Source organism: Carettochelys insculpta, chromosome 3, assembly GCF_033958435.1.
Source record: "Carettochelys insculpta isolate YL-2023 chromosome 3, ASM3395843v1, whole genome shotgun sequence".
NCBI lineage: Eukaryota > Metazoa > Chordata > Testudines > Carettochelyidae > Carettochelys > Carettochelys insculpta.
The window spans coordinates 54,820,916-54,881,863 of NC_134139.1; the positions used below are offsets into that span (position 1 = coordinate 54,820,916).

At 43.8% G+C, this 60,948-nt stretch overlaps 1 protein-coding gene and 1 long non-coding RNA gene across 3 annotated transcripts; one reads left to right on the plus strand and one right to left on the minus strand.

Moving 5' to 3' along the window:
- Positions 1–12,353: 12,353 nt before the first annotated feature.
- EPHX1 (epoxide hydrolase 1) lies at positions 12,354–56,560 on the minus strand. Of its 2 annotated transcripts, none has more exons than XM_074989879.1 (9): positions 56,406–56,560; positions 29,208–29,395; positions 26,196–26,376; positions 24,081–24,308; positions 22,733–22,862; positions 22,071–22,285; positions 18,031–18,139; positions 16,621–16,746; positions 12,354–13,087 (listed from the first exon to the last, which is right to left on the minus strand). In XM_074989879.1, exons 2-9 carry the CDS (start codon positions 29,388–29,390, stop codon positions 12,862–12,864), a joined length of 1,398 nt encoding a protein of 465 aa, XP_074845980.1. In that variant the 5' UTR covers positions 29,391–29,395; positions 56,406–56,560; the 3' UTR covers positions 12,354–12,861. The 2 variants fall into 2 exon arrangements, with proteins under 2 accessions (XP_074845980.1, XP_074845981.1); XM_074989880.1 differs by lacking the exon at positions 56,406–56,560 and adding an exon at positions 31,803–31,954.
- Positions 39,787–52,323, plus strand: LOC142011055 (uncharacterized). Its single transcript, XR_012644948.1, has 4 exons — positions 39,787–39,942; positions 45,063–45,169; positions 47,042–47,266; positions 51,359–52,323. It is a non-coding gene; the product is annotated as an uncharacterized LOC142011055 (long non-coding RNA).
- Positions 56,561–60,948: the final 4,388 nt, after the last annotated feature.

Genomic DNA, 60,948 nt, shown 5'->3' on the forward strand with positions numbered 1-60,948 from the left:
GGTGGATTGTTATATTAAAGTAAGCGTCTTGTAAGTCGAGGGCTGCAAACCAGTCTCCATCGTCCAGTGCCGTAAGTATGGAGGCAACTGTGATCATCCGAAAGCGTTGCCTGTGCAAGTAACGGCTGAGGCCCTGTAGATCCAAAATCGGCCTCCAGCCTCCTGTTTGCTTCTCTGTTAGGAAGTAGTGTGAGTAAAAACCTTTCCCTTGGAATTGTTCCAGCATTTTTTCCACCGCCCCTACGAACATGAGGTGATCTACCTCCTGCTTCAGCCTTGCCTCGTGGGCAGCGTCCCTGAGAGGAGGCCGGGTGGGAGGTTTCGTCGGTGGAAATGACTGGAAGGGGATCATGTAACCCGTGTTGATAGTGCAGCCCTCGACATAACCGTCAAACTTGTTGTCTCTGGGCTTGTCCCGAGGGTGTACGGCTTTGTTGAGAGCGTCGTCTGGGGGCCCTGTACTGCTGCTGCTGTTGATGGCGCCCTTGGTCATAGCCTCGCTGATGTTGAGTGTGCTGTGGTTGGTAAGCATAGTGTCTTTGCTGAGGATAGAACTTCTTTTTCTTGTATGGGGGAGTATAAATACCCAAGGTCTTAAGTGTGGCCCTCGAGTCTTTGCTGGAGTGGAGGACCGAGTCGGTTGAGTCCGCAAACAGTTTTTGCTTATCAAAGGGAACATCCACGATCTTCGCCTGTAGGTCTCTGGGGATACCTGACATCTGGAGCCAGGATTCTCTATGCATTACCACTGCTGTGGCTGTTGAGCGTGCCGCTGTGTCCGCCACGTCCAGGGCAATCTGGACTCCCGTCCGCGATGCCGTGTAGCCTTCTTGGACAATCGCCTTTAACACTGGCTTCTTGTCCTCCAGGAGTGAATCCGTGAGAGGAGTGAGTCTAGAGTAATTGTCAAAGTTATGGTTTGATAGATGTGCCGCGTAATTTGCCATTCTCAATAATAGGGTAGAGGAGGAGTAGACCTTCCTGCCGAACAGCTCTAGTTTCTTAGCATCTTTATCCCACCCCCCTGATTTGTACTGAGACATATTCGACCTCTGCTGGGACAATTTGACCACCAAAGAATTGGGTTGTGGGTGACTAAAGAGGAACTCCATGCCCTTGGCTGGGATGAAGTACTTCTTATCCGCTCTTTTGTTCGTAGGTGGAATAGAGGCCGGAGTCTGCTGGCTGACTCCATAATGGCTTCGTCCAGCAGATTAGCGATTTTAGATGAAGCCGGGGGTCTCAAATTTTTCAGGAGTTTATGGTGCTTCTCCTGCACCTCTGCTATTTGAATGTCCTACGTGAATGCTGCTCTTTTGAACAGCTCCTGGAATTGTTTAAGGTCATCCGGAGGGGAGACATCCCCGGGGGCCATGGCCTCATCTGGGGAGGATGAGGCGGAACCGCTGGGGTAAAACTCCCCCAAATCCTCTGGCTCCCGAGTTCGGTGGTATACTTGCTCCCTGGTGGGTTGTGAAGGGAAGTCTCAGGATTCTGGACCTAATTCCCCCTGGGACAACTGCGTTCCTGTCCCAGAGCGAGAGTGTACATGGGAGTATTGACGAGTAGTAGGAGAGGACCTGCCCCTGGATCTAGACCTGCGGTGTCTGTGTTCAACATGATGAGGACGACCACAGCAACATGGACAAGGGCCCGGTGATGGATACCTGGACCACGATCGGGGAGTGCACCCATGATGTCTGGGAGAGCGGGATCTCCGCGACGACATTGACAGTGGTGAAGCTGGTTTGTGATAGTACTTAAGGGGATCCATGCCCAAAAATGGTGAAGGTGGCCTGAGCCACGGCGAAATTGGTTGGAGGACCGGAGAGGGAGGCCCGAAATAAGCCAGTGGAGTTGCAGCCCGGCGGTGCGGCGTGTGTATCTCAGGACGGGGGCTGGGTGATAAGGGCAGCGCAGCCCTGCCTGGAGATGGACTAAGGTGCCGGGTTTTAGCTCTGGCCTTGCCCCTCCCCTGCGGGGTGGGCGCCGCCCCCTCCAGTGCCGGGGATCTCGGCCCCATTGTCAGTGCCGCACTCGGCACCGTCAACAGCGGTGCCATGTGGGTAGCTTCCTCCGGTGCCGGTAGGCTCCGTGCTGGGTGCCCCTGTGCCGTTGGCGCCGCCGATTCCAGCGCTTGCCGCGCTGGCGCTCACGGCGCCTTCTGTGCCTCCTGTTGTATAATCGGAGGCTCGGCCTCTGCCATGTGCGCTGCTGCGCTGCCGCTTTCATCAGCTCGTGGCTGGGGGCTCTGCGTTCCGCAAGTCCTGCTCGCTGGGACCGCCGGCAAGGATCGAGCCGGGGAGAGCTTCCTCCTCTTCTGCACAGAGGGGGTCAAAGAGGCTGCCTTCCTTTTATGTGACCCAGAGGGCCCTTCTGCGTGAGGCTTCTCCGGCGGTTCAGGCTGGAGAGACTTATCAAACAAGATCATTTTGAGCCGCATTTCTCTGTCCTTCCTGGCCCTGTCTGTAAGCTTAGTGCAGTGGGAACACTTCTGGGTATCATGAGACTCTCCCAGGCAGCAAATGCATTCACTATGCCCATCGGAGGCCAGCATAGCCTCACGGCATGACTCACACTTCTTAAACCCCGAGGAAGCCATCGCGGTGAGTCTTTACTGTTAATAGGGTACTTAGCCACTAATCAGTGCTTTCTAACCCAAAATAACATTCACGGCCTTCAGGGCAGCGGACGGCTCAACAGCCTTCTTGTCCGCCCCTCCTTCGTTCCTCTTCTCTCTGCTATCTAATATGCTCTTCTCTTTCTTTTCTTTTTTTTTTTTTAATAATAGTGACAAACAAACAAACTACACGTAAAAAACAACTATCTTATCTGTCTCTGGCTTTAGCCGGAGCGGATTCCGTCTGCAGCCGATGGCAGTTGAGAAGGAACTGGCGGGGACTGGATCACGCACATGGCCGGGGGCGCGCAAGGGAGTGGGGCACATCGTCGCATGTGCGATCCAATAGAAACTGCTAGAAGAATTCCGACCTGCGGCGCCGGGCGAGCCCGACACCTATTGTGGAGCACCCACGCGGACCACTCGAAGAAGAATTGGCAGATATCATTGTAGAGCCTTTGGCTATTAACTCTGAAAACTCAGAGATTGGGAGAGGTCTCGGATGATAGGAAAAAGGCAAATGTAGTGCACATATTTAAAAAAATGAAAGAAGGACAATCCAGGGAACTATAGACTGGTTAGCCTTACCTCAGTCCCTGGAAAAATCATGGAGGTGAAACCTCAAGGAATCCATTTTCGAGCACTTGGAAGAGGGGAAAGTGATCAAGAGTAGTCAACATGGATTCACCAAGGGCAAGTCATGCCTGACCAATCTGATTAGCTTTTGTGATGAGGTAGCTGGCTCTGTGGACATGGGGAAGTCAATGGATGTGGTATACCTTGACTTTAGCAAAGCTTTTGCTACAGTCTCCACAACATTCTTGTCCATAAGTTAAGGAAGTATAGATTGCATACATGAGTGGATAGAAAACTGGCTTGACAAATGCGCCCAGTGGGTAGTGGTCAATGGCTCAGTGTCTCATTGGTGGTAGGTTTCAAGTGGAGTGCCCCAAGGATCAGTTCTTGGGCCAGTGCTGTTTAACATCTTTATTAATGACCCAGATGAGGAGATGGATTGCACCCTCAGCAAATTTGCACATGACACTAAGGCAGGGGGTCAGGTAGATACACTGAAGAGTAGGGATAGGGTCCAGATTGACCTAGACAAATTGGAGGATTGGGTCAAAAGAAATTTGATGAGACTCAACAAGGACAAGTGCAGAGTCGTGCACTTGGGACAGAAGAATCCCAAGCATTGTTACAGGCTGGAGACTGACTGGCTAAGTAGCAGTGCAGCAGAAAAGGACCTGGGGATTACAGTGGATGAGAGGCTGGATATGAGTCAACGGTGTGCACTGGTACCCAAGAAGGCTAATGGCATATTGGCGTGCATTAGAAGAAACATTTCCAGCAGATCTAGAGAAGTTAATATTCCCCTCTACTCAGCTCTGGTGAGGTCTCATCTGGAGTACTGCATCCAGTTCTGGGTCCCCCAGTCTAGAAAGGATGTGGATGCATTGGAACAAGCTCAGTGGAGGGCAACAAAAATGATTAGGGGACTGGAGCACATGACCTATGAAAAGAGGGTGAGAGATTTGGGCTTATTTAGTTTGCAGAAAAGAAGACGTAGGGGCAATTTGATAGCAGCCTTCAACTTCCTGAAAGGGGGCTCTAAAGAGGATGGAGAGAGACTGTCCTCAGTGGTGACAGAACAAGGAGCAATGGTCTGAAGTTTCACAGGGAGAGGTGTAGATTGGATATTAGCAAAAACTATTTCACCAGGAAGGTGGTGAAGCACTGGAATGTGTTAGTGAGACAGATGATGGAATTTCCATCTGTAGAGGTTTTTAAGTCCTGGCTTGACATAGTCAAGTCTGGGATGATTTAGTTGGGGTTGATCCTGCTTTTAGGCCGGGGGCTTGACTAGATGACTTTGAAGTTCCTTCCAGTCCTAGAATTCTGTGATTCTATGAAAAGATTTTTCTCCTGCCTGTCAGCACTAATGTGATCACACCAAATGCTAAAACGTATAGTCTATACCATCAAAACAAAAAAGCAGTCAAGTAGCACTTTAAAGACTAGCAAAATAATTTATTAGGTGAGCTTTCGTGGGACAGACCCACTTCTTCAGACCATAGCCACACCAGAACAGACTCAATATTTAAGGCACAGAGAACCATATTAAGTCTGTTCTGGTCTGGCTATGGTCTGAAGAAGTGGGTCTGTCCCACGAAAGCTCACCTAACAAATTATTTTGCTAGTCTTTAAAGTGCTCCTTGACTGTTTTTTTGTTTTGATAGTGTATAGACTAGCACGGCTTCCTCTCTGTTAATAGTCTATACCAGTGTTTCTTAACCTTTTTGAGACCACTGAACACCCATGGTAATATTTTTAATGTGGAACACGTGTGAAAATTTTCTCCCAAACAAACAATTTTCTCCCAAACAAAAATTGTCAGAACAAAACAAAACAAACAGCAACAACAAAATGAAGTAATTTAATTGGGCATCTTAGCCATGAAGAAGTAACACTGTCTCTGTTTTTAATAAGAGAAAGTTGTCCATGCGCTGCATGTTGTTGCAATGCTGCCGTGGCAACCTGTGAGTTGTTCATGGAACAGCAGCGTTTCGCAGAATGTAGTTTAAGAAACACTGATCCATGCAGTGCAAAGGCAGAGCCACTGCCTACTCTAAGACTGAACAATATTTGGAAACACACAGATTTTTATTACAACTGGATGGATTGCCTCTGCAAGGGAGAATATTTTTCTTTTCATGATTTTTAACTGTCCCTATCAAACACAAATGTCCGTTTTCCTAATGTGCCCCAGTATGCTCACAAATATTTCTGTCATCTCAGAGTGACTTGACAGGCAGGTGTGCTCGAATGCTGCCTCTAACAGCTGCAAGTGTCTGCCTTCAATAGCCAGCAAGCTTGGGTGTTTTGCACCCTGAGGACAGTTGTTCCCCAGGTCATAACAATGAACAAATCAGTTATGGCAGACACACTGAAAATTGATGCATTGGGTCAAGCTTCTGGCTTGTTGGTGTATCTCCTACGTCTTGCTAACATCTGACATCTAATTGGTCAAGTCTGCACACAGCTCTCAGCTGCAGCAAGTGTGACTTTCCAACTTTGTTCTCTCAAGTAGAGAATTTCTGGACTGTCTCCAGTTGGTCTTTGTTAGTACAGTCTATAAGGAGTTGCCCTTTGGGAAGGGCATGAATTGGGGCCAGCTGTCTACACCAGGCATTAACTTTTAATCCTTCTGACAGTACATAGAGAATGTAGCTCTCTGACTTAGCTGGCACTGTACATGAAACTACCATTCGAATGTGTCTCCATTACTAAGCTCTTCTGATTTGGAGCTTATTTTCCAATGCAGTGACCCTCTGGATTCCTGGCTGATGCTGCAAGCTGTCCCATCTTGTGGGTGTGGGGGTTTCAGATTAGTTTTCTTCTGTTGTTGTTTAGTCCTCCTTTCCCTGAAGAAGTTCTCATACAGCATAAAAGTGACCTTTACAGACCTGCATGGACTAAAATTCCCTCCAGGAGATCAGGTTTTTACAACTGGAGGCTAGTATGTTTTTTGTTTTTTTTTGTGGTATTAGTATGGATTTCACTTACTTAAGGAAGCAAAATGTACATTTGCAGTGTCAATTTTGGATAGACAGCTTTAAGTTCTGTATGAAAATGGCAAAATTAGCAACATAATTTTGCCTTGACTCTGGCAACTAGATTTCAACCAATTTAGAATTTCCTTTTTTTATGTATATAAATTTAGTGTTAAATAATCAGGGCTGCCAGTATTTTCATGCAGTGCACATATCAGCAGAAGTATTAGACTAAGAGACAGCGTGGTTCAGGGGCTACGGTGTGAGAATGGGGGTTTGGAAAATCAGTTTGAGCACAGAGCAGTGTAACAGAGAATTTTGGCCTGCTCCTGTTTGTTATAGCAAATCAGTAACTATACTAGTCCTAATAATTCCCTATCCTAATATGACTATTATTAAATCCCTAAGATTTTTGTGTGTGGTTTTGTAGCTCTACATTGAGAACTACAGCTTAATCGTGGCCACTCTGTCACTTTTCCCTGAGGTTTGTGGGGGGGAGCGTTACTGAGTCAACATGGTTTCTAAATGAAAAACCAGAGCCCTGTGGTCTCCTGCAGACAGCTGTGCAGCAGCTACCCCCCACCCAAAAAGAGTTGCTGGGGAAGAGAATATTGCCTTATAGTTGGGATTGGTCAGACTAGAGGAACAGTGTTAACACTGAAAAAAAGGCTATTGAAAACCAGAAAAGGATTCAGAGATGGCCCCTGAAAGCAACGATTTACTGTTTGGGGATGGCTAAAGTGGGACTTCAGCTCATGTGTCTGAAAACTCAGGTGTTGATTTTTCAAAGGTGGTGAATACCATTAGGTCACATTCAACTTCAGTGGGTTTTTTTTTTCAGGTGCTCAGGCATGTAATGGCCTTTCAGACATGCTTGCTTTAAACAGTTTGTGAGATTTGACTTGAATCACAGAACCTCAAGTCAGTGGCAGAACTGAGACAAGCAGCTAGGTCTCCTGTCCCCATATCCTTGTTCTGATTTACAGCCAAGTTCTCCCTCTGCAGCTGCTGGAAAGAAATCCCTTTCTAATCTAGTCGGCAGAAGGCAAAATGATAGGTCACTGAATGTCATTTTGCTACATCAGGAGTAAATTGGGATGCTGAAAGGTGAGGCTGGGCTGGAGAGCAAGCTCACCCCACAGCAGCAGCAGTTCCTCTTCTCCATGGCTGAGCCAGATGCCCTGCTCTGGGCATTGCAGTCTGGTTCAGTCAGTTGCAGTACCATTGAGGTTTCTCCTGTCTGGCCTTCCTTTGCTATCTACAAGAGGTGCTGATTGGCTAGCCCCAAGTAGCACTGCAAATGCCGCTCAAGTTGGAGGCTTCATCAAGTGTGTTTTTACAATCAGTGCCAAACTTTCATGAAATTTATTCAAGTTCATGAGTAGCATGACCTTTCTGATAAAATCATAGCCCTCTGCAGGATGGTGTGGGAGAGGGTATGAAGGTTTAAAATAGCTGCATTATTCATGAAGTGCAAAGTCATGGCTGAGTTCTGCAGATTACCCTAAGTGCCAAAGCAACCGTACCACCCCCTCCTCTACCCTGCGTATCCTACAGATTTTACTGCAGAATATGTGAAAGCTTTTAAAATGTATTGGTACTATCTCATCCTTCTGACTATAAAACCAGTTTTGTCTTGGTGCAAAAGCTTTTCTATGACTCAATAAGGCATTGGTTTTAAGATTTGGTATCTATCGCTCAACCTGCTTGTAGCAGCTCTAGGGGAGTGTTCTGGTGGAGGTAGGTTGAGCTTTACTCATCAGACTTCTCACCTTCTTTTGTTTCTGTGTCCCAGGTGCTTCACCTGGCTCTGCAGTGCAGACCCCAGTCCCAAAGAGTATGCAGTCAAAATCTGCTTCTTCAGAGAAGCATTCAGAAATTGAGAGATGTATAGGAGTCATTAAACAACACCTTCTACTTCCCAATGAAAGGGAGAGGCAGTGTTGTCTGGGGCCTAGAGCAAGGTGCCAGCATTATATTTGGATTTCAGTAAGCTGATGAGCAGTGTTGTGCAAGTTGCTTAGTTTTCTTTGCATAAGCTGCCCTAGCTGACTAAAAAAACTCTCCCCACCTTTGTTCAACCTTCTGTCAGCTGCAGCTAACAAGGTGAGAGAACGTGCAGGGACAGATTTCCTTTCTGTCCACACATCCAGGCAAGAGCAAGGCCAGAGCATAAGAGGTACAAATATATTTTTGGATGAAAAGAACTCTGCAGTGTCAGCCTATGTCTAAAACAGGTACCCCTCTGCTTAGTGAGATGCTCCCTGAATGCTACTCAGACCCTTGGACAGGTGAAAGGTTACTAAAAGCTGTCAAGCAGTCTACAACTGCTGTTGCAAGGACAACCCTAAACCAACAGGGAAATGCGACTGGGATCAGCTGCAGAGGGAATTAGTGTAACCCAAAGGACAGTGACGAGGGTAAACCCTTGCTCACACTACGTTCGACTGAGCCAGAACCATGAGATGAAAGGCAAATCTTAGCAGGATGCCCCTTCTTCGGCTTTTATTTGAGAAATACTGACAACAGACACCCCACCTCCTGTCTTGCTTATTCTGCACACAGCCTCAGCTTTCCTGACCTCTCCAACAGTGCACCAAAAAAACAGTGCTCTTCCACTGTCTCCTCGCTGTGGAGACAATGATAGGAGGTGGGATCAGGGGCTAGCCCAACCGCCCTATACACAGGGGTGGCATGTTAACAGGGAACTGACAACTAAGCCTGAACGCACTAACTGGCATGTTTGTCAGTTTAACAGATGTTGTGGCAAGTGATGAGCTTAGCAAAATGTTTTAAAATATTTAACTGATGCACGCAACATAGGGCAGGGGCTAGTGCCTGAGGGAGAGAGGCAGTTGCCAAAGGCCAAGATTGGCTAAAGCGATCAGTGACTTGGAGAACAGGGGCTCACTTTTTGACATACCACTTGGCTCTTTAAAGGGGCCTGATTGTAATCTGGTGGGTACTCAGTACTGTCAGAAAGTGAGCCCCCTTTAAGGTGTAATAAGTTGGGCCAGGGTCAGTTATCCGTTTCGACAGGCACGGCCATGTTCTTTTCCCCATGGTGTCCAGTCACCTGCTGGCAACGTCGTTTCCTCAGCTTAAAGTGCAGTTTGCTGTTCCGTAAAATGGAAATGATGAGGGGCCATTACCTCTGGCATTTTGGAACAGCAGCTGCGGAAGTGGATTCTTTTATTTTGATGTAGAGTTGCTGACATATTTGACAAGCCATCTTGATCAGCAGTCTTCAAAGCTCAGAGAGAGCGAGAGAACTGTTTCTTCAGGGGGACTAAATTTCACGCAGACAGTTTGGGGAAGAAAGGCAGAGATACCTGAAGTGGTTTGTAGTTGTTCCCTCAAGATGGGGTGGTGGTTTGCATGAGTTTAGTTCATGGACAGGCTACACCATGGTTGCATCACCATAAACTCTCCAGGGTCCTTTTCTGACTGGAATTTAGGAGTTATTGCCAAGCTCATGCTGTGCACACCAACTCGCCCCTAGGGGAAAAAGGGATCATTCAGCACTTGTCGGTTTATAAATAGAACTAGCTGGAAGACAACCGACAAAGCCTAAACGGCCCTAATTCCCTTATAAGCATCAGCATAAACCCCACAATGGCATTTCACATTCCAGGGGAATGGAAAACTCACAAGGGAGGGTTTTTAGACATCAGTTGTAAGAATCATGTCACAGCAAGTGAAATGAAGGAACCATTTTCTGTGTTTAAAGCACCTGGTCTGAAATCAATAAGGACCTACTCCTGGTCTCCTTCAGCTGTACACCCCGGAGCTTCTCCTGTGCAAACTCTTCCCAGCAAAGATTTAGTTTCATTCAATAAATTTCATATATTGCATCTATTGTACCTTACAGCTACTTTTGCAATGTCTACGGTTGTCTTTAGTTCAGAACTGGCTCACCAGGGGCATGGAGAACAGGATCTTCACCAAACAGCATTGTAAAACTTTGTTTTACAGATACTGAGTTGGAGGAAAAGAGCAATGTTAATGAAACTGGTCAGTGCCTAAAGAGCTCTGCTCCTAGATGAGTGGAACAGTTTGTGTTTGTGCTAAGTCTGGCAGCTGCTTTTAGGCTCCTTTTTGGAACAGTTTAGGATGGAAATTATTCAACCAGGTGCAGAGTGAAGCTTTTTTCAGCTGGTTGAAAAATTTCACAAAGAACAGCCTCAACAACAAATCAGCTGTTACTCTGATGAATGCTAAGATGCCCATCTGGTGTAGGAACAAACCCCATTCTCTGTAAAAGGAGCTCGTGCTGTGTCACTGATCCATTCATCGTCACTGCAGCACAATCATTAGCTAATAGAAAACATGAAAATTCAAAAAATTGTTGATGGGTTCTTATTTTGAATCCTTTAAAAGAACAGAAGAATATTACCAATTACCTTATGCTTCCAATAATGAGTCTCCCCTCTAACGCTAGGGTATAAAACAGGCAAGGGATGTGTATTTGTAATTTGTTCATAGCTATGATAGCTAAATATCAAATCCAGCTGTTAAGGTCACGCCAGAGTTTAGTCCATAAAAGAGGCAATGCAAACAGGTCATATCCTCCATCATCACATTTGGATAATACGAAAATCTGCAATGTAGGCTCTGGGGTTGCGTCTAGTTTGCTAATTAGGTTTTGTCATAATAAAGAAAGAAATTGACAGCAAGATGCTTTTTTTTCAATAATTGGCTCTGGAAGCAATAAGGGTGCTAAAAGGAAACAGGTTAAAGTTTTAGACATTATTGTATATGTGTTGTTAGCAGGTTCAATTGATGACAGTTACACTTTTTTAAAGTATTTTTTGCAATTTATGTTAAGATTTATGTTTCACTCCTCCTAGGTGATGAAAAGCGAATACTACCCACTGCTGGGATTGGATCTTATTTCAGAATGAACAAGAAACAACCCAGGAACATTTGAGTCCAAGCTAGACAATTAAAAATAAAAAAATTAATGACAAAAAATTATTTACAAAAAACTAAATTTTATGTCCAGATGTATTCGGTCAGTTCCATTTTCTACTAGCATTAGCCATGCTTAACTATAAAAAAGAGTCAGCATCAAAAATTGATAAAAGAGATAAAAAATTCTGTTTCCTCTGTCATACAGAATGAGACAATGCGGTGCCCGTTCATTTTCTCTCTGTGGCTGGCGGACTTTATCCTCTGTTTCAAATTACTCAGTTCAACAAATGCTGAACTGTCAGCAGGAACATTTAAAAGCAAACAAAAAACCTGTCTTGTTACAGACTGGACCAGGGAGGGCTGCTGTGACATAAGAACTTGGAACAGGATCCTCATTTACTTTCTACTGCCTCCTTTTGTTCGGACCTGTCCCTTAAAAGTAGGGCTACAGCTGAAAGGAGATGAAAATGCTTCTGAGCTTTCCACTTACATTTGAAAGCTGATCTGGCTGGCATCATATAGCAACCATCACTCCCACTTATTTTGTCTGGGCTGTGACTTATCAGTCCCTGGGGAAATATTCATTTATATTAGTATACAGCAGTGCTGCCTGACATTGCAGCAGATGTTTGCATCAGCAGGAAAGATGTGACAGGGTGACTTGCTGCCCTGAAATGTAAGACCACACATGGGGGTAGGAGGGAAGGAAGACAATATGAGTGCCCAGAAGCTAAGGACTTAACTAAAATAAGAACATAAGAGGGCTTGCAAACAGCCAGAAATATCATGAGCACAAGCTGAAAGCCCCCCTGGGGATTCCCCCCACGGTGTACCTGGAATAAGCTCAAGAAAGGCCCCTCCCTGCAGCAAATTCTTTCGAAGAACAAGAGGGTGATTCTTCGCTTTACATCCTGTGCCTGCAAGCAGCAGAGACTAGAGTTTAGGCTAAAGCAGAAAATGTTTTGTGACTGAGAGCACAACAGAATATTTTACTAATGAAAACGAGTAAAAGTGCAGATTTTGGTGCTTGTATCCCTCGTGAGATGGGGGACAGTCAGCACTGAAAGAACTTTGAGCTCAACTTCGTAAAACTACCCCTCCATCCCAGGCTTCCAGATCTTACTGTTGTTGAGTCATCCCATCATGCCTAACAGACATGTCATTGCAATCAGATGCCACATGCTGGGCTAGGGAGGAAGTAAGCAAAAACTTTTTCAGGTCAGGTTTTTCCTTTTGCTCAGACTAGAGCTTAAAAAGTCACCAGAGAAGTTTGATATGCTTTTCTTTATTGAACGATTAACTGCTCCAGTAATTCAACTACATTTCCAGCCTTTTAGTACAGAAATCTAATACATCTTATTAGCAGAGAAGTGAAGCCAGAACCCCTGAACATAGATTATCATCAGTTGGAAGTCTCAAGCCACATGGTTGTAGTTACTAAGGAAATATACTCCTCCACAGACACATTTTAAAACAAGTAAGATCCACTTCCCAATGCATTTCCATAGCAGAGAATCGACATAGGTCAGTACTGACCATGAGTTCTGCATGTGAAAATAAACCTACTCATCTTACATTCTTATCCTGTTTCAGTTCAGCATGCTGGTGAAAAGTAACTATTAGACCCAAAGGATACTACAGGATCTAATCTGAATATACCACAGCTCTATTTTATTTTCTATTATATCTGATTCAAGACAAGCTTGCATATCATAGCATAGACCAGATGGAGTTTATAAGTGTCTGAAATTAAAGACTTCTCACAGAGGGGAGTTATTTGACCTTCTCCTTCCCGTGTTCCCCCTTTTCCACTTTTCCCACAAACTGATGAATATCTGCTGCAAGAAGTTCTGGTTCTTCAAAAGCTGCAAAGTGGCCACCTCGGGGCATGAAATTGAAGGAGATGATATTGATGTACTTCTTCTGTGCCCAGGATTGAGGAGTGTGCAGGATTTCATTGGGGAAGGAGGCAATACCTGTAGGCACTCGAACAGGGAGCCTGCAGGGGGAAAAGGAAAAGAATAACTTTGTCCCTCTAGAAATCTTTACGCTTAGATTAGCAATAGCCAGAACCCTGCTGAAACAGGAATTATATTCCCCTTCTACAAATGGAAAAACGAAGGCAGAAGTTAAGTGACATCAGGGTGCAGTCGGCCCCCGAGATATGCGCATTCAAGTTGCATGTATCTTGGGTTAATATCACTCAGAGGAGCAGGGAAACTGACTAGCGCTGCTGTCCTGGTCAGTTTCCTGGCTCTGCAAGTGGAGGGGAACCAGAAGCCAGGCTGCCACCTGTTCCCCAACTCTGCTCCACTGGCTGGAGCCAGGCAACTGACCAGGGCACAAGCCCTGGTCAGTTTCCTGGCTCTCCTAAGTTGGGCAGGAAATCTGACTTATCCAGGGGTTGTGAGAACGCAACCCCTGTGTAAATCTGGGGGTCTACTGTAGTGGGAGAGCTGAGAATAAAACTCAGCTGACATTAAGTCACTGAATTAACCCCTGGAGAGTATCACCTCCAATTTCCAGAAAGACAATGAAATAATGTGGCTACAAAGTTTATGTAAATACAGGACCTGATTCATATAGTTTGTGAAGTACCCTCAGAAGTGGCAGAGATACTTGAACTAATTCACATTAAGAACAAGGGGGAAGGACTGCAAGGCAAAATAAGGAAAGAATAAGTTACAGAATATTTAGAGACAATTGATTTATTCAGAACAGCAGGGCCTTGCAGTGTACTTCAGAAATCAGCTAAAGCAATCTCTGAACTGTTAGCAATTATCTACAAGACCTCTTGGATGACCAGTGAGGTCCCAGAGGACTTCAAATATAAAACCTGCCTTTAAAAAGGGGAACAAAGAAATTATAGGCCAGTTACCCCACTTCAATACTTGGAAAGATATTGGTATAAATTATTAAATAATCAATTGGTATACACCGGAGGATATCAGTGTATTAAGGAATAGCCTGCACAGATTTGTCAAGAACAAAAGACGCCACACCAACTTCATTTCTTCTTTTGGCAGTATTACTGACCAAGTGGAATGGGGCGGGGGGGAGGCTATAGATGTGATGTCTCTTACTTTAATAAGGCTTTCAATGCAGTCCCACGTGGCATGCTCGTAAGTCTACCAGGAAAACACATTCTAGATAATACTATAAGCAGTGTTTTTTTTTGGTGCTGATACTGAGTAGGGGCACATCAGCAGCCCCACCCATGGGCGTGGCTGAGGCCAGGGGCGGGGAGGTGGGGGGGGCTGGCTGAGTACCAGCACTTTTTAAAACATGGGTGTCCAACGTTTTGGCTTGCCTGGGCCGCATTGAGTGAAGAGGAATTGTCTTGGGCCACATATAAAATATAGTTAATGTGTATAAATCACATAATAATGTTAAAAGTTTATGATCTTGTGGGGCCGCATTACTAGCTGTCCAGGGCCGCATGCGGCCCGTGGGCCATGGGTTGGAAATGCCTGTTTTAAAACAAAAAAATGGCATGGGCTAAATGTGGATAAATAGAACACAGTCCTGAGCAGGCAAACAAAAGGAACCTTTTAAGGAAGGGTTTAAAAAACTGAGCACATTTAGTCTTGTGAGAAGACTGAAGGAGGAGCAAATAACTGTCTTCAAAATGTTAAAGACTGTCAGTAAGAGGAAGACAATCATTTTCCATGTCCACTTGAAAGTAGGACAAGATGTAATGAGCAGTTCAGGTTAACTCTTAGGAAACATTGTCTAACTCTAAGGCTGGTCAAGCTCTAAAATAGTTTTCATTGGGAGGTTGCAGAATCCCCATTATTGGAGGTTTTCAAGGGCATGATGGTAAAAACCTTCCAGGGGGTGGTTTTGGTATACTAGGCCCCCGTGTCAGCAAAGGAGTTTGGATTAGATAACTTTGAAGTTCCTTCTAGCCTACATTTTTATAGGAACAAGCATGGAAGTCAAGAGCAAAACTCAGGGCCAGGGGGAAGGGTGGTAAAAGTAACCACTAAATGGAAAACTGATCGAAGTCCACCATTTGTGTGACAGGAATTCAAAGGACTACAACAAACAATGGTGAAGGAGCTGGAGGGAAGGAAGGGAAAGCAAAACTGAATATGGGGAACTTTCCCATGCTTGGTGACATATTAATAGACTATGTATTTGAAGGGTGTAAACAAAAGTGACAAAAAGAAATCACTTAAAATACCCCACAATGCTTTCATTAGGGATAATGGAATGAAGCTGAACACAGTTAAATTTTGGCTGGATGTCAGGAAATATTTCATAGCACTGAGGTTGCTCAACTTGTAGAATATGCGTCCATATAGCATTTAACACCGGACTGCACAAACTACTCAAGAATATACTGTAGGGAACAATTCAGCAGTGGCAGGTAGACTGGAAGCAAATTATGAGTTCAAGAGTGTCTAGTATTTTATTGCATTTATTATAAACCAATGGTAAAATTCTCATAACGGTGTAAAGGACACATGCAAATAGGTGCTGTTCATACCCGGTCAGAAGTTCCTAAGCACTCTAGGCATCTAATTCCCATTTATTTTAATAGGGTGCAGGCATCTCTTCAGCCTGACTATGTATCTGTTTGCATCTCTGGGTGCTCAAATATTGCAAATCTGGCTCTAAGCGGCTTAGGAACCTAAGTTCCATTTTCAAAAGCAACTTAAAGAAGCTGCTTTTTCTAAGGCCAGATCTTCACTAAAAGTTAGGTCAACCTAGCAATGTTTCTCAGGAGTGTGAAAATTCCACAGCCCTGAGCAATATACTTCAACTGACTTAACACCCAATGCAGACAGTGCTCGACTGGCAGAATATTCCACCACTAACCTAGCTACACCCTGTTGAGGAAGTGGATTAACTACAGCAGTGGGAGTCTCTCTTCTATCACTGTAGTGAGCATCTATATTTAAGTGCCACTGCGGCACAGCTGCAGTGTGTCTACTCAAGATTTAGCCAAACATACGAAGGACAGTTAGGCATCTAACTGCCATTGAAAATCATTGTAAATCAGATGCCTAACTCTTATTGGGATCTTTCAAAATGTTACCCTTTAGCACCAAAGAGCCTAAAAACCCTTGACTTTCAAGGAGACAAAGACTTGTACACACACTTAGGTCACTTTTGAAAGTGGAAGGTAAGTTCCTTTGAAAACTTTACCCCAAATCAAAATAAGCAGGATAAAAAAACAGGTGATCAAGGGTTTAAGCTATATAAGTGAATGCTGACTACAAGATTCAGTCAAGATGGCAAATGAAGTCAAATTCATTCACAGAGCTAGGGTCTGAAGTTGTTTGCACACTGTCTCTGTAGAGTGGCTGCCGTGAAGTCCCATATTTCTGAGCCTTCAGTGTTTTTACACAACATATTGTGGCACATTTGGAAAACACAGCAGAAATAAACAAACAGCCTTCTCCAATCCATGAGCAAAATACGTATTGTGATGCAACTTCTCCCCAACAATGCTCCCTAACCCATTGTCTCTGGCCTACGTGAGACTGCAAATTAAAAGAGGAGCACACAAAGAAAGCCTCTTACTTCTCATGTTTCTGCGTACCAATCCCCTTCCCCATATTCTCCTTGTAGAAACGCATTGCAGAAACCATGCAGCCGGGCAACCAATAGAGCATGACATTAGTGAGAAGGTCATCCAGAGAGTACTTCCTGAAAAAGGCCATCCCATAAATGACATCATTGAATGCAGTTTAGTTTAGGGAAGAAGAATAATTTGAAATCTTTTCAGCATGGTATTTACATTCGTTAAAATATAAAAATTAAAGCAAAAACAGCTTAGGAAAAATGGCACTAGCACACTAATTCAGAAAGGAGTTTACTGGAAACAATTCCTCACCCCAACCCTTCACTTCTGCTAGCACAAGTATTTCAGAGCTACCCCAATCATTTTTAGCATTGCCCTTTTCTGCTAACCCAAATATATTAGCACGCCCTTTTCCTGCTAGCTTGAGTATTTAGGGATCACATGAACATGTATGTAAACCCTAACACATCCTTGCAAAAGGCCCAAACGTTAAAGAAAAAAAAACACTTCAATAAACACTGTCAAAAGCAGCAAAGAACTAGCACCACCTATTTTGAAGAACAGAAGAGCATTCTGGGCATCTTGTACCATCATTATTCATGAATCCTAACACTGCCATATGCTTTCAATAAAAAAAAGCAGTGACAAAACATCACAAACTTGGCCAACCTTTGCTGTGAATATATGTTTCATACCCCACAGAAAGCAGTCAGACAGGAGACACATCGAAATAATTTTCGTTGGCCTTTTCCTAATGTGCATGCTGGTTCCGTGTCAGCCAGGTAGCTCAGCAAACTTTAGGGCTTCTTTAGAATCTCTCACAGATTTCTACCCCAAGCCAAGACCGACCTACTGGCAGCAAATTAAGTATGCATTTTTATGACAATAACAATTTGATAAAAATTTGCATTATACTGAATCAGAAATGGTATTTTGTGAGCAAAATCTTTGGCCTTTGGTGTAAAACAGATTCCTGCTCCTGCCACTTTCTGTGACATTTTCTCTACGGCATTTCAAATGCGATATTAGTACCAATGAGAGGTGTCAGAATGACAGCTCTGAAAACTAAAATCCTCTGCTCATCCACAAAACAAGATGCTGCCTGGGCAATGGCAGGACAAGTTTATTTCATACACCATCAGTGTTCCTCTACCACGGCCTGGAGGGATCAAAGATACATATAAGGATGTAGTATCATTTTCAGGTCTCTTCTGTTATTACTGACTCAAGTATAATTTTGTGGTATTGTGGCCATACAGTTTCCCTGCAGGATAGCAGGGAAACAAAATTACCTCAGCAGAGCTTTGTTTGAGGAACTAATGTGATCTACACATAAGTCTGAGCTGAGTGACCTTATCTAGACTAGAGCAAGAGGCTGATGGTGAGTCAGAGGAAGAAGTTGTTCCCACCTTTCCAGTCCTCCATCCTCCAGTTTCTGGAATTCATTATCGGTCCATGTAGAAAACTTCTCCAGGATGTATGCAGCCAGCCCCACAGGAGAGTCATTCAGGCCACAGCCTGGCAAAGAGAAGAAGTAAAAATAAGTCTGGCATTCCCTGCTATTAATTGCAAAATGCATCAAAAGCTCTCTCATATAGGACACAACAGTTACAGCTGTTGAACAGTCTGGTGAGGGGGTGGATTTTTTTTAAGCTATCATGAAGAGAACAAGTCAAAACCTATTATTGTCTTATCATAAACATGCTAATAGACTCAGCATTACACAGATACCATATGTATTTAAAATTAAGTGTAAGAGTTGTATTTCTAATGGCTTTTTCTGCAAGCTAATAAGATTAAGCTTAACGTGCCCAGTAAGATTTGTTTCCATTATTAACTGAAAGCTTCTGTCAAATACTAAGCCTATTATTGGGACAGATTCTGCTTGCATTAAGGGCTATTTGCACGAAAAGAAGACAAGCAGGACTTATTGCAGTGTATCAAACAGATCAAACTCTTTTTAGGGACTACTGTCTTGTACTACGAATACCCAATGCCTTAGAGTTTGCTTTTCATCATTTCCACTCTTATCTGTGATATGTGAAGCCTAACATTTTGCAGCTTCACACATGCCCAATTCTGGCTTCCAAAGGATGATACTGAAATGGAGAATGAGCATCTGTAAAGTCCCTTCCAAACTCATGGGGTGCACTTTCGGTTCCTGTAAGAAATTAGGCTAGAGACAATTTTTGTTTAAACGTGATTTTTATGACCTGGCCTACTGCTGTGATCTTACAAGGATCACTGCATGAGGTTAGCAAAGTTTCAACCATTAGGAGACTGAGGCTTGAAAAAAAAAATCAAGCTACCAAGTTATGCTATAACAGTATTTTGCCTGAACACAATATCACAGCGAGGTGGGAGGAGTAGATAAGTATCTCCATTTCCCAAATGGGGAAAACTGAGACAGTGCCTCCATTGGAGTAAAGGACAATTGTTCTCTGACACGCACTTGAAATGCAACTTCCATGCACATCCCAAAGTTCTTCAGTGAACTGCTATGAGCCAAAAATCAGTGCATGTGTCTCCAAGAATTTGTAAGCGTAAACTCTGATCCATGCAGGCAAATTTAATTAAGTGCCAATGTGGGTAAAATACAATAGCACAAACAGTGCACTGTCAACTGATAGTCAGATGGCAGCTTACTCAGCTAGCAAAGCCTCCTAGTTCACTGGCTGAGAATCCCTGCTTTGCCCCCACCATGCCCTCCCAGCAGCATACACTTTTCATCAGAAATCCCAATGAGCCCTGGTTTCCATGCTGTTCTTTCCCCCTAAGGAATGCTTCACATGCCAACTCTATAGGCATCCAGCAGGCAATCTAGTCTCTGCCATGCTCTCTCCCTCCCCTCAATATGCTTCTTTCCCCCAAGATTCCAGTAATGCCCCTACCTCCAGCTCTGCAACTCCTGAGCTGTCAAATTACCCATGCTTCACCAGCTGAAAGTTCCACTCTGACAAATCACAGATGATTTGTAGGAGCAAGACTCCCAGCCAGCAAAACCCCAGTAGAGAAACAGAGCTGGCAACTATATGCTGCCAGTCGATCAGCTATCCTTAATCATAATTTAATTAGTGACTTAACTATAACTCAGGTTACGTTGCAAATATTAATGTATTATGCAAAGTCTGTACTATGAGAAGTATACGCACAGGTTATGATGTTTGTCTTTTTCTGTACATATATTTTAATAATTACATTTAAATTAAAAAGGTTACTGGACAAAAGAATTTAAATAGTGACTAGGAACTTTCTGAAAACACCATTTGTGAAAGTAAGCCAGAGCTTTTTTCCAAGCACTGTGGACTCAGTCTGAGGTAATCATTTCGATTACATACAGCAGCATTCCTTAAAAAGAGCTGGTACTGTTCAATATAATTTCTATGGCCATTTTTTTTAAAAAAGCATTACAATATTTTTAGCACAAGTGCTATTCACTCAGTCTCCTGTAATTTAATTAAATACAGCTAAGAAAGCTAAACGTTTTATTCTACCTCCTAGAGACAATTATCAGTTACAAAAGGTGCTTTTAAATGGAAGCACTTAGGGTGGGATTCACAACAACGGCTTAAGCATCTAATTGCCACTTCAGGCACCTAAGTCCACTGCCATTCACAAAACCCAATTAGCTCCTGCCTAACCTTGTAGGCTTCTATATTTCCACCACGAAGGTCATCAAGGAACCTACATCTCACCATGTGCACAGCTGTCCAAGTTTTGACAGTGCTCAGCACCTACCATGTCCAAACCCAAGCAGGATTCACTAACAGGGCATCCCCTGCTTACCTTGACTTCAGGGCCTGATCCTGTGGATGAGACCTGCGCACATTTTTAATCCACGCAAAAGATACAAGAGGAGGCACCGCTGCCCCTTTTCTCCCATGGAACATTTAGCTCTGGGGTCAAAGCACTCATTGAGGATGTGGGACCTGCCTCTGCCTGATGTGGAACAAGGACTTAAACCTGGGTTTCTTATCACCAAAGAGATTGTCCTAAATACTGGGCTAGGGAATATTCTGGACAGGTCTCAATCTCTCCTGTTGAAGCTGTTCCACTGGGTGAGCACTGCAGCTTTTAAAATTTCCCACTCCTAGGACAAGTATACACTAGACCTTAAAGACGATCCTAGATATGCAATTCCAGCTACAGCAATTGCATAGCTGGAATTGATGTATCTAGGATCGACTTACCTAGCTGTCCTCACTGAGAGGCTCCGGAAAGACTCTCCCGTTAACCTCCCTTATCCCTCGCGAGAATGAGGAATACAGGGGTCAACTATTGTCCCCGATAGTTCAGTTTCCTGCATCCCCCACTAGGCACCCAAAATCAAATCCCAGAAGATCGATTCTAACTGGGTTGACCTCCCGGTAAGTGTAGATGTACCCTCAATGCCTGAACATTTATCAAAGTAGCCTAGTAATCTGAATGAATTAGACAGTCTATGAGGAATAACACATTGGTATAAGAATAAATGTGGCTTTTTTCAGTATCAGTTGTAGCCTCAGTTTTATACCCAATGCATTCTCTGTTGAGAGATTACATCTTTACTGGGAATGTGGTGGTAAGAATGTAACCCCCACAACATCATAGTAAAATTGGTAAGTTTTAATGGCTACGTAGCAATGCATTAGTTATATAAACTGAAAACATACTGACAGATCTTAGAGAGCATCAGGCACACAACCGCATGCCCAATTCTTACTTGAAAGTTACTTCTTTCGGCAAGTAAAAGGGCTAGCTAGCTGCAAAGCTGGCCATCTGTGCACCTAAACAGTTGATAAGCATGCAAAGAATAGGCGCATGTATTTTGGAAACGCAAAACCTCCAGTATTTCCCAACCCCGTACAAACACTGATTTTTTGTGCCTTTTCAGAAATGTGCTCTGTACTTAAGAAAACAAAAATGTAACAGCTCAAAGTGCAATTTTCCCTGTCATCATAGGTAGCTGTGGAGTAGAGCCTTGCATGGTACTATTTTTTTAATCCTGGTCATATCCAGCCCCACAGAACCCACTCCCACCTGCTTCTTTATTGTTTCATGGTTTTTTATCCAGCTCCTTCCCACAAAAAAATACTTAGATCCCTCAAACCCTGCGAGACAAATTTCCCCAGGCTACCTAAAAAAATAACCTCCCCATGACTGGTTAAAATATTACATATAGAAATCGAATTCAGACACAATTTTTACCATTAAAATAATAAAACATGCAAAAATACTTTTCTCCTGTTATAAAAGACTCTTCTTATCTCTTGCTTAAATTTTAAGTATTAAAAGCTTTAAAATGTTTTCCCACATATTACCACAGTCTGTGGGTTGGGGGTTTTTTTTTTTTTGGGTCCACCCAAACCTGCCGCAATCAAGTATATTTTACCCACTGCCGCTAGTAAGCAGAATCCCAGTTCTGCTGCAGGGCTCTGTGGTGGAGTTTTAGAGTAGTAAGTCTTTTTACCAACAGTGTCAGGCTTTGTGGCTTGTATATGAGCATAGCCACTTTCCATCAACATCTTATAGAGTCCCTTTTTCAAGAAAGGAAACAGCCGCCTGACATCTTCATCCTGGAAACCAAAGAGTCCTGGGAAATAACGTCCCAACAGGATGGACAGCAGCTGGGCAAATTTCATTCTCGTAACTGAAGCCATATTTAAGTGAAGGCCTTTCACGTGGCTAAACACAATAAAAAATACAAATTAACAAAAACAGCACTTGGCAACTTATTTGAACTCATAAATAGAAGGCATCAGATGCACTTTATTTAGTGCCAATCATACAGTTCTGTTGTGGCTCAAACCACGGTGACGCGCTTTCCCAACCTTTCAGGTTCAGGCTGCACAATGGGTATACAGCTGGATCACTTTCACAGGAGTGAGTCCACTGGAGGGAAGAGTTCAAATGCCTCTTTTGTTACATGTGCTAGGTGGGTCCCTTGCTAGACTGGATTTGCAGCCATGCCAAAAGTGCCATAGCACTGGCCATACTTGAACAGAAACGGTGACCTAGGTCAGGACCAGGGGTAGGGCACCACAGGGGAAAATTAAATGCTGCCCTGCTAAAAGGAAGTCAGGAGACTCTCGCATGCACAAGCATTAAATGCACTATTTACAGGATACTCACTTGGGAGCTATCTGGGCCAGATTAGTACAGATCAGCCAGCCCCAGTCACCACCCTGAGCATAGAACTCCTGGAATCCCAGCCTGAGCATCAGTTTATAAAATATGCAGGCAGCACTCATAGAATTAAAGCCTGTGAAGAGAAAAAGGCACCAAGGTGTTACTAACAGTTTTCCCTCACCTAGATTTCCCCCAGTAAGAGTGTTCCACAGGGGCTCCCTTTAAGGCAAGGATTTTCGGCCACTGAGCAGAAGCCAGAGGGGAGAGAACCCAACCCATTTCCTAATTGTCACCCTTCCTCAAGCACTGCTCTGCCACAGGGTTGGTGGTCTCCCCAGAGACTATAATACTGGTCTAACTAGCCCCTATTGGATATTCTTGAGCAATGCCACTGCAAAGTGTTCCCAAAAGGAAAAGATAACTTCAAACTAACCAGAACTGGAAATTTCAAATGCTCGGTGGTGATACAGTGTTCCACTGCCAAGCCTTGGGTCATTTCCAGATTATGTACACTCTGTGTTGGTCCTCAAAGTTGGTGCTAACATAAACTACACATAAATATATTATTGGAGAAGCTGCCCAGCTAAGACCACATAAACTTTCCTTTCCTCCTACTTCTTCCCCAAGCCCACTGCATTAGTACTGTGTGCTCTACTTGACAAAAGACAGTGTCCCTGTCACAAAGCACAGCAGACAAACTGCTTCAAGAGATAGAGCTGATACACCTAGCCTTTCTGGCCTGTATTCCCCGACTCAGAGGCTTCATGGCACTGACCTAACACAAAGTCATTTAATTCTGCTTTCCTCCTCCAAGTGTTATTCTTATCTTTAGGATATGAAAGCCCATTGAAACCAGTCTCTTCTTTCTATATTTTTGCAGTGATGTTAACAAAATATATTTTAAAACAATGTCTTAGTTGCATTATCCTTTAAATGCCTTATGTTTATTTTTCACCATTTCTGCTGCTTGCTCACTTTTTGTTCTTAAGTCAGCTTCACTAAAGACAGTGGATAGAACAGTTACAACTAAAAAAACCCACCATTTGTGAGGGAAGGGGTTGTTTGTGGTTTTCATTTCCTCTATGAGGTTTATCTTATTAACTTTTACAAACCCCTTTCTGTTTTAAATTAATATCTATACATTGTCCCTAAAATCAAGTCATTTGACAATCGCATCAGTTTCTCCACATCACATAACTGCTTTATAGCTGTAAAGAAATTATTTAATTTCAATATTAACATTATCTCTTACTCTGCAGGGAACATGAAATTTCTATGTCACTAAGGATTACTTTACCCCAAGGAGGCTGTACACTGTATCGATAGCATTTCTAATCTACTCACAAAATACCTTTTTTGTGTGATGCTTCTGAGAAGCCATAGCCAGGAATTGATGGACAAATGACCTCAAAAATATGTTCATCACTCAGGCCATGGCTAGCAGGGTCCGTCAAGAGAGGGATAATCTTGTAAAACTCATAAACTGAGCCAGGCCAACCATGAACCATTAATAATGGCTTTGCAGAGCAGCCCTCAGGCAAGGTGGAAGGTTTTACATGAACGAAATGGACATCAAGGCCTGTAAAAATAAATGAATAATTAAATAAAATAGGCAAAAACGTGCTTCTGAGACCAACAGAGAACAGAGAGTTACAAATAAATTTGTTCATAAAGTGTGTCTGGTGACTGCAAAAACTGTAGTTATAAAGGGCACTCTTCACGGCCATAGAGCCTTCTATCTAAGGATCTCAAAGTGCTTTACAAATGTCAATTAAACCTCACAAAAGCCAACTGAGGAAGGCAAATATTACTCCCAACACATTGCCAAAATGAAGCACAGAAGGTAAGTGATTCATCAAAAATCAGACGAGTTATTGGCAGGAGTGGAACCCAGAGTCTGATCTGTATACATTTAAACTTGATTTTTATTATGCTCTCCTTCCTAATTTAAAATCAGTTATTCACAGGAAAATTATATCTTCTAGTACATTTCTCAGGGGATCCTGCCCTGGTCTTCTTCTAGTCTAACTTTTACACTATAAGTCCTTTTTCGCTCAGTGTCTCTTTGCTGGATGCTACACAATATAAAAGTACACTGTCAGCACTTAAATAAAAGCTCCAAATTCTAAACACTACATGACCCTGTCTCAACTGGACACATCCAGGCTCTCTCTTACGGTCAGTTGCTCCATTTCTAACAAATGAAAAAAGGCATCATCTTAAGCTTGAATTTTGGTTTCATATATTTCTTACTACGGGACAATTGTCTGCTTTGCCCTGAATCTAAACCTTGGACTCCAAAAGTACACAAACATATAAAGCTTTGAAATGCTCCATTCCATTAGGCAATAACTGATAAATCTCAAAATGTCCTCAGTCTCTTCCAAGAGACAATAAACTAGCCTGCCTACCAAGTGCCAGAAGTGCTGTAGCAGTGGTGTACTTTCACTGATATTACCAATGGAGGGCAAGTCCGTGTAGTCTGGCCACTAAGGCCGTGTCTACACTAACCCAAAACTTTGAAATGGCCATTTCGAAGTTTACTAATGAAGCGCTGAAATACATATTCAGCGCCTCATTAGCATGCGGGCGGCCGTGGCACTTCGAAATTGATGAGGCTCGCCACCGCGCGGCTCGTCCAGACGGGGCTCCTTTTCGAAAGGACCCCGCCTACTTCGAAATCCCCTTATTCCCATCTGCTCATAGGAATAAGGGGACTTCAAAGCAGGCGGCATCCTTTCGAAAGGAGCCCCATCTGGATGAGCCGCGTCAATTTCAAAGTGCCGTGGCTGCCCGCATGCTAATGAGGCACTGAATATGTATTTCAGCACTTCATTAGTAAACTTCGAAATGGCCATTTGCATGGCCATTTTGAAGTTTTGGCCTAGTGTAGACATAGCCTAACATTTTTAACAGTGTGGCACCCACACATACTCAGAGGTAAATTTAGATGAGATGGTAATAACCTTTGAGACGTCAACAGTACCACTCCCACCACAGCTATTACTGTTGTTACAACCATAGTGGGAGACATCACTGCATTTCTCACTGTGGATGCAGCCATTCTTGGGATTTAATATAGCACCAAGATTTGGGTTTCTAGGTGTCACTTCTTCTAATTGTAATGGATTCACCAAACTCCTTGTACAAAGTAGTTTATAACAGTCCTCCATTAAAGTGCAAAGCCTGATCCTACAAATCTTACTCACGTGTAGCACTCTGATCTTAATGGGGATTCCTCAATACCTTTATTTCGTGACATCAGAACATCCCCTCCCCTCAGGAAAGATTTGCTAACAACAGCACCAATCAGCACCATGCATCAGTATCTGCTGAAGTTTTCATGATAAACCTCTCAGAAAAAGGCTTTATAACTGGCCAGTTTTAAAAGGGTCTGAAATTACTCCAACAAGTTATATGTGATCTTAAATTTTATCACATGCTCTTTTAGAGCACAGCCACGCACCCTCAATCTTGGTTTTGAATTGTGGGAATTTGTTGAGAACTTCCATTTGCTTCTTCCAGTTGAACTCATTTCTCCAGTAGGAGACGACCTTCCGGAGATAAATGGAGTTAAATCCATATTGGAAGTAACTGTTCTCCAGTGGCTCAGTGAATCGAGCCTGATCAAGTCTTCTAAATAAATCCTAGAGTAAACAAGATGAAACAGAGGTAAAAGGATAAGAAGACAGAGATATTATAGATCCTATGTGTTTTATTTGGCACCTTGCCTAATTTATTTCCATGCAAAATAGCAACTGTAGTGAAAATAAAACCTCCTGTGATACTTGTGTATTTTAATGCTTTGCTAATGTACCTATAGCTCTGTGGATGCCCTCTACCCCCAACACTCATTCAGGCCTTGCTCTTTCTCTCCTGACTGTAGCATACATGTCGCACTGTCTTAGCTATCCTCGTTCAGTCAGGTCACAGGGGAAGAGAACAGTCTTTTTCTAGCATCCAATTGGCAAGAAATCAAAGATCCTTCTATAGAGTGTCTGGTTCCTGTTTTGTGTCATGCTGACACCACCCTTGTTCAATTTACTTGGGTACTGAATAAAGTGCTGTAGGGTGGGATTTAAAAACTACCAGAAGTGACTTAGGAACACAATTCCCTTTGCCCTTCCATGACACTTTTGCTCCATGTTGCTTAGGTCCTTTTGAAAATCCCACCCTTGGAGCCAAGCCTTGCAAACCTTCCACACTTGGATCATAAACAATCCCTTTCTCTTAGACCACTGCCTCTGTGAGCTGGACATTTTCTCAGGAGACTTCTTTTGTTGGATTTGTCTAGTCCACAAAAGTGATCCTCCTCCTGTGTCTTTGGGCCTCATGTATAGTGCTGCAGATATGGTACACTCAGCAAATAATCACTCAACAGAGACAAGCAGCCTGTATGAAGCAAAAGACTTTTCATACTGGCAGTTCTGTGGGTTTTGACCTAGGGAGTTAGAAAATTTTCTGATGTCAATGTACATGGATAACTCCTACTGCAGCTAAAAGGAGTGATACATACACACTCACAGCAGGGTTAGGCTTTGCCTAGACAAGGATTTGAAGTTTTGATGTTAGCTAAAATGTTTTTTAAAGTCTAGGGTAGACAAGGAAGTATATGCAGTCGACTCCCGAGTTATGCAAGGGTCCTGTTCCACTCACCCTTGCATAACCCAGATTTCGTGTAAGTGGAGGTCTGGCTTTTTCCCTGGCGGAACACATGTTCTGCAGCTGGGGAAGCAGCAGAAAAGTAAGTCCTGGTGAGGGGGCAGTTGGGGAGATTAAGCCTGGTGGTGGGTTGGGGCCATGGGAGGCAGGTGCGGGGGGATAAACCTAGGTTGGGTGAGGGCTACAGGGGGGCGAGGGGTGGAGTTGAGCCAGAACTGTGCACGGGGGTGGTGAGACGGAGCCCTGCTTGAGTGATGAGCTGGGCTGCAGGGAGTTTGAACCAGGTCCACATGCGGGGGGCTTGAACTGGAGCGTGGGCGGCATTTGAGCCAGAGCCATGTGTGAGGGGTGATGAGCCAGAGCCACAGCTGGGCACAAGGATGGGGGATGAGCTGGAACCATGCATGTGTGGTGAGCCAGCAGGGGGGTTGAACTGGGGCTGGGGAGGTTGAGCCGGGGTCATGCCTGAGGGATGAGCAGGAGCTATGCGTGGGTGGCGAGCAGAGCTGGGGAGGGGAGAGGGGGGGGCTTAGCCAGGGGTTTGAGCCAGGGCCGGGGGGAGTGAGTTAAGCGCAAATGGAAATTGCTCTACAAGGTTTACTGTAGGAATCGGGGTCAGCCACGTAAGAGCAGGATCGCATACTCTGGGGCTGCGTACTCCGAGACCTTATTGTACTTTAGAACATACTAAACTGGCCAAGTGTAATTTTAGGTTTTCTCTAATCTTTAGCTCAACCAGGTGTTCTTCAGCCATTACTAGCTGTTCAAGATGAAGTGACTTGTCTCTCCTAGATTTATATAAAATGTCTTAGCTAACATGCTAATGTCACATCTTTAAATCCCAGTTAAGACAAGAGCTTATTTATGCTCAACCAATACAACTTATTATCATTGTTATTTTTGATAGCTTTTATATAAGGCAAAACTGTGTAGTTAATTTAGAGGCAACACTCAAGTTAACATCTACCAACAATTTTACCATGCAGGGGAAAGTTTAAGAGAGGCCACCTTCTATTTAAACCAGAAGTGAAAGAAGTTAAGAATTATAGAAGCCATGACCAATAAAAGAAACAGAAACCTGTAAAAGGAACAGTAAGGAAAACCCCATTTTGTGCATATTTGAATAATCACTCCAAGCAACCCTATAAAGTGTCAAGTTTCCCAAATATGTACATACATGTACATGTACAAGCAAAATCTATCACTGGTAAGATTCCACCACCTACCCACTTCCACTGTACTGTATTCATTACCATGGTATCAGTGCTTTAATGCCAAGGCGGGCCAGTCATCCTATAAAAGACTTTAACTAACATTTTTAAGAGCTGTGCTGTTCTTTACTTGTAGCCAAGTGGCACTTAAGAAGGTGAGAAATTCTTATCTGTTTCTGAAATGTGAAAATTATAAAGACACTTCCCTAATCTGTCTTTTATAATCTAGAGTCTCAACAATTAGTCTGAAGGAGGAACAAACACAGCAGCACAGAGTTGAATGATCACTAAAACAAAATCAAACCCCACAAAGTAGGTTTATATGCTAACAGGATAGCAGCTAGCTCGGAACAAAACAAAACATTGGGATACAAAAGTCTACTTATCTATTGTTACTTTTGCGAGCCCAGGAAAGCCCTTTGCTATTAAGATCTGTGCATTAAACCTCAATTTCATGTCTATAAATATCCATAAATTTCTTGTCTAGTTCTATTTCATGTCTATAACTTTTAGTTACCAGTTTAATTTGAAATCACTCCAAAATAAATCATGCACTTGTTCTGCCATTTCATAGTCTCCTCTTTCCAGGAGAGAAGTTTTCTTACATTCAGCTCTGCTTCGGTGGTTTCCACCTTAAATGGGCGAATAGCTGTATCTTCTTCAGAGTCAGGTTTCTGCCCTTTGCCCCACCATCCCTCCTCAATGGATAAAGTCTCCTCCTTCTTTCTGGAAAGGAGTAGATAGACGATGGTCCCCAAGGCCAGTGTTAGGAATATTTCAAGCAACATAATGACTGCAAGAGAAAAAGTCCAACCTTGTTAACGGATTGGAGGCATGCCACATAAAATTTTCAAAAGAATTTAAGTAATTTAGAAGCCGAAGTTCCACTTTCAAAATTAATGTAAGTGGCTAAAAGCCCATCAATGCTGCTATGTTATAACATGGGAGATACCACGGCTATATTATCAGATTGCTGTAATTTGTGGTCACTACTGACCTGTACAAAAATATTACTAGTCACTTGTACCTCCCAGTCTCTCCTTGAAAATTCATGGAATGCATATATAACAAGGAGTCAAATCCTTGCACAGACTCAGTATTAATTTATTATTATTATAATTATTACTATTATTTAGCATTTTAAACTAGTAAAGAACACTGAAGCAGGCAATCTTGTCCTTGAATGCTGCTGGGAGAAAAACTAAGTTATTGTACATTTACTATACCCCTTCCCAGACTACAACAGTGTAAAAGGCAGACTGAGGTTGAAGTGTTCAGAAGGCTTCCCCCAACTTTTGCTTTCCTGTGTACTCTCCAAAAAAGTACATAGACTCCACAATCCAAAACACTTCCCCAAATGATGAAATATTGCCAAAGCAAAACCACCATTGTTTCACTCATTTTAATGCCATAATCCTGGGTTCAGGCTCATTGTACCTTTTTAAGAACACTAGAGACAGAATAATAAAAAAGGCAAACAATTCCATTTGGATCATTGTCAGCTACTTTTTGCCTCAGGAAAAAAATATCTGCAAACCAGCTTTTCTTTAATATTAATGTTTCTGAGCAACTTTTTGAACACAAGAAATGTGTGTCCAGTGATTTGGTTTCTCTTTTTGTTTTTTAAAAATATGTTACATTTGAAAGATCCATCATGCTTGGGGGATTATTGTTAAAATATTAATTATTTCAAAATTGTTCTGCAAGGCAGACATTGTCTATGACACATAATATTCCATACTCTCTCCAGAGCTTGAAGGGTTTCTGTCGTAGTTGTTGCTGTTGTTACACAGAGTAATTTGATCATCTGAAATTGCTCTTGGGGATAAATAAAATATTTACTGCAAATGCTGGGCCACATTCATCCCTGAAGCTAAACATGAACTATAATATCGAATAGTAACAGAGAGGAAGCCGTGCTAGTCTGTACACTATCAAAACAAAAAGCAGTCAAGTAGCACTTTAAAGGCTAGCAAAATAGTTTATTAGGTGAGCTTTCGTGGGACAGACCCACTTCTTCAGACCATAGCCAGACCAGAGTCTATATTCTTTGAGGAAGTGCTAATTTCTCTTAGCTACACTCTTCATATCTCTAATCCAGACTCTTCCTAAATTTGCACACAAATCTTGGATTACATTACAAGCAAAAAAGGATCAGAGGAGTAGCCATGTTAGTTAGTCTGTGTCCGCAAAACCAACGAAGTCCTGTGACACCTTATAGACTAACAGATCTTTTTGGGGCATAAGCTTTCATGGGCAAAGACTCACTTTGTCAAATGCATGATATGCATCTGATGAACTGGGTCTTTGCCCACGAAAGTTTACACTCCAAAAAAGTCTGCTAGTATATAAAGTAAAAAATTGTAGTTTGCCAGCTTCAGCTTTTCAGAGTGGAAGTTTGTACCCATAAAAACCATCCAATTTTGGCCCGGTCTCCACTAGAGGAGAAAATCAACTTAAGATAAACAAATCCAGATATGAGAATTGTGTAGCTGGAGTCAACGTCTCTTAAATCGATTTTTGTCACTGCCCCCACAACACGAGGTCAATGGGAGAAACTCTCCCACTGACTTCTTTTACTTCTCGCAACTGTGAGGAGTACTGAAGTCAACTGCAGCTCCCTGATCATTTGATTTAGCACAGCCCCACTAGGCGAGCTAAATTGAACTCCGGAAGACCGACAACCAGCATGTGCATCTTCCCAGAAGTGTAGATGTAGTAGTCTTCAAGAGCAATCAGCTTAGGAGTAACATAGCAGTGGAACTCCATGTCATAACCAAAGGGCCATTTAAAACCTTCGAAGAACTTGTAGGGGCTTATAAATATTTATTTAACAGATTTATTTGCTATATAACAGATTATGAAACAGAAGCACAGAAAAATGAAGCAACTTAACCCAGGTCAGTCCACAATTCAGATATGGGTTCTAGTCTGGTCAACACAGGAATCTGTATGGAGCCATCACAATAATTACTGAGCATTTCACAAAAGTTTAAAAACAAAATCTCTCTCTCCTCCTCTTCAATTCCACCTGTGGGGTTAAAAACTTGGAAGAGAGTTACACTATTTTTAATTGTGTGGGTGGATTCTGTGTCTGTGCAGGAGCCCATGAAGAGCATGCTACAGAAAAGCCAATTTAAAAACATTCATTGTGCAATTCATTCCAAATTCAGTGAGGTAAGACGTTATTTTGATCTTACCCAGTAAGGAGCTCCATAAAGCACCTTCAGACCTCTGAAAGTTTCTGTTCCTGGTATCAGCTAAATGTAGCAGTCATGGGAGGTACTGGTTATAACATAAGAGGTCACTGCTCCGGTAGCAAAGGCCCATCAGGACAGACCTTTGGTGGCTCTCCGTATGCAGTCTCCACTTCTCTGTCCCCTTGGAAGTGTGTATAAAATTTTCAGTCAATGTGCTATATATGAACACCGGGGCCCCAACCCCCAGTTATGTTCTGCATGTTTCTTGATTGCTGCACTTGAGCATGGCTGATAAGGCAAAATGGTACAGAGAAGTTCTGGACTGTACTGTCTTGTAATGACCTCCAAAAAAGCACTCTGTTAGTAGGAAATTGCTATAGCCCAGTGTACTCCCCCTGCCACCTCAAGCTTCCTGGAACGGGTGACGGTAACCAGAAGCAGATAGTATCAAGTCAACTAAACCAGCTTTACACCATTTGCAGATTCCTCCATTTGATTCTCAAGCCAGTTCTTTAAAGATGCTTTGTGCCACTGAAGTAGGACAAAGCATCCTCAGCAAAGCTGAGAATCTGGCCCAGAACTCTTTTCTCGATTATCTAAACCAGGGGCAGGCAAAATATGGCCTGCAGGCTAGATCCAATCTGCCAAGCCTTTGGATCTGGCCCACAGGCTGCCTTGACGGGATCCTCAGGTAGGCTCCCTTGCCTGCCCCAGTCCCAGGCTGCTCAAAGCAGCTGGCTGTTCCCTATGACTTATCACTGAATTTCTATTACTTATGTTTGTTGCAGTAGTACCTATTGCCAGTCAAGAACAGAGCTCCACTGTCCTAACTACCATACATACACAAAATAAGCAACAGTCCTTGCCCTAATTACCAGCTAAGTAAACAAAGGACAGCAAAAAGGAATAAACCATACAAGTGGAGTGAACAATGTGATAGTTACAAACATGATATTAGTTCCACAACTTTTTTTTGGTTTTAGTGCTTTTGTTTAGGTAGTGTTCCTACAAATCATATCCAAGCAATGACTTACACACATTCTGCTCTACCCAGCCTTATTCAATTGTTTCTTCATTCCTTGGACATGTTGGGAAGCATTAACTAAGCAAGTATTAATGATTAGCATAACTAAATGGTTTCCAATGACCCTTGCAAAGATCAGGAAGCAAAGCAAGTCTTGGTTTCTAATTTTAACTGAACCATTTTCTTACTTGGACTCAGCAAAGATTTCAATTACCTTACATATTACAAGGACACTTTCCCCACCTTTCATATTCATTGTGATCCCAGGAAGCTCACTTAATAGACACTTGGAGAAACAATTTTTCTTCCCCTTCCCCCGGTTCTGTTTTATTTAGCTGATTTGTCAGCTTTTATTTAATTTTTCCCTATCTTTCTGTTAAATTCTCTTCGTCTCTGTTATCAGTTATCATTCATGAGGATTTTCCAGATCTGAAGAAGTGGGTCTGTCCTACTAAAGGTCACCACTTAATAAATTATACTGTTAGTTTTTAAAGTGCTACAGGACTGCTCTTTTGCTTTGTGAAGATACAGACTAATACAGCTATCTCTCTGAGACTAGTGTCTTACTGTGAGAGTCAAGAAGTCATTTCAATTCATTGTGGCTCACTCAAGATGGCTAGAAACTAAGCTGACAACCAGATATTGCCTAAGCTGAACTTTCCTGAACATGTTACAAAACAAAACAAAATAGTCTTCTCCGTATGCATCCTTGAAATAAGTTATTTTTGATCATAAAATGAATCTAAAATTGTTAAAATAATTGTTGGAGTCAGGTTAATTTGGAGAAAGAGAGGCGAAATGATTCGTTATACTTCTCCTGATTACTGCTGGACTCTTTCCCACCACAGTGCAGAGTTCTGGGAGTTCTAGTGAAATGTACCATAATGCACTTCAAATTGACATAGATTTGGTCAGGGACTGAAATGGAGATGCCTGAAGGTAACAATGCTATTCTAAGTAGCAGCAATAAGCCAACAAGTTATTGTTAAGAATCAGTTCAAATAATAGGAAGGATGAAAAGAAAGGCAAACAGCCTGCCTTTGCAGAAAACTTACAGCAGGCGGTAAATGACAAAGACGACTTCAAAACTCATTAGCATGTCTCAGAGTTGAAGCTCTCCCTCTTACAACAGAGCACCACTCTGAAAAGGTAAAGGATTACTTCGCCCTCCATCACCCAGATATGGCAGGACACATAATATTCAACACATATGGTTCTAAGAGATGCTGTTAAATACTCATGCTCAAGAATGTAAACTACTATAAGGATGGAGCATAAGCCTTAAAACAGAGCTGACTGCTTTCAGTCAGATTACTGACATTATAATGATTCTGATTTACGATTTAATGGCCGTGTCTACACTAGCCCCAAACTTCGAAATGGCCATGTAAATGGCCATTTCGAAGTTTACTAATGAAGCGCTGAAATACATATTCAGTGCCTCATTAGCATGTGGGCGGCCGTGGCACTTCGAAATTGACGTGGCTCACCGCCACATGGCTCATCCTGACAGGGCTCCTTTTTGAAAGGACCCCGCCTACTTCGAAGTCCCCTTATTCCCATCTGCTCACAGGAATAAGGGGACTTCGAAGTAGGCGTGGTTCTTTCGAAAAGGAGCCCTGTTGGGATGAGCCGCGCGGCGGCGAGCCGCGTCAATTTCGAAGTGCCGCGGCCGCCCGCATGCTAATGAGGCGCTGAATATGTATTTCAGTGCTTCATTAGTAAACTTCGAAATGCCCATTTACATGGCCATTTCGAAGTTTGGGGCTCGTGTAGACATAGCCAATGTGTTTCATTGTCACTAGTTTTATTTATCAATGGACCATGAGGTTACTGCAATCAGGCTGAACATCATGGCTCTCAATGCAAGTTGCATTAATTGGTCTGTAAATACTCTGCTGGAAAAATAATTTGACCTGGAAGTTGTTCAAGTTTCAATGTATTTTCTTGCTATTATACAAACACTCCTTATGTTTTATTGATACAGTAAACTCTCTCATATCCAGCATTCTATCTTCTGTAACTCTCAACTAACCAGCATTTTAGCCATAAGTAAATTTTAGTTACATTTTAGTCCATAAGTACAGTATAGTGAAAGTAAATACAAATTAATACATTGTAAATTAACAGCATACAATACTAGTGTTGGTAAATAAAGTACTGTGCAAACACTTTTGTTCGTTTTTTAATATCTAATTTTGTTTTTCTTTAGAGTTATACATTGCTAGATATACCTTTCTATTATCTGCAGTATTTGAATATGTTGCAACCTCCAGGTCCCAGGGCTGCCAAATATGAAGAAGTTTACTGTAACATGCATACAGTCAGTCCTTTATAGATTTACAAGGACCCCTTAACTCTCCAGACACAACAAAAAGTCCTGTGGCACCTCATAGACTAACACATATTTTGGAGCACAAGTTTTCATGGACAAAGACTCGCTTTGTCAGATGCACATCTCCAGACAGATTCATCGTTGCCAATATAGCTAAAGGAACAAACAAATCTCATTACAGGGTTTAAAAACTTAAAGATACAAATCAGCTTGACCTTGCTGAACTAAACCGCTATGACTGCTTGACAGTGCACTATAATAAGCAATAACAAGTCAGAAGCTGGGCTGGGGTCTTATTTTCCAGTGTGTGCTCTTCTGATGCAAAATAGTAATCTGCTGCCCAATTTAGAAGTGCTAATGTTTTGCTCCAGAACGTGACCTTATTTGACTGGAACTATGAGGTGGGTTCTCAGAAGAACAACCAGCACAGAAGTGGGGTAACAGATGGGTTTCAGGAGTTCAGGGGACCACCGAGTACAAAAAAGTAGAAAAAAAATTGATGAGTGGGGTGGACTTTAACACATTACTATTACCTTGCAACCTTCTAATTAGAAAAGCAACAAAATTACAGGTGTATTTTTCAGTTTAACGTATAAAACCCCATAAAAACAAACTCTATAGTAGGCAATTTAAAAAGTTATTACAGATGTGTTCCAATGGCAGGGTTACAAATTTATACTTTTAAACCAAACATTAGCTGGCATTGTGCATGTGTGCTTACAACGCTGCCCTTGTATGTCTGCAATCCCACTCATTTCAATGAGCCCAATGAAAGTTTGTAGGGTTGTATGGGAGTTAAAAGACAAAAATCTGACCTATCATCTTTGCTCATGTGTAACAGTGATACAAGGATCAAGATCACTTCTCTATTTTCAAACATTTCTATTTGGGACAAAGTACACACAAGCAGCTGCTGGAGGATTTCTGCGTTGCCAGAATTTAGTCAAACAGTTTTTAGCACAATCCACCAAGATGGAAAATGTGTTTGGAATTTGTCATGCTTCTACAATAATCAGCTTCATACCCAACAACATAGGCTAGGCTGAGTAGGATTTTAATTTACATTATCCCACTTAATAAACTTCAGACTGTAACCCCCCGCAAAAAGAGCAAAGTATCCAGTTTCTGACACCCACATTGAGAAGTGGCTCTGTGGAATTATTCTAGTAAAATAGTCTGGCACAGAATACTATAGAGAAACCCTTTATATTGCAAATAATATACCAAACTTTCCTCTGAGTTTCATTACTTTAGAGATCCCCACCAACTTCCCTGAGGACAGAATCTGTAGCCACATACACATATATATACAAGGGCTTTTAATTGGGAAGAGGGGTTTCATGACTCATCTCTAAAAATTCAGTCTATTTCCCAGGCAAATTCACTATTGTATCACATTTTCCAGTAAACCATCCAGTATTCAATGATTACATTTCTTGTCTCTCACATGCTACTTTTATACAACTTTATAATAAATTGGCTATGATCTGAAGAAGTGGGTCTGTCCCACGAAAGGTCATCACCTAATAAATTATTTTATTAGTCTTTAAAGTGCTACTGGACTGCTTTTTTGTTTTGATAGTATATAGACTATCATGGCTTTCTCTCTGTTGTAATCAACTGCTGTTGTATACTTTTCAAAGTGTAATCTTGTTGTGGGTGCTGTTAATTAACACAACTGCCTTTAGCTCCCATTTCAACATTCCAGCCATAAGTAGACAAGATGCATTAAATGTCCTCATGTCAGACATATAACTTGCCACAATTACTGCAATTTGGGTTCAGTTCTGCAAGTCTCTCATTTGTGACCTCCCACTGATGTTTGAGGAAGTTACATGTGCTGAAAACTTGGAGGATTCAATATTTTAGTTGTCAGCTCAGTCAATACACTTCTACACACAAAAATCAATATGAAATAATTTTGCTAAGATGTAGCCTTGACTGCCTATTGATGACATTTTGGGATACCTAAACAATAATAACTAAAAAGTTACAAGTAAACAAAAGGAACACCAACCAAGAGTCACCTAGAAAGCACCTAATCCAAAAATAGACTTGCCAAAGAACTGTATTAAAGTCAAAGTTTAAAGCCAGAAGGGACCACCATATCTTGACCCCTACTTTAACGGTTAGGTTTTAATATATGAAAAAGATCTGAAGAAGTGGGTCTGTCCCACAAAAGCTCATCACCTAAAAAATTATATTGTTAGTCTTTAAAGTGCTACAGGGCTGTTTTGTAAAGACTAATGAAGTTAGCCTCAACATTACTTGGGCTGTGTCTACATTACAAAAATATCTTCCAAGCTGCTTATTTCAAAGTTGAGCGCCTACACACACCCTACTTTGAAGTTAAATTTCAAAGTAGGGCACTACTCCATTCCCGGGAATGGAGTAAGGACTTCGAAGTTGGGCTCCCTACTTCAAAGTTAACTCGAAGTAAGAGAAAAAAGTGTGTACCCTCTCTGCTGGCTACTTCAATGTAGTGCCCAACTTCGAAGTTAGCTCCTAGTGTAGATGCACCCTTTGAAGTATAGTAATATCCTCCTAATATATGTAGGAAAACTGAGGCACGGGGTCCCACATTCTTGCAAGACATTAAACTAAAACTCAGGCTCAAGTCAAGAAATGATTTCAAAACATTAACAGAAAATCTGAGGGAAAAGTTGAAAATAGATTCTAGGTCTCCCAAATCTGGACTCGTGCGTGTAACAAGAGTCTTTTTCTTCTAGAATCTTATTCTTCCTCCCCTTTGTTGGTAGTATTAATTCCAATGATTGCCTTGGTGTGGTCTTTTTCTAAATGAATGATGCACATTCTATGAAAACTGGTATTAGATGTGATTATGTGCATATGTATGTTCTAGGTGTATAGTATGATATTCATTTGTAAATTCTTTACAAGGATTCCAAGCAGATCCGAGTGTGAGAATGTCTCTCTCATTCAGTGAACCTGTAAATCTCTTCCTATCCCATTATCACTAACAAACTAAGTTAGTAAAACCTACCTGTGTATTAGTACAGGTTGAACCTCTCTAATTGGCACCCTCAGACCCAACTGGTACCAGAGAGAGAATTACTGGGACCCTGGGGAGGTCAATATTGTCTAGCAGCCTCACCAACACTTCCACTGCTTACTAGGACATTCAGGGGTAAATTACAACTAAATAACAGCATACGACACTGAGAGCCACGACTGGTGGCTGGAAACAAACTTTATGGGACCACTAGAAACTTGGCCACATCCATAAATTAGATAATTCAGCTAACTAAAATCATGCTGGACTGCAGGTGTTGTCAGGCAAGAGTGTTCCGGATTAAGAGAGGTTCAACCTGTCATCATTTATTTAGCAGAGTAAATAGCAATGTAGCTGATGTTTGCAGAATAAAAAACATTTCATGCTTGAGCAGAGTTATAATCTAAATTTAGCAAGGAGAAGACAAGACAACAGTGCAGGGAAGGAAAGGTAGGGAAAAGTTATCGGTGAGATTAAAGTAAGGATTATAGGAAGAAATTGGTTTTAAGGAAGCATGTGCAGGAGGGTGAAGATGAGGATGTGCCTGGTGGATTTAAAGTAATGAGACAGTTCCAAGGAGAAACAGATATCCAGAATGCCCAGTGTAATGCTGGGAGTAAAAACTAGGAATGTTTATTTTAAAAAAATGGTGTTCATGGAAAGGATAGAATTTCCCTAGGAAGAGGTGCTTCTCAGTGAAAAAGGGAATATTTTATGGTAACACAAGAGAGAACAGATGGTAACTGGCATTTTCTGTTAGACACTGCAGCACCAGAAGGATGTGCCAAAGTAAATATGTAACAGGCACATTTCTCCTTGCAATTTCAGCTTTTCTGTCAGCAACAACTGAAGTGCTTACATTATGCTAGGATTTAAAAGCTGAATTTCTGAATGTCATATCTATAATCACAACATCAGAGTTATTACCAATAAGAGATGAGAAGAAGGTGAGGGGAAACAGTGTTCTCAATTAGAGTTTACTTTGGCACATCCTTATAGTACTGAACTTGAGAGCAAGCTCGGTCTCACATCAGTTTCGTGGGATGTGTTCAGAACACAGATGCAATGGTAGCCTGGCTTCATAAGAAAAAATGAGAAGCCTTGTTTAAATTTCTTCACACCCAGCTCAAATGAAAAAACATCAATCTGCTGAAGACTAGAAGAAAATTAAGAAAAAAATTACTTGTTGTTATAAGAGAAAAATAAACCATGCTATTATTTATGGAACATCCCATTCACATATATCGTGGTGCTCTTAATTGAAATAGTTTATTCAGAGAAGAAGCATTCAGGAATTAATCAATCCATGTATTCAGAAGGAGGAAAGTATTTTCAGTAGTCTGAAACTCTGTTTACCAAGTGACTTTTCTCTTAGCATACTTGCAGTAATTGGAACACTATTTGCCATGTTCTGGGTATGCAATCCCTCTTCTAGGTTTCATTCTGTGCTGTCAGAGAAAAATTCTCTCACAAGCTCCCAGGGACACAGGCTACTGAGCCTCAGCTCTGAGGATAAGATTTTACCTTTGTCTGGCTGACTATGGAATTCTAATTTTCCATCTGTAATACAAGAAATCCCAAGTAAAGTATATGTATGATATAATCCATTAATTTTGCCTATATCTAATTGCTGTTTCCTCAACCCTACACCTCATTATGTATCTCTTAAGCCAAAAGCTGCACCTTACTGAACAACACCGTTACCCCTGAAGCAAAATTTCCTGAGAACTCTGGCTTTTAGCAGTTAATTAGCCCAACCTTTTTCAAGGTAAGAATAATTACCAACTGCAGTTAACTATGATGTAATGACTGTGTGTTTTTTACTGTGGAGTTATAACATGCTTCACAGTCCTTCTCACAGTAAGTTTTATGGCTATAAAGCTACTTAAAAAAGGATAATTACAGGTCTATGGGCTGTGTTAAAAGTAATTTCATTACATATGTATAATAAGGATGAAAAGATTATATTATAGTGCATAGTTTTAAGGAAAGATTATAATTAGAAGAAATTCTTAGATGCTATCACATGCATGCATTCTAGAACCTAATTATGGCAAAAACATATTAGGTAAAGGTTATGTTGGATTTTGCCTGTGTAGGAGAATGTTTCTATCTACAGTTCCCAGCTAGTACAACCCATGGAGCGGAAGACCTGAAATCCCCTATCCCATGGGGCAGAAGCCAGATGCAGTGCACTGCAGTGGTCATGTACTCCCTACCGACCCCACAATTTTTGCCAGGGGTTCTGACCCCACTTAGTTGCATGTTGGCACCACATCTCCTCCCTGCACAAGAGCTGCTGGAGCCGGCAAGCTGGGAGCTACAGCTGGAAAGAAGCAGTGGCAAACAACTGGGAGTAGCCGGGATAGCCACTTCTTTTGTTGCTGCCTTCCCCACTTGAGCTAAAGCAGGGGCCCCTCCTCATGGCTCCCAGACATTTGATGCCGCCTCTCTAGGGGAGCTGAAAGCTGCAGGGAGGGGCTTCTGAGGGTAAGAGAAGATGTGTCTGTCTGAGGTTGCTGGGGGTCTGACTCAGGTTACTGGCGGGGGGAAACCTTCAAATTGTGCCCCCCAAAAGGCTCCAGCCATGCCTGACAGAAGGCCCTAGTCTCACTACCAGGGCCCAGGGCAGATGACCAAGCCCCCCACTCACCCCAGTCCAAGAGACAAAGAATAGAGTGGGGAGTGGGGACCTCCACAAGCTGCACTTAAACTATGAAAGAACCACATGTGGTTCACGAGCCATAGTTTGAGCACCCCTGTACTGTAGCAATAAACCAGGCAAGGTGCTTCTGACACATTTAAGACTTCCAAATTATCTCAAAGAACGACTGTAAAATGATCAATGAGATTAAAACAAAGATCCTCATACATTCACTGTATCAAGTGTAAATACAGCAGAAGTGCTATGTAAAGGTTGTTCTATAGCAACTGGTTTTCATTACAGTACAACTGCAATTTCTTTAAACAAAAATACCCGTACAGACCTTTCAGACTGTGTAAAAATAGGCTCCCTGTTTTTGTTCCCTTATATCAGGAGTTCTCAAACTGGAGGTCACAAGGTTACTGCTCAGGGTGGTTAGGCTCATGAGCTGTCAGCCTCCACTCCAAACCTCATTTTGCTTAAAGCATTCGTAATAGTGTTAAAAACATTTTTATATTTAATTTATAAGGCAGGCTGAACTCATAAACTTGCTGTGGGAAAGGGGTCACCAATACAAGAGTTTCAGAATCACTTCTTCATACCATTTGCTTCCAGGACATTTGTACCTGATCATGTACTATGATAATGATTTTTGCATAACCTGCAATTGCCACATTATTCTGGCCCGTCACTACTCTGACAAAAAAAAAAAAAGGTTCATTTCACTTGTCTGAAGAAGAGAAATTATTTCCTCTCTTATGCTTCAACGGTTTGCTCTGAAATATCTTGTAGGGGTCAGTCCCACGATTGATACTATTAAATAATTATATTAATGAGTTGGATAATAGACAAGAGAGTATGTTTATAAAATCTGCAGATGATATCAAATTGGGAAGGTGTGCAAGTGCTTGGGAGGACAGATTTAAAACTCAAAATTACCTTAACAAATGGGAGAATTAATCTGAATTCAAAAAGATGAAATTCAATAAAGACAAGTGCAAAGTACTTTTAGGAAGGAAAAATCAAATGCAGAGTTACAAAATGGGGAATAACTGTCTAAGTAGTGCTTACAAGGACCTGGGGGTTAGAGTGGATAGCAAACAGTTGTTAGTGTGATACAGCTGCAAACAAGACTACCCTGAGATAGGCCCACTCGATTATGAGAATTTGACTTTATGAGGAGTTTCATTTAATACCCCTACTTCGGCTTACGAGGCATTTCTTCACATTTATGATGACCGATTTGGATTTCGTGCGCCTTGCGAGCAGCTGAGCGCCACGAGATGAGAGCCACCATGAAGTCGTCTTCGCAGTTGTATAGTTGGTGTGTGTTGCGTTGAGTTCTCCTCTCAGAGTACTCGTGGTTTGCTAGTTTATAGCAGTGATACTCTCATGCATCATGCCCCCTAAAATGCAGGAAATGCTAAAAAATCTAAGTAAGGCGCTAGAAAAGCCAAAAAAAGACAGAAAAGCCATACCTTTAAGTGTAAAAGTGGATGTGATAAAGCGTATTGATGAAGGACAGCGTAACAAAGATGTGATGCAGGCACTCCATTTATCTTTGTCTACTGTGTGTACTATCTACATGCAAAAGGAAAAAATATTGAAAACTGCTGAGACCGCTGGTGGTGGTGCAAGTTTAACAACGTTGTCTTTGAGTAGGCACCCCATTATGCAGAAACTTGAGAAGCTTTTGTTGCAATGGATAGAGGATTTGGCGAAACGCAACACGACTCTTAGTTTTCTTCTCATAAGAGAAAAAGCACTATCATTGTTTGAGCGATTGAAGGCGCAGGCAACTGAGGAGGGTGATGAGACGGCCAAGGATTTGAACTTTAAAGGCAGTAATGGATGGTTCGACTGCTTCAGGAGGAGGGAACACTTGCATAGCCTCAAGGTTACAGGCGAGGCAGCATCCGCTGATCTTGCAGCAGGCAGTGCTTTTCCTGAAAAGCTGGAGAAGATTGTCAAAGAAGGCAGCTACACTAACAAGCAGATTTTCAGTATGGACGAGACTGGCTTGTTTTGGAAGCAAATGATGTCACGTACCTACATCTCCAAAGACAAAAAGCAAGCCAAAGGACATAAAGCCTCTAAAGACAGGTTAACGTTGTTGCTTGGTGGCAACGGTGAGGGTGATGCAAAGCTCAAACCTTTGTTCATATACCATTCAGAAAATCCACGGGCTTTGAAAGGTATCAATAAGATAAGCCTTCCAGTGATTTGGCGTTCAAATAGAAGTGCATGGGTGACTCAACAAGTGTTTCTAGACTACGTGCAGAGTTACTTTTGTCCTTTGCTCGAAAAATACTTCACAGAAAATAACCTAGACAACAAAGCACTTTTAATCATCGACAATGCTCCAGGCCATCCAGCAACAATTGTTGATTACGGTAGCAATGTTCAGGTTGTATTTTTGCCTCCGAACACAACATCTTTGCTACAGCTGATGGACCAAGGTGTCATTGCTACATTTGAGGTTTACTATATGCAGCTTGTGATGAAATATCTCGTTGATGGTTTGGACAAGAGTGACAAGGTGACAGTCAGGGAATTATGGAAAAATTACAACATAAAAATGGCCATTGAAAATATAGCAACTGCTTGGGACAAAGAGACAGTGAACACTATGAATGCTGTTTGGAAAAAACTTCTTCCTGAGGCTGTGCACGACTTTCAAGGTTTTGAATCGTGAAGAAGACGATCTGTGATGACATTGTACAGCTGGCAGCGAAAGAGGTATTCATGAGGTCAACAATGAAGATGTGCAAGAGGTGCTGGAATCTCACCCTGAAGACCTGACGGATGACGAGCTAATTCAACTAGAAGAAGAGTGTTTGAAGGAGGAGGCTGAACATTTGAAAGAAGAGAAATTCAACAAAGAGGAAGAACCAGTAAAAGAATTTGGCACGAAACTGTTACACAATTTGTTCTCCATTATCAATAGTGCTTGTGCTTTGGTGGACGGAAACGATGGCAATTTTAAAAGAGCTTGGAAAGCTAAAATTCTCATGAGAGAATCGACTGAATGTTACAAACAACTGTATGATAGAAAGGTGCGAGAAGGCAAGCAGACAAGTATTTTATTGTTTTTTCATCCAGCCACTTCTGCTGCTGCTGCTTCTGCTTCTGCTGCTTCCGAGCCTCAACCTTCAACCTCTGGCATCTCTCATCCTCCCATTGCAATGGAAGAGGAAGAAGACAACGTTGACGATCCAGAAATTATGGAGTGCGAAGAACTCAACCACTCTTCATCTTCCTCAAGTTTGCCTTCATTTTTTACTCCATTCTCACCAATGCCACCATCATCAACCACCGAACAACAGTGACTCTCCTTGAAGTCTCCCTCACCTCATCTTCTCACCTTTCCACACGATGTCAACTTGTTCGCTGAGTGTGATATCATTTGCATTGTTTTCATTGATTTCTTTTCTCTTTACTATTCTGTTCTTTTTTGCATTAAAGGTTGAATTACATAAATATTGAGTATCATATGTATGTTTTGTTTGTGAGCATAGTCTTAAGTGTACGGTGTGCAATAGCTATGAAAGAGATTAATGAGAGCAAGTAAACAGCCACAGTATAGAGTAATTAATGAAGAGAAAATGCCTTGTTAGGTTGGGTTATGATAACTAATATTAACTCTTGGAAATAATTGTGTTCATTTTAATGGGATTTGGTGTTGTTTTAGCATAAATGGGTGTAAATTTTGGGGCTCAGGAACGCATAACATTTTTTCCCATTGAAATTTATGGTAATTACATTTTCCACTTACGTAAATTGGCTCTAAGAGGGGTTTTTCAGGAACGAATTACCCTCCTAAGTTGGGGGAAGACTGTAAACTCTTTCATATCCAGCAGCCCCAAGATCAGGAGGTTGCTGGATATTCAAATATTCTAGATAACAGAGTTATACCTAGCAATGCATAACACTAAAGAAAAACAAGATTAGATATTAAGAAACAAACAAAAATGTATGCATAGTACTTTATTTACCAAGAACAGTAGTATTGTACACTGTAAACTATACTGTATTTGCTGTATTCATTTGTATTTACTTTCCCTATACTGTATTTTAAAGTTTACTTATAGTTAAAATGCCAGTTATTTGAGAGTTCTGCATGATTGAATGCGGAATATGAAAGAATTTACTGCAATATGATTCTGGTGTGTATTAACAGGAAAGTTGAATGTAAATCACAGGAGGTAACTGTCCCTCTCTACTCCATACTGATTACGCTCCAGATCAATTCAGTTGTGGGCACCGGAATTTGGAAAAGATGCAGACAAACTGGAAACAGTACAGAGGAGGACAACAAAAATGATATGGACAAACTGGGGCGAGTTCAAAGGTACGCAACAAAAATGACAAAAGGGTTAGAAAGCCTGACCTATGAGTCTCAGGCTATGTCTACACTAGGTAAAGTAAGTTGACTGCATATATGCAATTCTAGTCTACAGCAATTGCGCAGCTAGAATCACCGTATCTATGCTCGGCTTACTTGGCTGCCCTTACTGAAGAAGGTCGATAGTTTCTTCCATCGATCTCCCTTACTCCTCACATCTGAATGAGTTTCTGAACAAGTTTCTGAACTACCAGAGAGGTAATATCTACCAAGTGCTATGACTGGTCAGGGACACAGAGCCAGGAATGCATTATGCGCCTATCATGAGGCCAGGACAAACATGCAAACCATGTATATACCTTTGCATAAGGTTTCTATCATAAGTGTAAAGATATGTGTAATGATTATATCTACTGATGGATTTTAGTATACTGCTAGTGGGGATTTTACTGAATCATGGAAGGTTCATGAAATTTTCAAACAAAGAACGTCATGATACTTTCAATTAATGATTAATAAATAAGAATACACCAGGTTAAACACTGTGGCTACGTCTACATTAGCACACTATGTCAAAGTAGCCTATTTCGAAGTAAGAACATCGAAATAGGCTACTTCGACACGTATCGTCTACACATCCTCTGGGGTTGGTGCCATCAATGTTCAACGTCGAAGTAGTGACGGGGAACGTTGAAAGGAGCTGTCCCGGAAGGGAATGTGGAGCGTCCACACACACAAGCACTCCCCATCGAAATAAGGGGCCGGCAAAGCCTTCAGGTGGGGTCACAGGCTGGACTAGCCCTTCTGGGGCAACAGCAAGCCGCTCCCTTAAAGTGCGCCTCCCAGACACACTTGGCCTGCACAGCACGAGGTCTGCAGAGCTGACAACAAGTTGCAGACCCCATGCACACAGGCAGCAGCAGCAGCCAGAAGCCCTGGGCTAAGGGCTGCTGCACATGGCAACCACAGAGCCCCGCAAGGGCTGGACAGAGCATTTCTCGACCCCTCAGTTGATGGCCACCATGGAGGACTCTGCTATTTCGATGTAGCAGGATGTGGATTGTCTACACATGCCCTACTTTGACAGTGAACATCCAAGTAGGGCGCTAATCCCATCTTCAGATAGGAATAGCAATTTCAACGTCTCACCACCTAATGTTGATTTCAACGTCAAAATAGCGCACAGAGCGCGTAGACACGACGTGTGCTATTTCGATGTTGTGCCAGCTACTTCGAAGTAGCCAGCTAGTGTAGACACACCCTGTGAGTGGTTTAAAAAAACCTACTTTATTGAACAAAGAAAGTATGATGCAACTTAAAAGTCCAACCCTAAACTAAAAAAAAAGTGCTGAGTACATTCAGATATCTTGCATATGATAAAGTGATTTTTACCCACAAAAGCCTATGCCCAAATAAATGTTAGTCTGTAAGGTGTAACAGGACTCCTTGTTGTTTTTGCAGACACAGACTAACATGGCCATCCCTCTGAGCTTTGTTTATATGAGAAGAATCAAAAATGTTCTCTGCATCTTGGGGTGTTGGATGGCAATAGAAAAGCCTGCCCCTTGGGGCTGAAGAAATTAAGGCATTTTTCCTAGTATTCAATGACCTCAGGATTATTTTGTGGAGCGCTGAGTGAAGGGCCTGTTCCTTGAAGTTGATGGCGAAGACCGTATCCCAGTTTGCAGTTTTCAGAAGGAGAGGGCTGCAGGAGAGGTTGGGGCAGTATCCTTGAACTTGCTGCCACTGTGTTCACTAAGGGTGCTTACTTCATCATCCTCAGCAGCTGTGCCAATAAGATCCTAGACACTTCCCTGTTGTCTCTCTCCTCTTTATCATGCTTAGGAAAATCTTTCCTCCTTTTTTACCCTTTTGCAGGGAGGCAAGCATGAAGTCAGTACCTGTCATCATCTCTTGACCATCTTTTCGTGTTATATCGTTGGCCTGACATTCACTCACAGTTAGCATCCCACTGATCTCCATAATGCGTTCGGTGCTACAGGGAAAGAAGCTCGTACTGCTCATTGTCCAAATCACAGCCTCTATGCCAACGACAAGATGTTGTTTTGGAATTCCATTCCTGTAGGCTCTTCTCAGTTGTGGGTGAGTTTAGAGATGGTAAGATGTTCTTAAATTCTTCCCCATTTGTTCAGAACCTTTGCAACTGCAGTGAGAGTGAGTTTGTTGGCAGGTGAAATGTTTTTTTGGTGCAACTGGAGGAGATGGTTCACAAATGCCTATGCAGGCTTTGGATGAGTGATGGGCAGTGTTTCCTGTAACCTGAGTGCTTGTGTGGCCACTTAAGTAGAGATTCAAATTCTGCCCAGCTGATTAGTAGAGCATCCACAGCTAGGACTGTTGTTTCTACTGGTGGTGCATATTCGCACATAATTCAGAGCACACAACAAAATTTATTCTGCACATAGATGTAAAAGATTAGAGGGAACATTAGTGGTAGGTGGCACAGGCAAGGATGGCCAGAAAGGACAAGCCATTAGTTTCCTGTGTATCTCTGTAGGTTAATGATGGGATGGGGAGACGAAGCAGGCTAATAATTGCACGTGCACCTCCAAGGGCTGTCCTTACTTTGAGAAGAATGCTACCCTAAGGTGCATTGCTAAAAGGCAAAGATCATTTCTGCTCAAAAAGGTAATCAACAAACCAGGCAAATGTGCTGTGCAGTTTTCCAAGGCAGTGCCCCATTGCTGGTACAGGAATGGCAGGAAACCACAAACTATATGGGCAGCACCAAGAGAACTGGACTGCCACGCAATCTCTGTGCCAAATTAGAGTACTGACTTTGATGTAAGCTCTAATTTTTAACATTGGTAGATCAGCGTAAAGTCCACTGCAAAGTAAACAGAATTTTGCAGTAATCCAAAAGGGAGAGGCGACATCATCAAAATCTCTCTCCGTTCCGAAATGTCTGTTTAAACATGAGTTCTGTGATTTACCTCATAACAAGAGCATAAGAACATAATATAAAAGCATAAGAATAGCCACACTGGGTCAGACCGAAGGTCCATCCAGCCCAGTATCCTGTCTGCTGAGAGTGGCCAATACCAGGTGCCCCAGAGGGAGTGGACTGAACAGATATCGATCAAGCAATCTCTCTCCTGCCATACATCTCCAGCTTCTGACTAACATAGGCTAGGGACACCATTCCTTACCCATCCTGGCTAATAGCCATTAACGGACCTCACATCCATGAATTTACCTAGCTCTTTTTTAAACCCTGTTACAGTCCCAGACTTCATAGCCTCCTCTGGCAAGGCGTTCCACATGTTGACTGTGCAGTAGAAGGCACACAGGTAAACAGACAAGCTGACTCAGGTAGCCAACAATGCAGTACGGGATACCAGTCAAAAAACAGCTAGATATAGAACAGTTGTACCAGGATGGGGATATATTCACACCTACTTTGTTCAGGGTAAACTCTTTCTACACCTCACTATGCCCACTTTCAAAGGCAATGTATTAACATGGGTTTAAATCAGATGATTCGCAACAAAAAATTGTAAATGTAGACACAAGCCACTTTATCACAAAATAATTCAAGTTCACCAACAGCAACTTTTAACACAGATGAACTGTTTATACACTAGGAAAAAGTAAGTTGCTTTGTTTTTGAACATTCAGGAGCAACATGGGACAAAACAGAAACTTTTTTTTTTTTTTTGCCAGTTCTACCTTTCAATCAAAACCTGAAAATCCATTGAAAGGAAGGGAGTGGTGTTACTGGAGTGAGCCCCACTGCTTAAATGGTTTCGTTTATGTCTGTAGATAAATATTTCCTGAGCCAGCATTAAGTAACTACACAACTGTCTCACTCACAAATTATTCCTATTTTGGGCCTAAATAACATTTGTCCGGGGAAGGAGGGAAGTATGCCAACCAAAATATGGCTGAGTACAATAAGACTGACTTTGTAGCCAAACAGAGTATAGCTCCAGAATGTTCCCTGTGAAGAGTGATCTCATCTCACAGCTCAACTGCATGAAAGTATGGGAGGAAAGAATGGCCTGTTTCCCTACCGCTACACAATTGATCAACAATATCCCTGGTGAGGATTATGTTTCAGTTGCATGCCAATAGCAGCAGCAGCAAAATGAAAGCTGAGTTCCAATGAACTTTGCCAGACTTGGAGTCTGTCTTATCCTTCTCAGTTTGTTCAGTTATGCAATAAAACTTGGTCATTAGATATGCTTGCTCAGCAAGGGACACCTTGTTTGAATGGGTACCATCACACATTTCGGGCTTAGCAAATAGCTGATGAGACAAAAGTTTAACGTCATATCTCCATTTAGAATCTAAAACATAGCCAGTTAGCTATCCCCAACTTAAGAGACTATGTGTTGTGAAGCACCCTGCAAAGGACTCTAGTTTTTTTATTGTGTCTCAACAAAAAATGGGGACAAATCTTTAGTGGATGACTGTTACAAATGCAAATAACTGTTACAAATAAAAAGCAATAATAAATGTGATCAGAAACATGCATAGCTTGGAATATGCAATTAGGTTTGAGTGGAATACTCAATCAGTTACCAGAAGCAGAACTGTTATATGCTAGAAGTTGGTTAAGGGATAGAAATGTACAAAACTAGCTGTGTTTACCTCTGCTCCATATTTCCCTATGTAGCTAAGCAGTGGGGCCTGGCAGAAAAGTATAATAATGCATACAGAGATGTTGCAAGAATCCTCCAGAGAGAGTTCTCTCGGAAACTGCCATAAAGCTACTTGCTAATCCTTTGGGAAGGTTCTTTGGCAGATAGGGTCGTTACTGTCCTTTACACAGCCAGAGCATCAGTACTCCCCCAGAAAGGAGGGTGGATGGGGAACAACCCCTGTGGGGGCAGGAGTTCCTTGGTGAGGAGGGAGCTCAAGAGCTGCAAGGGCAGGAGCTGTGAGAGGCAGTCCCTTGGCTGCAGGAGACAGGAATAGGGAAAGGAGACAGCAGTGAATTCGGCCCACCGCCATGCTCCCCAGCAGCAGCAGGAAATAAAATGACTTGGCTCCAGCCTACTCTGCCAGATCTCAGCCATGTCGCTAAGGAGAGGGACTCTGACAGAAGCAGTGGGACTGCTCCCCACACTCACTGACAGCAGGAAGGTGAGCGACATGGCTGGAAGCTGGCAGAATAGAGCAGAGCAGGCTAGGTCTGGGTCACTGCTTCCCACTGCCATCACTGTGTGAACCCTGCTGCCAGCGCCAGGCCCCTCACTGTTCCCCTAAGCCATGTCACTCGGAGAAGGGGGCTTGAAGGAAGGGGTGGAGTGGGAGAAGGTTGTCCCAGGACATGCACTGCCCTAGGAATGGCCCTGCTGGACACAGCCTGAAGGGGAGCCAGCCAGGGGATGGAGATGGGGATAGCCACTGCAGCTGACACAGCCCCGTACACATCGTGGAGATCACAAAAATTGGGATAATTTGGTACCCCTAATTTCATGTAGCTGCATATTTTGTGTTTGGGCAGGGACAGCCCTGCTGGCAGACCTTCTTTTTCCTAGGGATGTAAAATGCTGTTTAACCAGTTAATCAACTGAAGGGAAGACAGCCTGGGTAGCAGATCCACCCCAGCCAGGGCTGCCCCCCAGCTGCCTTCTCTGCCACCCCACTGCGCACTGGGGATTGGGGCTGCTCCAGCCAGGCTGGAGTGCCCCCATGGCACTAGCTGGGCTGCAGCAGCTTCCCCAGTGGGCTTCCCCTCCTGGCCACTGCAGATGGGGGCTGCTCTGGCTGCACAAGAGCAACCCCTTCCTGCGGCAGCCCTGCAGGGCTAGAGTAACCCCAAGGCCACTTTAGCATGAGGCATACCAGTTAAACATTAACATCCCTGCTTTATTCCATCCCCACAAATGGTAGAAAGCTTTCCTGCACCCATCAGCTATCACTTGTGCTGGGACCAAAGTAGCACACAGGTGAGCATCACGGAGGCCCAGTTTGAAGTTGCACACATGCAGGAAATGCACCTTTGCATCCCTACTCTCCCTCAGGAGTGAAATATCAGCTCAGTGGTTCCCCCCTCCCCCCATGACTCTTTTAAAAACATGCATCTAGATCCTTTGCCCCATCTCGAATGCCCCCTCCCACTCTCCAGCCACGCTCACCATGTTCAAGACATTCTCTGAGCTATGTCCTTGCCAAGGGACAGTGAATGCACAAAGAATCACATCTCCGTTTCTTGTCTTTCTGCAGCTATGGCTTTGAGGGGAGCCCCCTATACACCAGTGGAGTGCCGCCACCAAATGAGGTGGCGACCCAGGCGGAGCAAATATTTGCAGGTGCGCCAATCCTCTGATGCCACAGAACAAGAACACAGGATATGGAGAGAGACAATAATTGAAAAATTCAAATTAGATAGCCAGGAGAGGAAGCATGGAAAGGACAAAATTCTAGAGGACCAGGAATAAGGGATTTAAGTGATGTAGACAAAACAGAGGTACTGAAGCCCATGATCATGCTGGAGGACGAACACATGCTCATTCCCTCCTGCAGCCCATATAGAACTGCTTCCCCAAACCCCACCCACACATTCCTTGCATCTTCCCAGCCTGCTGTGTATCCCATTCAGTCAACTCCTCTGGATAGGTTGCCAAGTGCTAGCTAGAGTTACACATAGCTCTGAGAGCTTTCATCAAGTGAATGCTCCTCTCCGTGTTATGTCCCTATCAAGAAAGCATTTTTTGTGTTGGTTATTGCTGTTTACTAAATACTTACTCTCTAAAAGAAAATCTTTATTTCCCTCTGGCACATGGTGGCAATCTGCACATTTACAGACTACAGACATGGCCAGAAAGCAATCATCCAAATTTTCATTGAAGGCAGCAAGTTAATAAAGCATGGCAAAATGCGGTATCGAAAAACATATTCATGGTGAATAGTCTCGGAGTGCCTCCTAGGCTCCCTGACTCAAATAGCCCCTCTTCTCCCTTTTGCTCCTCTAACAGCCCTTGTATCTGGCTGCACAAAATCAGGTGCCAGGTGATCCACCTCTACGCTCCACCCTTAGCCTCACAAATATTATACAGCAGGCTGCAGTGACCACAGGAGTATTTTCCTCACTGAAGTCTAACCTGCCATAAAGGAAGTGCCAGCAAGCTGTAATCTGCCAAACACATTCAACGTTCATTCTGCACTTGCTCACCCTACTTCTGTAGCATTCCTTGCTGCAGTCCAGGTTTCCCATGTAAGGCTTCATGACCTATGGGAGTAAGAGGTATGCTGGGTTTTCCAGGATCACATTAGGCATTTCAACTCCCACCCCCCATTGGAATCTCCCAGTCTAGAAATAAAGTCCCTGCTTGTAGCTTTCTGTCAAGGTCAGTGTTCCTGAAGATGTGTGCATCTTGCACTATTTCTGACCATCCCACATTGATATCAGTGAAATGACTGTAGTGATTCACAAGCATCTGCAATACCACAGAGAAGTACCCCTTTTATTGACATACACCATTGCAAGATAGTTCAGGCCAAAAGTGGGATATGCATGCCATCTGCTTTCCCGCTGTAGTTAGAAAACCCCGCTGCCACAAAGACATCAGCTATTGCACACACATTTCCATTGTCGTAGGATGCGATTAATGGTCCTGCATACTTGTGTGAACACAACTCCCACTGTTGATTTCCTGATGACAAACTGCTTCATGACTGATCAACAGCAGTCTGGAGTTGCCAGCTTTCATCTACCAATTTCCAAGCCTTTCTCCACTGAGAAAGCAAGTCTCATTCTGGTGTCCTTGCTCTGCAGGATAGGGAGGGAACTCCACACAGTTGGAGGAAGGTGGCTATGCACGTACAAAAGTTCTGCAGCCACTGCTCGCCATCCCAGACCTGCATAACAATGTGATCCTTCCATTCTGTACTTCTTCCCTGAGCCCAATAGCAATGGCCCACCATCTGCAACTGCTTCATGAATGCCCAGTTTAATATGGAATTGTTTTTTTCCACAGCACATAGCAGGGCAGGCACCACAAATTCCCATTCAGATTTGAAGGCCATTAAATACTGCACGATCAGCTGCACAGTGTTCAATGATGATAAAACTAGAGAGCAGTGCAGGATTCATGCTTTCAAGCAGAGATTGTGGGTGCACAGTTAACAGGGGCTGTTGAAAAATGGTGCAAAATGTAGTTGGAAGTCAGAAGAATGAGGAGACACAAAACACTGCACTGAAGCCCTCATCCCTGATATAATCCAATACTCCCCAGTCCTACAGCTCCTAGCTGCAGAAGGTGGCAAGTTGCACAGTGGGATAGCTATCCATAGTGCATTGCTCTCTCTGTTAATACTAAAGCACCAAATGTAAATGCTTCCTCATGAGACAAGATGTGTTTTGTTAACATGCACAGACAATAAAATTATAGAACTTTATGATCATTGGCATCACTTGTGTCATCTTAACTCTATAGTGGAGAAAACAGCTTCAAACAATACCCACCTCAACTGTTTCTATTAACGTCATCTTCACTGGTAATTAAAAAAAAATGCACCTCTCCCTGCAAATGACACTCAGGTCTTAATGAGCACCTAGCTTGATTTAAACTGCACGCCTCAAATTTTGGCTTTTTTTTGTGGCAGTGGGAACAGTAAAACTAGTGTAGAAGCAAAAACGTAGCACTGTAGTAGAAGATGGAACAACAAACCACCACAACTGGTCCTTCTCTGTCCATATAATTAAGGCCGAAAACAATGTTTTTCGTTCATATGTAGGATGCTACTTTTTGGGAGGTTCTTCACCCTAGGATGCGTGGCCAAACTTACTGACCCTCTGAGCCACATACAACAATCTTCAGAAGTTTAAGAGCCAGGGCACACTTGCCTGGGGCTGGGGCTCAGGACTTCAGCCCTGTATGAGGCATGTGACTGGGCTAGGAGCATCACCCTGCTTCTGCTGAAGCCCTAAGCAGCCACTGCTCCATGGTAAGGCAGAGGTTCCAAGCATCCCTTCCTGCCTCCTCTGCCCCCTGGCCTGGTAGATGGAGAATGGGTGGGTACAGAGGGCTCTGCAAACTGCACTTTGGCCACTCCCATCCAAGGCTAAAGAGAATTAAATCACACAATAAAAATCTTTTACAAAATTTTAGATTCCTATTCCTAGTTTTGGATGACTTGGGGTTACAGACCTCTCATAAAGTTAATTCAGAGTAATTCTGCTAACAGCACTACCTGCCTCTGATTTCTCTGTTCTCCTGTTTCTTTTTGGATCCAGAGTCCTTTTCTGCCCAGAGACAGCAGCAGAATCTTAGGAATCCACTCTCACTCACTAAAGGGCTAGTGAGAAGTGAAGAAAAATGTTAGCCACACTTACAGGGAGGCTCATGTTACCCTCCATTAATAGTAAGCTGGGCACTTTTCTAAACTGATCTGCACACAATACGCACATGAAATAGGATTAAGCTGGATGAAACTACTGTACTTTGCTACTTACTGCTTACTCCTCTCTCAGCGTGTGCAAGTAATTTTCATCAAGGGCTACAAGAAACTGGGCTTTGTTTGTCACACTCAAAATAAAAAGAGAAAATAAAAGAACACCCAGCAAATCATTTGTTTTGCAATTGTAAGGAGGGAGGCTAGTGAAGTACCAAACCTCTGGAAGTCTTCAGTAAAGTTGATAATGAATGCATACATTGGAAGGCTAAAGTTGGTCTTTAATGACCATGAATGGGAGTATGATTACAAGATGTCACTCACTGGATTAAAAAAAAAAAAAAAAGAACATGTACAAAACTTGACACTAACAGAAACATCATCATAATAGCTTTCTCCAGAGGAAACAATTCAATGCATTCCACTCCAGTATTCACAATCAAAACCCTGAAAGTTGTGTTAAATGCACTGGTGAGCAACCTGTGGCCTACAGGCTGCACACAGTCCACTGCAGCTCCTCCTGTGGCAACTGCTGCCTCCCAGCCCCCAGGCACCTCTTGCACACTGGGGCACCAGAGCCCACACTTCTGACTCCTCCCCTCTGCCCCAGAAATTACAGACCATGTGAATTGCCTGGTTTGTGCTCCATCCCCACTCTTCACCCTCCCACCCAGAGTTGGAATGCTGTGAATCAGCTGTTTGCAAATGTTCAAGCTCTGGGAGGGAGGAGGAGTGAATGAGCAGATTCCTGGTGCTCTGAAAGAGCTGGGAGGGAAAGGGAGAAGCGGTAATTGTGGGGCTCCAGTGCACCAGCGTGCGAGAGGTGCATGGTGGAAGGCAGGCCCTGGGCTGCTGCCGTCCACTGAGGTGAAGGAAGGCAGCTCATGCTGCCCACTCAGGATTCACAGTTGCCCATCCCTGGCATAAAAACATGAAACTGCTGTGGACTAGAAAATAAAACAAACAAAAATGAAAGTGACCCATCTTTTGTCAGAGCCCAGACTGAGAATATAAGAAGTAAATTAAATGTTCAAATGTATTTGTTTTAATGAGAGAAAGCCGCAAGAGCAGAGTCCACCTTGATAAGCATGAGGTTTAGAGCTGGCTGGAAAACACTTTCCATCCCACCAAAAAGAAAAAAGAAAAAGAAATAAAAATAAGCATTACGAATCATGACAAAATAGCAACGTTTCAAAATTTTTGACAACATTAAAGAAAACATCAAAAGCCAGCCTACATATTTTATTTGGACACACCTGAAATGCTTCCACTTCAATCCTTCGTGATTTTCATACCAATTTCTTAACAAAATGTAATTTCAGAACAAAACTCTCAAAACTTCTTTTTGTTCCAAAAATATCCCCAGGGGACATTCCTGCGTTTCTGAAAGTCCCCTGCCATTGTTTGAAAGGTGGATACCGGTGCAATTTAGAGACAAATTCCGGCGCCACTGGTAATTCACACCACAGCTGGTTTTCAAGAGAAACGGGCCCTACCACTCCCACCCCGGCGAGACCGAACTACAGGGGCCAGCTCAAAGGCCAGCTTTGTATTGGGACTGTACTGCTTGTGACTCGCGGCCCCAGCAGGGCACCTCCCAGCGGGGTGCGCTGGCCCTTCTGCAAGCGCCTGAGTGAGGAATTACGGGAGAAGGTTACAGGCGCCCAGATTCCCGCCCGTGGGGCGGCGGCAGCAGCAGCAGGAGCAGCGGGTCTGGGCCCCGGCGCCTCCCACGCAGGGCTGCGCCGCTGGGGCCCGCCAGCTCGTCCCGGGTGGGACCGCCGCGCCCTGCCGAGCGGTCGGCGCCCTAGTGCCAGCAGCGGCAGGAGCCTCGCGCCAGGGCGGGAACCAACCTTCCCCCAGAGGCTGCAGGTACCTGCGAGCCGCCCGGGCCTGATCCGTCCGTGGGTCGCTCGCGCGGGCCTGGCCCTGCCCGCCGCACTCCGCTCTGCCGGGGGGGGAGCGGTGGGATGGGTCAGCCCAGCGCCGCGGGCAGAGCCCGCCTCACCGCCGGAGCACGCCCGCCACGGGGAGGAGAGAGCTGAGCACACGCCCCGCCCGCCAACGTGGGGATCGGAAGCAGCCGCCGTAACAAGGCGAGGGGACCCGGCATCCCCTCACTGGGGGCGGGGCCGCCCCGCGGGTGGGCGGGAGCTGCAGGTCCCGCCTTGCCGCGCGGAGCCCGGGAGCTGGCGGGACAGGGCGCACGAGGGAAGCTCCCAGCGCCCGGAGAGGGGAGTGAGGCGCCCACGCGCGCCGCAGGGATGGAGCTCTTAGAAATGCAAATAGTAACAGCTCCGGCTGACCAGGCCCTGGCAAGGGCCGGCGCAGAGCCGCGTGTGGGCTCCAGTGGGCTTGCTGGCCTGGGTGGCAAACCGCGCCCCGTGCTTCACTGCAATAGTCCCTGCCTGCTGCGCGGGCTTTTCCCGCTTCTCCGCGCAAAGCACTTCACCAGAAGCGCTGGGGGAAGGCAGGTCCCAGACCCACCCCCTCTGCAATCCCCACCACAGGTTACTGCCTCCAACCCCAACCATTCCCACCCCTCTGAATCTCCCCTGTCCCGGGGGTGACGTGAGCCCACCCTTCCAGGCTGGCCACCAGGCCCCAGCCCCAGCCTTCTCTGGGGCGACCAGAGACAGTGGGCAGTTTTGGGAAGGCCCTGCTTTCCCTTGCCTACATTACCTGCCAGGCATGTATTTCCCAGTAGTCTGGAGTGGCCAACCAGTTAGAGTCAAAGAGCCAAAACAGCTCTGGATAGAGTGGAAAAGAGAAGTTACTCACCTGTAGTAACGATGCTTCTTCGAGATGTGTCCCCGTGGGTGCTCCAAAATAGGTGTCGGGCTCGCCCGGCGCCGCAGATCGGAATTCTTCTAGCAGTTTCTATTGGATGGCACGTGCGCCGACGCGATCTGGTCCCCACCAGTTCCTTGACCAACCACCTCGGATGCTCCTGAAAAACACCAGACAGAGATCCGAAGCGGGGAGGATGGGCGGGTGGTGGAGCACCCACGGGGACACATCTCGAAGAACCATTGTTACTACAAGTGAGTAACTTCTCTTTCTTCTTCGAGTGGTCCCCGTGGGTGCTCCACAATAGGTGACTACCCAGCAGTAACTCAAGTAAGGAGGTGGGTAATCGATTCATGTGCAGCTTGCCCCCGAGAGGACTGCTGTCGACAGACGGGTATCCTCCTCGAATACCCGATGTAGGGCATAATGCTTGGTGAAGGTGTCGTAGGATGACCGGGTCGCCGCTCTACAGATGTCTTTTAACGTGATGCCCTTGAAGAAGGCTGTTGATGCCGCCACTGCCCTGGTGGAGTGAGCCCTAGGCGGGGCCAGCAAAGGGGTCTCTCAAAGCTCGTAGCACAGTTTTATACAGGAGACAATGTGCTTTGAAATTCTCTGTGAAGAGAGGCCTTCCCCTTTTGACCTGGGAGCGAGAGACACGAGGAGCCTGTCCGTTTTCCAGAAGGACTTAGTTCTGTCTATGTAAAAGGCCAACGCCCTTCTCACGTCTAGGAGATGTAGGCGCACCTCCTTGCTGGAGCTGTGAGGCTTCGGGTAAAACTATTGGTTCGTTAAGATGGAACTCCGAGGAAACTTTTGGAACGAAGGCTGGGTGTAACCGTAAGGTTACCGCCTCCTTTGAGAATACTGTGCAGGGCGGTGTTGCCATCACTGCTGCGAGCTGACGTAATCGCCAAGGAGGAAGGTTGTTTTCATCGTAAGGAGTCGGAGGGGTACCGTGGCTAATTGTTCGAAGGGTGGTCCCGATAGCGTGCTGAGCACCAAGTCCAAATTCCACGACAGTGGAAGCGGTTTTCGAGGAGGGTAAATGTTTACCAGTACCCCTTCAAGAACCTTGTGACGATAGGGTGGGCGAATACAGTGGGCCCTTCCTCTGTATGCCGAAAAGCTGATATAGCTGCGAGGTGGACTTTTAGTGAGGATAGAGAAAGCCCGTCTCGTTTGAGGTCCAATAGGTATTCTAGTATTACGGTTATAGGAACGTCAACGGGAGCTAACTGCTTGGCGGAACACCAGGCTGTAAATCGAGTCCATTTCTGTTCATAAGTCCTCCTGGTGGAGGTCCTTCGGCTACACTCCAGGACTTGTTGTACTCCCTCCTTACACGTGCTCTCTAAGGCGCTGAGACATGGATTAACCATGCTTGTAGGCACAGACCCTGAGGGTGCAGGTGCACTATGGACCCCTGAGCCTGCGTGAGTAAGTCTGGAGCCACCGGTAGGGGAAGTGGTGGATGATCCGACATGCGCAGAAGCAAGGGAAACCATTGTTGCTGGTCCCAAGTTGGGACTATAAGTATCATGCGAGCTCTCTCCCTTCTGGCTTTCTGCAGAACCTTGTGGATAAGCGTTGTGGGGGGAAACGCGTAGAGTAGAGGGCCCTTCCTTGAAATCATGAATGCGTCCCCCAGGGACCCCCACCCTATTCCTGCTCTGGAGCAGTACTGGGGACACTTCTTGTTGTACTGGGTGGCAAACAAATCAACTTGGGGAAACCCTCATATACGAAATATGCGCCGTAGCAGGTCAGAGCGGATCTGCCATTCGTGCGTGACCGCAAAGCACCTGCTCAGCTGATCTGCCTTCATGTTGTGAGCGCCCAGCAAGTACGAGGCTTTCAACGTTATGTTGTTGGTAATGCACCAGTTCCACAATCAGACTGCTTCCGCACATAACTCACGGGATCATGCCCCTCCTTGTCGATTGATGTAGAACATAGTGGAGGTATTGTCGGTATTGATCCCGACTACTTTGCCATGCAGGTAATCTCGAAAATGTGTGCATGTGTTGAACACTACTCTGAGCTCCAGTATGTTTATGTGCAGTGTCTGTTCCGCAGGGGACCATAGCCCTTGCGTCACCTTGCTGCCAATGTGCGCTCCCCATCCTATGTGGGAGGCGTCGGTAGTAAGAAAGATAGAAATTTGTGGTTGGTAAAAAAGCACCCCCCCAGCAGATTCTTGGGATTTTCCCACCACGCTAGGGATCTGCGTACCTCCGTCATGGGCGACACTACCCTGTGGACAGTGTGGGATGCTGGTTTGTAAACACTCGCCAGCCAATGCTGCAGGCTTCGCATGTGTAACCTGGCATTCTGTACCACAAACGTCGCTGCCGCCATGTGCCCCAACAACTGCAGGCACGTTAGGACTGGCACCGTGGGGCTGTACGTCATGACTTGCACCAGGGAGTTGATGGCATGGAAGCGGGCGTCGGGCAGGTATACTCTTGCTGTGATAGAGTTTACGCGTGCCCCTGTGAACTCTATATCTTGTGTAGGTTCGGTCTTTAACTTTGCGAGGTTGATAACTAGGCCTAGCTAAGTAAACGTGTTCGCGGTGACACGCATCATGTGTAAGACCTCTGCCTTTGAGGCCCCTTTCAGCAGACAGTCGTCCAGATATGGGAAAATAAACACCCCCTGTCTGTGCAGGTAGGCTGATACCACTGCCAGGGTTTTGGTAAAGACTCTGGGTGCCGAGGATAGGCCGAAGGGAAGAACCCTGTACTGGAAATGTTCCCTGCCGACCGTGAAGCGGAGGAAGCATCTGTGTGCCGGGTGGATTGTTATATGAAAGTAAGCATCTTGTAAGTCGAGGGCTGCAAACCAGTCTCCATCGTCCAGTGCCATAAGTATGGAGGAAACTGTGATCATCCAAAAGCGTTGCTCGTTCAAGTAACGGTTGAGGCCCCGTAGATCCAAGATCGGCCTCCAGCCTCCTGTTTTCTTCTCTGTTAGGAAGTAGCGTGAATAAAAACCTTTCCCTTGGAATTGTTCCGGCACTCTTTCCACTGCCCCTAGGAACATGAGGTGATCTACCTCCTGCTTGAGCCTCGCCTCGTGGGCAGCGTCCCTGACATGAGGCCTGGCGGGAGGCTTCGTCGGTGGAAGTGACTGGAAAGGGATCGTGTAACCCGTGGCTATAATTTCTAGCACCCATTTGTCTGTGGTGATCTTTTGCCATTGGGAGTGGAACGGTTTGAGGTGATGATGGAACATGAGATGAGAGTGGCATTGAGCGATGGTGTTGATAGTGCACCCCCCGACATACCCATCAAACTTGCTGTCTCTGGGCCTGCCCCGAGGGTGTACGGCTTTGTTGAGAACGTCGCCTGGGAGTCCTGTATTGCTGCTGCTGTTGATGGCGCCCTTGGTCGTAGCCTCGCTGATATTGAGCACACTGTGGTTGGTAAGCATAGCATCTTTGCTGAGGATAAAATTTCTTCTTCTTGTATGGGGGAGTATTAATGCCCAAGGTCCTGAGTGTGGCCCTCGAGTCTTTGCTGGAGTGGAGGACCGAGTCGGTTGAGTCCACAAACAGCTTTTGCTTATCAAAGGGAAGATCCACGATCTTCGCCTGCAGGTCCCTGGGGATACCAGATGTCTGG

Excerpts from the sequence above, each read along its gene's own strand:
- EPHX1 (XM_074989879.1), bottom strand. The coding sequence starts at position 29,390 with ATGTTGCTTGAAATATTCCTAACACTGGCCTTGGGGACCATCGTCTAT. Across the intron at positions 22,863-24,080 it reads AGAAGCATCACACAAAAAAG|GCTTTAATTCTATGAGTGCT; the intron begins GTATTTTGTGAG and ends TTCTCTTCACAG. Across the intron at positions 18,140-22,070 it reads CACAAAGCCTGACACTGTTG|GCTGTGGCCTGAATGACTCT; the intron begins GTAAAAAGACTT and ends TCTCTTTGCCAG.